Below are 72,089 nucleotides of genomic sequence, written 5' to 3'. Positions count from 1 at the left end.
TGAAACACTCTTTCTGTAGAAAATGAAAGTGGAGATTCGGAGCGCTAAGAGGGTAATAGTGGAAAAAGGAATATCTTCAAATATAAACTACACAGAATCATTCTGTGAAACTTCTTTCTGATCTGTGCATTCAGCTAACAGAGTTAAACCATACTTTTGATTTAGCAGTTCTGAACACTCTTTCTGTAGAAAATGCAACTGGACATTTGGAGCGCTTAGAGGGTAGTAGTGGAAAAAGGAATATATTCAAATATAAACTACACAGAATCATTCTGTGAAACTTCTTTCTGATCTGAGCATTCAGCTAACAGAGTTAAACCATACTTTTGATTGAGCAGTTTTGAAACACTCTGTCTGTAGAAAATGCAATTGGACATTCAGAGCGCTAAGTGGGTAATAATGGAAAGAGGAATATGTTCAAATATAAACTACAGAGTAGCATTGTATGAAACTTCTTTCTGTTCTGTGCATTCAACTAACAGAGTTGAAACTTACTTTTGATTGAGCCGTTCTGAAACTCTCTTTCTGTAGAAACTGCAATTGGACATTCTGAGCGCTAAGAGGCCTATATTGGGAAAAATAATATCTTCAAATAAAAACTACCCAGCAGCATTGTGTGAAACTTATTTCTGATATGTGCATTCAGTTAACAGAGTTAAACCATACTTTTGATTGCGCAGTTCTGAACACACTTTCTGTAGAAAATGCAAGTGGACACTCGGAGCGCTAATAGGGTAATAGTGGAAAAAGGAATATATTCAATTATAAACTACACAGAAGCATTCTGTGAAACTTCTTTCTGTTCTGTCCATTCAACTAACTGAGTTGAACCTTACTTTTGATGGAGCCGTTCTGAAACACTCTTTATGTAGAAACTGCAATTGGACATTCTGACCGCTAAGAGGCCTATATTGGGAAAAAGAATATCTACAAATAAAAACTACACAGAAGCATTCTGTGAAACTTCTTTCTGATCTGTGCATTCAACTAACAGAGTAAAACCATACTTTTGATTGAGCCGTTCTGAACACTCTTTCTGTAGAAAATGCACGTGGACATTCAGAGCGCTAAGAGGGTAATAGTGGAAAAAGGAATATATTCAAATATAAACTACACAGAAGCATTCTGTGAAACTTCTTTCTGTTCTGTGCATTCAACTAACAGAGTTGAACCTTACATTTGATTGAGCCGTTGTGAAACACTCTTTCTGTAGAAACTGCAATTGGACATTCTAAGCGCTAAGAGGCCTACATTGTTAAAAAGAATATCTTCAAATAAAAACTACACAGAAGCATTCTGTGAAGCGTATTTCTGATCAGTGCATTCAGTTAACAGAGCTAAACCATACTTTTGATTGAGTAGTTATGAAACACTCGTTCTGTAGAAAATGCAAGTGGACATTCGGAGCGCTAAGATTGTAATAGAGGAAAAATAAATATCTCCAAATAAAAACTACACAGAAGCATTCTCTGAAACTCCTTTCTGTTCTCTGCATTCAACTAACAGTGCTGAGCCTTACTTTTGAAGGAGCAGTTCTGAAACACTCTTTGTGTAGAAACTGCCAGTGGACATTCCGAGCGCTAAGGGGGTAATAGTCAAAAAAGGAATATCTTCAACTAAATACTACACAGAAGCATTCTGTGAAACTTCTTTCTGTTCTGTGCATTCAACTAAAAGAGGTGAACCTTACTTTTCATTGAGCCATTCTGAAACACTCTTTCTATATAAACTGCAATTGGACATTCTGAGCGCTAAGAGGCCTATATTGGGAAAAAGAATATCTTCATATAAACACTACACAGAAGCATTCTGTGAAACTTCTTTCTGATCTGTGCATTCAGCTAACAGAGTTAAACCATACTTTTGATTGAGCAGTTCTGAAACACTCTTTCTGTAGAAAATGCAACTGGACATTTGGAGCGCTATGTGGGTAATAGTGGAAAAAGGAATATCTTCAAATATAAACTACACAGTATCATTCTGTGAAACTTATTTCTGATCTGTGCATTCAGCTAACACAGTTAAACCATCCTTTTGATTGAGCAGTTCTGAACACTCTTTCTGTAGAAAATGCAACTGGATATTTGGAGCGCTAAGGGGGTAGTAGTGGAAAAAGGAATATATTCAAATATAAACTACACAGAAGTATTGTATGAAACTTCTTTCTGTTCTGTGCATTCAACTAACAGAGTTGAACATTATTTTTGATTGAGCCGTTCTGAAACACTCTTTCTGTAGAAAATGCAAGTGGATATTCGGAGCGCTAAGACGGTAATACTGGAAAAGGAATATATTCAAATATAAACTACATAGAAGCATTCTGTGATACTTCTTTCTGTTCTGTGCATTCAACTAACTGAGTTGAACCTTACTTTTGATGGAGTCGTTCTGAAACACTCTTTCTGTAGAAACTGCAATTGGACCTTCTGAGCGGTAAGAGGTCTATATTGGGAAAAAGAATATCTTCAAATACAAACTACACAGAAGCATTCTGTGAAACTTATTTCTGATATGGGCATTCAACTAATAGAGTAAAACCATACTTTTGATTGAGCCGTTCTGAACATTCTTTCTGTAGAAAATGCAAGTGGACATTCGGAGCGCGAAGAGGGTAATACTGGAAAAAGTAATATCTTCAAATATAAACTACACAGAATCATTCTGTGAAACTTCTTTCTGATCTGTGCATTCAGCTAACAGAGTTAAACCATACTTTTGATTGAGCCGTTCTGAACACTCTTTCTGTAGAAATTGCAACTGGACATTTGGAGCGCTAAGAGGGTAGTAGTGGAAAAAGAATATATTCAAATATAAACTACACAGAAGCATTCTGTGAAACTTCTTTCTGATCTGAGCATTCAGCTAACAGAGTTAAACCATACTTTTGATTGAGCAGTTTTGAAACACTCTGTCTGTAGAAAATGCAACTGGACATTCGGAGCGCTAAGTGGGTAATAGTTGAAAAAGGAATATGTTCAAATATAAACTACACAGAAGCATTGTATGAAACAAATTTCTGTTCTGTACATTCAACTAACGGAGTTGAACCTTACTTTTGATTGAGCCTTTCTTAAACAATCTTTCTGTAGAAACTGCAATTGGACATTCTGAGCGCTAGGAGGCCTATATTGCGAAAAATAATATATTCAAATAAAAACTACACAGAAGCATTGTGTGAAACTTATTTCTGATATGTGCATTCAGCTAACAGAGTTAAACCATCCTTTTGATTGCACAGTTCTGAACACTCTGTAGAAAATGCAAGTGGACATTTGGAGCGCTAAGAGGGTAATAGTGGAAAAAGCAATATATTCAAATATAAACTACACAGAAGCATTCTGTGAAATTCCTTTCTGTTCTCTGCATTCAACTAACTGAGTTGAACCTTGCTTTTGATTGAGCCGTTCTGAAACTCTCTTTCTGTAGAAAATGCAATTGGACATTCTGAGCGCTAAGAGGCCTATATTGGGAAAAAGAATATCTACCCATAAAAACTACACAGAAGCATTCTGTGAAACTTATTTCTGATCAGTGCATTCAGTTAACAGAGCTAAACCATACTTTTGATAGAGCAGTTATGAAACACTCGTTCTGTAGAAAATGCAAGTGGACATTCGGAGCGCTATGATTGTAATAGAGGAAAAATTAATATCTCCAAATAAAAACTACACAGAAGCATTCTCTGAAACTCCTTTCTGTTCTCTACATTCAACTAACAGAGTTTAGCCTTACTTTTGAAGGAGCAGTTCTGAAACACTCTTTGTGTAGAAACTGCAAGTGGACATTTGGAGCGCTAAGTGGGTAATAGTCAAAAAAGGAATATCTTCAACTAAATACTACAGAGAAGCATTCTGTGAATCTTCTTTCTGTTCTGTGCATTCAACTAAAAGAGGTGAACCTTATTTTGATTGAACCGTTCTGAAACACTCTTTCTATAGAAACTGCAATTGGACATTCTGAGCGCTAAGAGGCCTATATTGGTAAAAAGTATATCTTCATATAAACACTACACAGAAGCATTCTGTGAAACTTCTTTCTGATCTGTGCATTCAGCTAACAGAGTTAAACCATACTTTTGATTGAGCAGTTCTGAAACTCTCTTTCTGCAGAAAATGCAACTGGACATTTGGAGCGGTAAGTGGGTAATAGTGGAAAAAGTAATATCTTCAAATATAAAGTACACAGAATCATTCTGTGAAACTTCTTTCTGATCTGTGCATTCAGGTAACAGAATTAAACCATACTTTTGATTGAGCAGTTCTGAACACTCTTTCTGTAGAAAATGCAACTGGACATTTTGAGCGCTAAGAGGGTAGTAGTGGAAAAAGGAATATATTCAAATATAAACTACACAGAAGCATTCTGTGAAACTTCTTTCTGTAATTTGCATTCAACTAACTGAGTTGAACCTTACTTTTGATGGAGCCGTTCTGAAACACTCTTTCTGTAGAAACTGCAATTGGACATTCTGAGCGCTAAGAGGCCTATATTGGGAAAAAGAATATCTTCAAATAAAAACTACACAGAAGCATTCTGTTAAACTTATTTCTGATATGGGCATTCGGCTAGTAGAGTTAAACCACAGTTTGATTGAGCAGTTCTGAACACTCTTTCTGTAGAAAATGGAAGTGGACATTCGGAGCGCTAAGAGGGTAATAGTGGAAAAAGGAATATATTCAAATATAAACTACACAGAAGCATTCTGTGAAACTTCTTTCTGTTCTGTGCATTCAACTAAAAGAGTTGAACCTTACATTTGATTGAGCAGTTTTGAAACACTCTTTCGGTGGAAAATGCAACTGGACATTTGGAGCGCTAAGTGGGTAATAGTGGAAAAAGGAATATCTTCAAATATAAACTACACAGAAGCATTGTATGAAACTTCTTTCTGTTCTGTGCATTCAACTAACACTATTGAACCTTATTTTTGATTGAACAGTTCTGTAACACTCTTTCTGTAGATACTGCAAATGGACATTCAGAGCGCTAAGAGGCCTATATTGGGAAAAAGAATATCTTCAAATAAAAACTACACAGAAGCATTCTGTGAAACTTCTTTCTGATCTGTTCATACAGCTAACAGAGTTAAACCATTCTTTTGATTGAGCAGTTCTGAACACTCTTTCTGTAGAAAATGCAAGTGGACATTCGGAGCGCTAAGATAGTAATAGTGGAAAATGGAATATCTCCAAATAAAAACCACACAGAAGCATTCTCTGAAACTCCTTTCTGTTCTCTGCATTCAACTAACAGAGCTGAGCCTTACTTTTGAAGGAGCAGTTCTGAAACACTCTTTGTGTAGAAACTGCCAGTGGACATTCGGAGCGCTAAGACGGTAATAGTCGAAAAAGAAATATCTTCAACTAAATACTACACAGAAGCATTCTGTGAAACTTCTTTCTGTTCTGTGCATTCAACTAAAAGAGTTGAACCTTAGTTTTGATTGAACCGTTCTGAAACACTCTTTCTGTAGAAAATGCAAGTGGAGATTCGGAGCGCTAAGAGGGTAATAGTGGAAAAAGGAATATCTTCAAATATCAACTACACAGAATCATTCTGTGAAACTTCTTTCTGATCTGTGCATTCAGCTAACAGAGTTAAACCTTACTTTTGATTGAGCAGTTCTTAACACTCTTTCTGTAGAAAATGCAACTGGACATTTGGAGCGCTAAGAGGGTAGTAGTGGAGAAAGGAATATATTCAAATATAAACTACACAGAAGCATTCTGTGAAACTTCTTTCTGATCTGAGCATTCAGCTAACAGAGTTAAACCATACTTTTGATTGAGCAGTTTTGAAACACTCTGTCTGTAGAAAATGCAAGTGGACATTCGGAGCGCTAAGTGGGTAATAGTGGAAAAAGGAATATGTTCAAATATAAACTACACAGAAGCATTGTATGAAACTTCTTTCTGTTCTGTGCATTCAACTAACAGAGTTGAACCTTACTTTTGATTGAGCCTTTCTGAAACACTCTTTCTGTAGAAACTGCAATTGGACATTCTGAGCGCTAAGAGGCCTATATTGGGAAAAATAATATCTTCAAATAAAAACTACACAGAAGCATTGTGTGAAACTTATTTCTGATATGTGCATTCAGCTAACAGAGTTAAACCATACTTTTGATTGCGCAGTTCTGAACATTCTTTCTGTAGAAAATGCAAGTGGAGATTCGGAGCGCTAAGAGGGTAATAGTGAAAAAGGAATATATTCAAATATAAACTACACAGAAGCATTCTGTGAAACTTCGTTCTGTTCTTTGCATTCAACTAAAAGAGTTGAACTATGTTTTTGATTGAGCCTTTCTGAAACACTCTTCCTGTAGAAACATTCAGGCTGTAGATATCACCAGTGTACGTTGCCTTCCTGGTAATAAGGACATAATCTTTCTTCCTCCCCTGGCCACTCTCAGCCTTGGAAGTTACTGGCTAGTGGATAGTAGATACTGGATGAGCCATCACAAGGTTGCCCTGGCACAGAAAGCCTGGGTGACACGGCTCCACACAGCACAATTCAGACGGGCTGTGGGAAAGATCATGTGGGGAAGCAATGTCGTTTCAACAAAGAACTCAGCAGGATAAATACGACCAAGCTCATGTCTCACAAATGATCACTTGTGTCTGAATGTCTTCCATTTCTGTTCGTATTCATGCCTTATGGGTTAAGTCTCATCCCCAAGTATGTTTCTAGTGAATATGAAAGACCCTATTGTCACATATTTCTTTCTTTATATGCAACTACCTCCATTTCATTAACTTTTGCTTAAAGGAACAATTTTTAAAAGTAATCTGACATGTTACTTTACCATTTTTTGATCAATTTATTTTGTGTCTTCTTTACATATATTTTGAAGGGCCATATCTGAAACAGAACTTTCCTTTTTCATTAAAATCTAGCATATGTGGGCTATCTGCCTTTATATTCATTTTATTGACTATTTTACAATGAACAGTCTTATATTTTACTTTATACTAATTCCTCCAGATTAATGACAAGTATTTAACCTAACATATTGATCCATCTCACTTAATATTAGTTTAACTTCATTTAATTCCTTCCTTTTTACTCATAATCAACATTTTTCCTGATGAGAAATTAAGAAAGAAGATATGTTTGGCACCTCTGTCCATATCTTTGCCCATTTCTTACTCCTCTAAGAAGGCAAGAGATTCTAATCTGATTACACATTACCAATTAATTGGGCCACATTTACTTGTGGGCCATCTGGCTGAATATTTTTTAATCATGAGCAAACCATGGTGCTCTTCTTCTCTCTTGCCCCTGCCTTAACGCAGTAAGGCATTTTCCTTGGCTTATTTCCTTCTCATTGCAGCAGAGTTGAAATGTGAGACGGGGTGTAGCTTCTCCTAACCCCTGGCACATCATCTGATGGAACTGAAGAGTGAGAAATGACCTCCACGGACCTGGAGCCTCAGCTTCAGGTCTCCACCGAGATGCCACATTGGAGGCAAGCTCAACGCAATGCCTTTATTAGAAACGTTTTTAAAAGGGAACCCGTATTCACGTTTGTCAGGACACTGCTTATCTCTCTAGTTGAACCCGTATAACTTACTTTATAAGATGGTAAGATACAAAGACTCTTAATCTTCCATCTACCAGGACTCTTGACATAAATTGAAAGCTCACTTATAACAGCTCTAGCATCCCAAGTGCCTTTGACTACACTCCAATTTAACTTATTGTTCAGTTTTTATATAAATATCTTCCTTATATTGTGCTTAATTTTCTTATTAATTTAACATTTTCAGAAGAATACTCATTCTGAGAAGTTCACAAATCAGTTAGGCTTAAGTTTTTAAATAAATGTTTTAAAAATATTAAAGGCACACGTATGAAACAATGATACTAGACTTAATTATGGAGAGCAGCCTCCCCTACAAATTTCAGCCACAACACAAGAGCAGTAAGCAGATCAGTCCCCTCACCTTCATTCCAACATTTCAAGTGACTGGGGAAAGAATAGGGACAAAATAAAATAAATCAAAATAAAGGTTTCTTGTGGAACACTGAAAAATTATTATGTGCTAAAGTGTAAGAATGCTTTATATCCATCCCATCGTTTGTCCTGGGAGGTACTTTCTATTATTGATTTCATTTGACAAATGAGGAAACAGAGGTCTGAATAGGTAGAGAAACAATTGTCAACTTTCTACTTCTTAGTATAACTTTACTACCTCTGAGGCCTGCCTGCATTCCTGCACTGGGGTTTCATGGACATTGCTCGAGACCACTGGCCCTATGTCTGTCATCTTTTATGTTTCATTTATAAACACCCTCAGCTCTTGATCTGTGAGGGTCTTAATAAATAGAGCTGTATTAAATTTTTGCGCTTTAAAAATAATATATGATATTAAGAAATAGTATTTCTGATAACAGCTTAAGCCATAATATGAAGTGTGCTGATACAAGAGGAGTTTGTAGGTCTTAAAATAAAAAACAAAAAAAAAACTAAGCTTTAATTTAGTACAAGTTTCTGACTTTCCTGCTAAAATTTATCTAGGAGTATATATAAAGAAAAGGCCTTATTGAATAAACTGGTAAATGCATCTCTCAAGTTTTATTTTATATTCAACATAATATGAAGTAAAAATAAAAATAAAATACAACTAAGAAATATAGCATTGGCTACTTTTCGAAACATTTCTCCACAAAATAGGGGGTAAAATATGAAAAAGTTTTGACACAATGTTTTGAGTCTCTATTTATTTATAACCTAAAGGAAATAAGAATTTGATATGCCTCAAGGAAAAAAAATCCAACGAAGAGTTTTTTTGTGGGGGAAAGAAAGTCTACTATCCAGCCTCAGAGATTAGATTTAAAAGCCAAAGAAAACTTTGTTAGATTATAGTGTGACAGAGCAAACCAATCTTTAAATCTACCAAAACACTTCTAGAATGCTAGAACACAGTATGTGTGAGAAAATAACAAGTGTTTTGAGAAACATCATTTTTTAATGTCCTAAACCACTGACTTACAACATATGAAAAGATGTGGCATGACACGAATTTGAGAATATGTACTGTAGAACAGCTATTAACAAGCTTTTCTTGGTACTGAAGTGTGTTCCACAAAACAGTTTTTACTCTTACATGAAGAAGACAGTGAACCAAAGTAAATTAAACTACCAGAAACAGGTGTTAGCTTGACATTAAGAACCCACAAATCTACATTTGTTTCCATTCCTAAAAATCAGCTTTCAATTAATAATAATATAATCATTAAAAAATATATATTTTTAAAGCGTCTGTTTACTTTCCTTAACTTGTAAATCACTACTGGTGTTTCCAACTCTCTTAGTGAATTTAAATGACAATATCATTCCTTAATTTTTCTATGACCTGAAAACGTCCGATTAGGAAATGAGCAAATTGCTCACAATGCTGATAAAAATCAAAGTAAAAGCTTGTATTTAAGAACATCAGTCTCTACTAAAACGAGAAATACCTAAAAATACGAATATATCCGAAATGTCGCAAAGCACATAAACCAGGTTGAAATAAAAATTTGAATGGGCAATTATGTAACATAAAGCCAGATAACCCAACCAGTTCATACATTTTATACTCAATATAGGATATTATAAATTAGATAGTTACTGATGAGATAATAGCTTTTATAGTTAACTCTGTAGTAATTAAGCAGGATGGCAAGGCAGCAAAGAGGTCAAATTAATTTCTGAGTTCTTCCATTTATCTTTAGAAATGATAGGGAAAATTCTAACTCCAAAAGTGTTTTGTGGGAATCTAAAGAACAGTTTTGACAAAGAGGGGGTCTCAAGAAAGCATTTATGATTAAGCAACCTGACATAAACAGTAACTGCAAATTATTAGAACCAGTTGATGTTTATCTAAATGGATAAATCATTCATCTGAATAATTATCAACCCAGACAAACTATAGGCCCTGAAATTGCAATTATGAAAGAGAACCAATCAAATGTTAAGACCAAATTTAAAATTTTAGCAATGGTAGAAACTATGAATCATAAAATGCTACCTTTGACTCAAGAAATGCAACCCTTGGTTAGACAGCATATTAAAAACTAGATGGCTAATGAGGTATTTCTATGGTTTCTTTTTATACTTGTTTTTGTGACATTAAGAATCTCAAAGAATCACAAATTCAAATAAAGCAATAGGCCTCTTCTCTCTGAGTTTAGCTTAGACCTTCCCTTACCTAACACGTCTGAACGTGTTCTTTGTTCTTGAACAAGATTTCGCCATTAAAACTCACACAGAAAGAACTTGGCAAGACTTTACTAAACAAAGTTTAGGATGTTTCTAATTTTCATTAAAAAATAGTGTAGGAATTTTAATGAGATTACATAATTTCTAAGTCAGTTATTTAAGACCCACCAAATTACAATAATTTATTTCTTTCAGGAAAAAAAAAAAACTAGCCATCAGCCTGCTGTCCGGCTTCATCAGCTCTAGACGCAAACAGGAAACTAAGGCAATATTCCATTGAGAGCTGATGGTGGTTTATACCAAGTAGTGTCAGTGCAAATTACCTCAACAGGCATTCAGTTTAAAAGTAGACTTGCAGGATTTCCTGATGGATTGAATCTGGGAAAACTAGAAATAGCAGGTAAGGATAACTTCATAGAGTTTGGTTTAAATTATCGAAGAATAAAACTGTCATTTATTGAGCTGGCCAAGTTGCGGCAGAACCAGGTTTAGGGAGAAAATCAGAGGGTCAATTTTGCAAATAATAACCTTGAGTTACTTATTAGATTTCAAGAAGTGATATCAACTAGGTGGCTCAATGTACAATTCTAGAGTTCTACAGCACAATGAAGGCTGGGGATTAAACACTTGAAAATCGGCAGTATACGCATAGGAGTTAAAGCATGACACCATCTGAGATAAAAAAGAAAATGCATTTAAATAAAGTAAATAAATGCCAGAATCATCCCTTCTGTGCTGTAACTGAGAAATCAGGAAGATGGTGGTGAACGAAGGAACGCAGGAAGCAGCAGCTGTAACAAGGTGAATGGAACTGACAATACTGTGACCTGGAACCCAGGTGACAAACATGTTTCAAGGAGAAGTCAGTGATTACCTGTGTCAAATTCTGTGAAAAGGACTAAAAGTTGAAGAATATGGAGATCAATGTTGTCCTTGGCAACAACAAATTTTGGACAGTAGAAAAGGAGAAGGCAGATTGGGGTGGAATCTTTAAAAACCAAGATGAAAGGATTTGGGTATAATGGGTGCATGGAGTTTTGCTCTGAGGATCAGAGAACGGAGGCAGTATCTTGAGAGATTTGTAGAATGTGGAAAGGTATTTTAAAATAAGAATAATTGTAGCATGTTTGCATATGAAGAATATTATTAATTAGCAAGAGGAGAATTGATGATGCAGAAGAAAGGGAAAAGTTGGGGGAATGATGTTCCTGCATTAGGTGAGAGGTGACAGTGTCTGGCACACAGGTAGAAGGCTTAGCATTTCCTATGAACACACTGTGGCCTCTTAGGGCACCTTCTCCATGGCACCCACAGTGACAGTTTCTCGTATTAAACCAGACCATAAGGTATGGCTGGTTACAAACTCCTCAGTGGCTTTCCATCTCATTCAAAGTAAAAGCCTGAGGTGTTACGGAGGCCTACAAGGAACTATGTAATTTGGCTCCATTACCCCGCTGTCCCCTTCTGCTCTCACTGTCCTTTTGCTGACTACAGCCCAGTCAGACAGAACTCCTTACCCTCCCTCAAACACACCAGACACCTGCACGCCTCTGTACCTGCAAAGTCTGTGCTCTTAACAACTAGGCTATTCTGCAGGGCTTGCCTTCTCTTTTCATTTGTGCCTTTGCTCACATTTCACCTGCTTAATGAAGTCTTTCCTGACCTTGTAACCCTCCACCCTCCACGTGTACTTCTTCTCCTTAGCACTCACCAATACACGACATATTAAGAGTTTTAAATATTTTCTTTGATAATTGTCTTACCCCTTTAGATTTTAAGAGAACACAAATTTTTACCCGTCGTTCACTGCTATATATCCAGCAGCTAAATTACTATCCATCACATATTACATGTTCAGTAAGTTTGCCAGATAAATGAATAAAATGACATTTTAGGGCTTAACCTCAAATTTTTACTACTTTGCATAAAAATCCTAAAACAACAATGTTTAAACTATATGCAATCATGTACACTAGAGGGTATTGTAGTTTTCAGTGAGATTTCTCGTAAGACTAGAAGGCAAAAATAAATACTGGTAACTAGAGCACTGGTGAAAGTTTACAAAATAAATACATTTCCTACTTTGTAATTGGAAGAAACCAGGCCCTCTCGCAAAGGTTTTTGATATGACACCAAGTACAGATAAATGCTACAGGATAATAATAATATAAAAAAGATTCTTTTTCTACTTAATTGTGCGGAGCCTGATATATTTATGGATCTTTAGGTAAACAATAGTTTTTTTTAAAAAAAACATTTCCAAGGCTCTGGTATCTATTGTAAAGAAAAGCAGTGAATCGCAGGAATTCTGTAAACTATTTGACTAAATTTGGCTGCCAATCTCTACCATGTTTTCCAAACATTTGTTCAGAAAGATTCCTCTTAGTCCCTGTTACTAGTATACACAATAGCTGTTATTTGCTGATTATTATGCAGATATTGTCCTCCTTTGATCTTGATATACAATAATTAATCATACAACAGATGTGAGCTGTGTTGTATTCTTTATTATCCCCATTTTTAACAGAAGGGAACTGGGGCTTAGAAAAATCAGATAACTGGCCTGTGATCACATTTCTGATTTGTGTCTAATCTGGGATTCAAACCAAAAAAGCCGACTCCAGAATTCACAACCTGAACCACTTTGCTCAGCTATTGCCTCGGGCTTCCTGTGTCAGCCACACAACCTCAGGAACCCTACAGTCATCGAGCTGGAGACTCGTATTTGTCCATGGAAAGTGTCTGTGTTTCGAAAGAGCTAATAAAGAATTCACATTAAGGCAAAAGACAATTGAAAAGAAATTGCTGGCTTCAAACACGCAGCCAAGAAGATAACACCCGGATTCCAAAAGATTCTGATGCAATCTAAGCTAACTTGATTGATTATATCTATCAGCTTAATTATCTTTTAATATTTATATATTATTTCTTAAATTCTTAAAACTCAACATGAAATTTTAAAGAGGACAGAAAAGAACTTATTATAAAGTACCACTAAGATAAATGTCTGAAAACCTAATTTCTAATTTCATTTCTTTGTCAGTCTAACTGATTGCATTCCTTAACATAGGTGAGCCTATGTTTTTTCACATATAAAATTGGCAGACTAAATCATATTTCTCTATTCCTTTCTTCTCTGTGGATTCTAATATCCTTAAAATAAAGTTTTCTCTTAAATTTATTCTTGCTAATTTGAAAAATGTTCAACAAACATCTCAATTTTTGCAAAGTCTTATTAGACTTATGTCTATTGTATTATTCTTAAGAAAATGGTTCATTATAAAAAATATTTGGTTCCGTAATTTAGTATTTTGTACAACTAAAGAAGTTAACTTATATAAAATATTAGCAAATAATTAAATAATTTTGAGTATTCATTTGCATTATCCATTCTAAGTTATAAATTGGTGTAAGACTACAGATTTAATGCAGAGACTGGATGCTGACTAATCATTTTGATGTAAGCTTACAAAGAATAATTTCAACACTCTCCAAACTGGAATGATTTATTAGCATGTCATGCTATTTATTGTGTGATATGATAAATATAATATGATTCATCATGACATTCTATAAATATTGCAAAGGATTATTAAAGCGATAAAATCCATTGGCAGAAATATAATGAGACCATGTCACATTTGTACGAAAGCTACATGATAAGAGGCTGTTGTAACCTTAGACGGATTTAAAGTGAGAATTCTTAGAACAACAAAGCAAAAGAAAACAATCCTAAATCGTACCTAGGCTTCAATTAAGAGCAGCTGTTGAGAGCAGGGAATAATACAGAAGTACAGAAAGCTTATCATCTGCACTGCCATGGGATGGACAATTTTTCAATACAGGGACTATTCTTTAAATAGTTAATCTAAAATATTTCAGACAAAATTTGGAATAACCACTGCACTGAATCAACATGTCTAAGTAAAACTACAAATGGCAGCATATATGTGAGTGAATATATATATACACATGCTTATATTTAGTTTAAAAATTGGTATGAATGTGAAAACTCATATCAGGCTGTATTTTTAGGCATTTAAAATTTTACTTTGTCAAATAATTTTTATTTCTTCCATAACATTACAAAAATATAACCCTTTGGAGGAAAGGTTATTATAAGGGAAATTTCATTTTCTAAGTAGAGGCTTTTTAGGTTTCTGATGCTTTTACAGACAGAATTTGCCAAAGATTTTGTTTCTTATAGTTCAAAATATGGTTAACTAGTGGCCAACAATCTTTGGCATCGATTTGGAAGTAAGTATTCAACACAACACGATTGTTATGTCTTTACCAATGATTTTTGAATCATATACACAGTGTTTTAAAAGCCGCTTTGCAGTCATCTTCCTTGAGATTGTAAATTGTTCTCGCACATTATTTAAAATATCCTGAGAATAAGCACTAATTACTACTTTACAATTGAGCAAAGAAAAACATATTCTATAATTCTAGGATAAGCAACCACAATGATTGTTGAAAGCACTTTTTTGTGAGGAAATCAAGTTAACTCTGACAACAGAGAGATACGGAGCCTGTGTCTCTCACCACATTAATGAAATCTTTACGGGCTACAAATCTTTCGGTTTCTAACAATAATTTTTATGCTATTATATTTATTAACCACTTTTGCTTCATTTCTTTCTGAAAGTTGTTTCAACTTATCTATTTCCCTATATATGGAAAATCTGGAATGCAAATATATATATAATAACAATCTGGAATGCAAATTGATTAATGACTATACATATAATCTTTGTTATACTCCTGTGATAAAGATATACAAGTCAAACACAAACAAACAAAGAAAAAAAACTTACCTTTATTTTATGGCAGCATGGCACATTTGAAATAAAATTGGAAAAGATAGGTATTATTAGGTACATACACCCTTTAAAATATTTAGATCTTTCTCTTTTTTATTTTTAAAATGTTATTTCCAGGAGCATAGATTCAAGCTGCCCTGAATAGACACTTCCTCAAATATCTTAGCTCTATTGTGCTTTTACATTGTATGTATTCTTTCAGGCCCCCAACTTTTATTTTCATTAAAAGAAAATCAGTTTAAAAGACCTGATTCAGATGTACTTATATTTGCTAAAGGAATAAAAGTAATTATTAGAAAATCTTTCTTTCTTTTTAAGGATTGTTAGAGCTAATCATATATTAGCATTCAGATAAATTTCAAATCACCAATAATTTGTCTTTAAATTTGGTCATCAGAGGACCAAACCGTAATTCTCTAATGAGAGTGGAACTACCTAGGAGCTTGGCCCAGAGGACAAGGGTTGTGCTAGTTCCCTGGACTGGTTCACGGCTGAGTCCTCGAATTTGAAGGCAACCATCTATAATGGGAGAGGCCAGAGGATTTGCAGCTGAGCTTCCTCAGCAAAATACTTAACTCCTCATCAGCTGTGTAACCTTCATAATATGTCAGTTTCCTCTTGCTGCATAACAGATTACAACAAAATTAGAAGTGTAACACAACACAAGTGTATTATTTCACATTTTCCATGGGTCAGGAATCTGAGTGTGTGACTCAACTGCATCCTCTGCTCTGGGTCTCACAAGTCTGAAATCAAGGTGTCAACCGGTCTGCAATTCTCACATGAAACTCGGAGGTCTTTTTCCAGTCTCATTCTGATTGATGGCAGAACTCAGCTTCTTGCAGTTAGAGGACTGACGTCCCTGTTTCTCTGCTGGTTGTCAACGAGAGTTGCTTTCAGCTCTTGGAGGCCACCTTCAGATCCAAGCCATATGGCCCTCTCAACACATAGCAGCTTACTTCTCTAAAGCTAGAGGAAACTCTCCAGCCTGCTATAAGGGAGGCTTATGTAACAAGAAATAATCCCAAGAGGATCACTCTTGTGGTATAATTTGCTTAGTTATATTCACACACACCAATTCCACTTAAAGGTAGGGTATTAAACAAAGCACATGTACACAGGAGACAAAACAGATGTACAGAGATTTTACTCTGCCATAAGTCTGCTGAGTGACCTTTGTCAAGTTACATCTCAGTATATGAATAAGCTTAGCACCTATCTCAAAAGTTTGGTAGAAAGAAAAGTTAACACAGGCTGGGTACAGTGGCTTATGCCTGTATTGCCAGCACTTTGGGAGGTCGAAATGGGAGGATAGCTTGAGGCCAGGAGTTCAAGACAAGCCTGGATCGCAGAGTGAGGTCTCATCTCTACAAAAAAAATAATAAAATTGGTCATGTGTGGTGGCAACACCTGCAGTCTCAGCTACCTGGGGGTCTGAGGTGGGAGGATTGCTTGAGCCCAAAGGGAGTCAAGACTGCAGTCAGCCACCGTTGCACCACTGCACTCCAGCCTGGGCAGCAAAGTGAGACTCTGTCTCAAAAAAAAAAAAAAAAAAAAGGCCGGGCGCGGTGGCTCACGCTTGTAATCCCAGCACTTTGGGAGGCTGAGGCGAGCGGATCACGAGGTCAGGAGATCGAGGCCACGGTGAAACCCCGTCTCTACTAAAAATACAAAAAAATTAGCCGGGCGTGGTGGTGGCGCCTGTAGTCCCAGCTACTTGGAGGCTGAGGCAGGAGAATGGCGTGAACCCGGGAGGTGGAGTTTGCAGTGAGCCAAGATTGTGCCACTGCACTCCAACCTGGGTGACAGAGTGAGACTCCGCCTCAAAAAAAAAAAAAAGGGGGAGGAGGGCAGCATAAAAAAATTCTCAGAGCAACGTCTACGGTCTGGACTCAGTGAATGGCAGCTATTTTTAGACTTCGCCCAGTAACTCAAAAGGCCCCATGCCCTCTGCCACATTACATTACGCTCATGATTAACAATGCAAAACTTTTGCATAGCTGCCAAGTATGGTGACTCATTCCCTCTTTAAAGACTATAGTTAGTGTTACCTTGCATAAACATAGGTTAAGTATTTGAGTATCAGTTGTTTAAATGAGCTGATATGTGACAAAATGTAACCAGGCTTTTAGAATGAATGAATCTAATAAGCTTAATCAAGAACTTACAGTAATAGATTTCTTACTTATGAATAGAAAATCACTTAAATGAACTCTGATTGTTAAAAATGACATAGACAAATATTAGTATCAGTAGGCATAATTTTCTCCTATATTAACTCCAACATATATGATTTTAACAATTTTGAAATCTCCCCAAATGTTTTCTGTGATTTCTCACCATTATCTGGGGGAAAACAGAACAAAGCTATGATTTGCTAGGGTCAAGCAACGATTCCGTTCTGACAGCCCTATAGCTAACACTGTTCATGCTTTTTGATCTGCATTTCTTTGAATACTGTGCCTGTGTCTGGGAAAATTTCACCTTATAAATTCTTCTCTAAGATGAAAGCAAAAACCCAATTTCCTTTGCATCTAGAACACAGGCCTATAACCCAAGTAAGAAGAAGAATGCCAGGTAAGACTGAGTATTGACTTCACTTTTTATCAATGAAGGAGGGAGAAACTTGGATTTGAAATTTCGCGTTTTGTGACTGACAAAACCTGGTACAAAGTTTTGCTAATGTCGTAAAACTACAGTGACTCGTACACCTGTAATTGTTTGGGGATCACATTAGTGAAGTAGTCGGACAGCATATAACTCTGCTAGGATTTCTGATAAAAAAAAATATGTTTCAATTGAAATTTGTAAGTTAACTTTTAAAACAAATTATTTTAGACGTGCTGTTTTGATTATCTTATTAATATTTAAATTTTACTGTTGCACCCAAAAATCAGTTATGCCTTTCAAAGATTGTTTTAAGAGTTGGCTCCATCTTTGTGGTGGGCAGAACTAGGCCATATCCCCCAAGAATGTCCGCATTCTAATCTCTGTACACCTGTGAATATGTTAGGTTACATGGCACAGGGAAAGTTAAGATTGCTAGCCAATTGGCCTCAAAATAGGTAGATTATTTAGAGTCATCCCAGCAAGCCCAGTGACATCAGAATGGTCTTTAAAATGGGAAAGAGAAGCTGAAGAGCGAGAGTCAGAGGGAGATGTGACTATGGAAGAAAGAAACAGAGAGAGCAGTGTTGCTGGCTTTGAGGATGCTGTGGGACCAAAGGAATGCGGGTGGCCCCTGCCGGATAGAAAAAGAAAGGAAATGGACCCTGTAGAACCTCCAGAAAGGAATTCAGTCCTGCTGATACCTCGATTTCAGCCCACTGAGACCCTTGTTGAATTTCTAAGATACATAATTTAAGATAATGGATTTCTGGGGTTTTAGCCACCAAGCCATTAGAGGTAATTTGTTACAGCAGCTGCATAGAACTAACACAATTAAAAAGTGTGACTTTACTTTCTCCAGGAGGGAAATTTCTGGTGCTTCCAGCTGTATATCCAAAAAGTATTTGGTAAACAGGTTCATCTAGATAAAATATGTTTTTTTCACAAATTTCAACAGAACATGTCTCTACTATCAAACAACTCTGTTAATAACTCCTGGTCAAATATAGAAAATACAGGCAAGCAATATTTTATATCTGTGTCCACCTTTAGTTACAGAGTAAACAATGACTACAGGTTCCTTTAAAAGTAAAAAATACATCTTACCAAAAAAAGAAAAAAACAATCTGAATAATGAGACTATACTTAAACACAGAGAGCTCAAACAACTCAGCTGAAATGCGATGTGTTTCCTAATTATTAACTTGGTTGCTGACCATGAGATGCAGGATGCAGGTGTTCAAAGGAAGCATGCACTTTACCTGAATTTATTCAGTAAAACAATTCCAGCTTCTAAAATTGGTTTTAGGAATGATAACGACATTTTTTTTAAACTTTGACATTAAATTAACTTGTTGCTGAGAATTTGCACATGTGAATTCACCTTGACATTGATTTTTCGCAATCTTTATAAAGAAGAATAACATAAATAAACATGGCATTTTCCAGGTGGCTGCAAATCATACCAGGGAAAATAAAATCCTCAAATCGAGTGGAGTTTTGCAATAATCTTGTCCTTGGGGTGAAACTATAGCAAGAACATGCTTCTAGGATTTCTAATGATGAAACACTGACCGCTGTCCAAGGTGAAAGAACATTAAATCAAATTCCAAGGTGGGAACAGGGATGATCATGAGATGGCGAAGTTTGAGATTTCTTATTCTCTGTTATTTCTCTGCCCATAACAAATCATTTTTCCAAGTTAAGAGTCACAGACAAGATCTATTAATTATCTTTCACACAGCAGTAAGAAGGAGATGTCTATTCCTGACTTGAAAAAATTCAAAAGAGTTGTAACATTGGTGTGACACCTTAAGCAAAAACCTTGGACTAGTTATTTACAGTTGTAAAGGGACCCAAATTAGCCACAGCAGTCAGATTATATTTACACTTCCCATTGTTAGGGATGAAAATCCTCGGTGACAGTCACCAGCAGAAATCGCTGCCAGCCTTCGAAACGACCACCTTCTGTGGAAGCCAATGTTTTCCCAGAAGACAACAGATCCGGGGCCAAAATGTCCTGTGCTGATTAAAATAACTAACCCTAGCATAATTTTATAAACCTCAGAGAGATGCAACAGCAGATGGGTTTTATTATTTACTAAAAGGTAAGATATTTCTCAAGATTATGGTTACAGATATAGTTAATCGTTCCTTCACCACATGGGATTATTAATACAATACCCATATTAGGTTTTATTCTATTTCTGATGTACACAAAAATCAGGTCTCTGTGTGAAAATGCTTTTTAATTTATGTATGAATGAACATTCAGCATAGATGTGATTGCTAATAATTTTCCCACAGGTAGTTTTTGGATTATAAGAGCATGGAAATGATTTATAGTTATAGTCAGTGATGATAATCAAATACTCAAATCACATTTTCTTTTTTTAAAAAAAAACATTTTCTAGCCGATTCTGCTGGAAGTCACACCAAAATACCTTGATGTGATAATGTCTTAAAAATATATAAAAGAATTTCTCTGGTACCAAAACAGAGATATAGACCAATGGAACAGAACAGAGCCCTCAGAAATAACACCACACATCTACAACCATCTGATCTTTGACAAACCTGACAAAAACAAGAAATGGGGAAAGGATTCCCTATTTAATAAATGGTGCTGGGAAAACTGGCTAGCCATATGGAGAAAGCTGAAACTGGATCCCTTCCTTACACCTTATACAAAAACTAATTCAAGATGGATTAAAGACTTACATGTTAGACCTAAAACCATACAAACCCTAGAAGAAAACCTAGGTAATACCATTCAGGACATAGGCATGGGCAAGGATTTCATGTCTAAAACACCAAAAGCAATGGCAACAAAAGCCAAAATTGACAAATGGGATCTAATTAAACTCAAGAGCTTCTGCACAGCAAAAGAAACCACCATCAGAGTGAACAGGCAACCTACAGAAAGGGAGAAAATTTTCACAACCTACTCATCTGACAAAGGGCTAATATCCAGAATCTACAATGAACTCAAACAAATTTACAAGAAAAAAACAAACAACCCCATCAGAAAGTGGGTGAAGGACATGAAAAGACACTTCTCAAAAGAAGACATTTATGCAGCCAAAAAACACATGAAAAAATGCTCATCATCACTGGCCATCAGAGAAATGCAAATCAAAACCACAGTGAGATACCATCTCACACCAGTTAGAATGGCCATCATTAAAAAGTCAGGAAACAACAAGTGCTGGAGAGGATGTGGATAAATGGATAAATAGGAACACTTTTACACTGTTGGTGGGACTGTAAACTAGTTCAACCATTGTGGAAGTCAGTGTGGCGATTTCTCAGGGATCTAGAACTAGAAATACCATTTGACCCAGCCATCCCATTACTGGGCATATACCCAAAGGATTATAAATCGTTGCTACTATAAAGACACATGCACACATATGTTTACTGAGGCACTATTCACAATAGCAAAGACTTGGAACCAACCCAAATGTCCATCAGTGATAGACTGGATTAAGAAAATGTGGCACATATACACCATGGAATACTATGCAGCCATAAAAAAGGATGAGTTCATGTCCTTTGTAGGGACATGGATGAAGCTGGAAACCATCATTCTCAGTAAACTGTCACAAGGACAAAAACCAAACACCACATGTTCTCACTCATAGGTGGGAATTGAACAATGAGAACACATGGACACAGGAAGGGGAACATCACACTCCAGGGACTGTTGTGGGGTGGGGAGAGGGACAGCATTAGGAGATATACCTAATGTTAAATGACGAGTTAATGGGTGCAGCAAACCAACACGGCACATGGATACATATGTAACAAACCTGCACGTTGTGCACATGGACCCTAAAACCTAAAGTATAATAATAATTAAAAGAAAAAGGCAAAGAAACCATCTTGCAACCAAATAGCAAAAAAAAAAAAAAAAGAGTTTCTGCTGTTTCGACATGTGATAGTTCATGTGTAACGTTCATCAACAAGTGGAAATTGTCACTCTACCTATTTAATCAATTAGGTCGCAATGAGTTTTATAATTACCCACTAGGTGCTTCAGGCAAAAGGCAGTATTACATTCATAATATGAACTTATTAGAACTTCTAAATACATTCAGTAGTAATAACTATAGTATCTGTTTTCCTTTTAAAAATATTCTCTACAGAAAACCAAACACCGCGTGTTCTCACTCCTAAGTGGGAGTTGAACAATTAGAACACGTGGACACAGGGAGGGGACATCACACACTGGGGCCTGTCAGGGGTGGGAGTTATGGGAGGGAGAGCATTAGGAGAAATGCCTAATGGAGGTGATGGGTTGATGGGTGCAGCTATCCACCATGGCACGTGTAGACCTACGTAACAAACCTTCACATTCTGCACATGTGTCCCAGAAGTGAATGTATAGTTTAAAAAAGGGGAAAAAAAAAGCTCTTTATAATGATTACAATTCTGAAAGTTACAACACTATCCTCCTAAAATAACATTATTGGATTTCTTTTATCTACCTCACTGAGGTTCCATTTTTAATCATAACCCTTCACAAACACATGGTAAAAGCAGTGATTTACTGTACTGGATTTTTAACTACCTATCTACATTTATGCTTTGCTGTTAAATCTGTCATTCCTGACAAACACAGCTAAACAAAAACATTTGTTTATGGTATGAGATTAGGAACAAAAATCAAGAAAAATGATTTAGAACAGGGAATGATCTTATTTTTCAGACCAAAAAACTAATTGAATTGTTACTTCAACAAGGAAAGATAAAACAAAGGACATTTGGTGAATATTTGCAAAAAGGGAAAAAAAAGCTGGTCTCATTGGTCAGCAGCAGTGATCTACAGCTCTGTATAATACGGTTCCAGCTCTATAAATCTGTTCTACTCCACAATACTTTCCCGAGAAAGTGATATATCTCTAAAAAAGTTCCATCTACGTGTCACCCTGAAAGCTTACTATGCTGAGGATAATTCCAAATGCAGAAGTGTGCAGCACAACCCCTTTTTGTGACCCAAAACTGACTTATTTATCAACCATGAACATGTTTATAAAGGAAATATGGAAATATTCTAGCTTTTTAAGAGAATGCTTGTCTCCTTTAAAGTATTTCGAACCTTCCAAAGCTTCTAAATATTAACATCTCTAAGCATAAGAGCTTTGTTCCTCCTGAGGTACTGAGGATCATTCATACTGAATTACTGAAGTAACAAATGTGTCGTATAAACCCAAGGATGGAGAGTCTAAATGACTTTAAGAAACTCCTTCAATGTCATAGGCACTGCAGGCTGTGAGTGGCACACATTCGAATAAGCCTGCATACGCCTAGTATCAGATTGAAGCACGTATAAATAAAAGGCCCTAGAAGGTGAGAGATGATGGTAACTTAAAATATTACACACAAAGGAACGGAATCCAGATGCTCATGATAAAATATTTTAAGATCTCATTTTGTTTCTAACTGGTCTTTAGAAAATTTGGGGAACTCCAAAATTAAGTAGACAGAATATTTAGGTAAATAACATATTTTAAATACATACACATGCATACACAACATAATTATTTTTTTTTAAAAAAGACCATAATTTTTAGCTGTTTTGTTTTGTTTTAATGAAGGATTGAAACTGCATACTATTAACATATGCCCCAAAATTGCAATTTGCTACATCTGACATTACACTTTCCTCTATTATAGGGTAGACTTTAGCAAATCAATTTGCAGATTATAAAGTGCTACCAATCACCACTTCTGAATTCATAATCTACTGATGTATGTTTAAGATGTGTACCTCCTTAAATTGCCATAAACATCTGCAACCCTCCCATCATAAATGTTCCTCAGAATGTTACAAGACTCAAATTTAAGTCTATGCTAAGTATTCTGAAGGCAATTGCTTCAGTGTAGTGATACATGTAAGATCCTTTTTCTTTTCTTTTTTTTTGGTAACCTCCTCTATAAACAGGCAACAAAACCTCAGTATTTTAAAAGTGAATGGGTTATTTTTTTTCGATTTTATTTTGGAGACCCTTTTAGAACATGTAGTTAAAATTAAATACAACCAACATGATCGTGCCTTTTAAAAAGTCACCATTTTTTAAAGAAAATATCATGTAATTTAAAGGTTTTAAAAGCAGGGTTAGTATTAGAACTATATTATATGGGCCAATGGCTTCTGTTTAAGAATATTTTGTTTCAGTCTGAATACAGTCATCCCTTGGTACCTGTGGGGCGCTTGTTCCAGAACGGACCCTCCTCAGAATCTGCAGATACTCAAGTCCTTTACATAAAATGGTGTAATATGTGTATATAATCTATGCACATCCTCCCGTATACTTTAAATTATCTACAGAGTTGTTATAATACTTAATACCATATGAATGCTATGTAGTTGTTATACTGTATTGTTTTTAATTTGTGTTATTTGTATCTTTTTTTGTTTTTCATTTTTTCAAATATTTTCAATTAGCACTTGGTTGAATCCATGGATGCAAAACCAGAGGATGTATTTTTAATCTCCAAAGTGTTGAATGAGTCGTGAGTCACAAAAACTAGTAAAATTAGTCAATCAAGTTTGTTTTTAAAAGCTGGTGGTCCAGCCGGGTGTGGTGGTGGTGCCTGTAGTCCCAGCTACTTGGGAGGCTGAAGCAGGAAAATCGCTTGAACCCAGGAGGTGGAGGTTGCAGCTAGCCGAGATGGCACCACTGCATTCCAGCCTGGCAACAGAGTGAGACTCCATCTCAAAAAATGAAATTAAAAAAATAAATAGATAAAATAAAAGCTGGTAGTCAACAGTTGATTAGATTTAAAAAATGTATATATACACCATGGAATACCATACAGTCATAAAAATAATAAAATCATGCCCTTTGCAGCAATGTGGATGGAGCTAGAGGCTATTATTCTAAGTGAACAAACCCAGAAGCAGGAAATCAAATCATTTCATATTCTCACAAGTAGGAGCTAAATAATGGGGACACATGGACATAAAGATGGAGATAACAGACACTGAAAACTCCAAAAGCGGGGAGGGCGATGGGAATGAGGGTTCATAAACTGCCTATTGTGTATAATGTTCACCATTTGGGTGACAGGTGTACTAGAAGCACATTCCCTACCATCACGCATGGAATAGCCATGTAACAAATAATCTATGTATCTAAAATTAGACATAAGATAAATACAATAAAAAGATGGTGGTGACAATTAGTAAGGTCTGCCTGATATGGTTTGGCTTTGTGGCCCCACCCAAATCTCATCTTGGATTGTAGCTCCCAGAATCCCCACAGGTTGTGGGAGGGACCCCGTGCGAGATACTGAATCATGGAGGTGGTTATTTTCCATGCTGTTCTCGTGATGTTGAATAAGTCTCATGAGAGCTGATGGTTTTATAAAGCACATGCCCTCTTCCCTGCTGCCATGTAAGATGTGACTTTGCTCCTCATTCACCTTCAGCCATGATTGTGAGGCCTCTCCAGCAATGTAGAACTGTGAGTCCATTAAACCTCTTTCCTTCATAAATGACCCAGTCTCGGGTGTGTCTTTATTAGCAGCATGAGAACAGACTAGTACACTGCACTTTCAAACTGATAATCAATCAACTCAAGGATATGTCCAGAGATTCCTCACCTCCCCAAACTCCAGCTTAAGGGTTTCAGGGCTGACACGGGATGTGTCAGTTTATGCAAGCTAATGCATAAGCAAGCATACCAAGAGGACAGCTAGAAAATCTCTGCTCTTCTCTCCAACTTTCCCTGATAAACTATGCCAAAAATGCGTTTCAAACTTCCATGTTTAAAATTATTTTTGAAATAATTATTATGCACCTCCACTGATAGGCTCATAGGACTTAATGTGAATAATATAATATATAATCCAAATCCTGTTGGAATTCCCAGTGTCTGTTATCTCTGTTTATGTCCATGTGTCCTTACTCTTCAGCTCCTACTTATAAGTGACAACATGCAATAGGCATGTAAACAAGAAGGCATTAAACTTGGAGGGAATAAAACTAGAAGTATTTTTGGCCGGATAGAAAAATGAAAGTCATGATAACAGTGAACAACAGGGGTATAGTTAACTTTAGTTGACGTTTCTGAATTTCTGTCTAAACTCACTCTATGACTACTACTTTTAGAAGTTGATTCCTCAAGAGAAGTGACTTGACATGTCAGTAAGTAGATTTTCCAATTATTGGAGGTAGGGCTAGGCAGGAGAGGTTTTTCAATCTGAACTAAAGAACTAAATTCAGATAAAATATTTTATACAAATTACACAATACTGTATACAATTTATACAAACATAAACTAAGACATTTCACCTCACCAAATCAGGATTCATTCATGATAGGGGTTGCCTTATGATTGTAATTACTTATAACATTTAAATATTCGAGTAAAAATATAACTCTCAATTACAAAAAGGCAGGACTTAAAACATATTTCCATAAAGACATAAAACTTAAATTTCCCTATATGTTTGTTAATGTCTTTGGTCAATTTAGTTTCAAATAGATAAATTACATTGTTAGACAATGGTAATAGATATATAAAGTACGGATTATTGACTTAAATTTAGTATGTTTGCACGATATTTTTGGGAAATAGGCAAATGTTTATTAAACTATAAAAAGCTCTGAAAAACTATTTTATGAGTACTACTGTATCTGCTAGCCCACTTAATCTACATCAACAAGAGTTCATACAAGAAGATATATCATCAGGAAGCCAGGATTTCAATTTGCCTCTTATCACAGTAATATGAAGTCAATCTCCAAAATAAAAAAGGTGGGTGGAAGAAGTTAATGAACGCATTTATCTTAATGTATGGAAAATCTAATGCCAAAACAGCACATGATATTGTATTCACTATTTTCCTAGTGCATCCTACATTATGGAAGAGTTATTTTATAGCATCTGATAACATTTCTTTTGACTTCTATTTGTATGAAATAATAGTTTAAATATAAAGAAATGTTTTCATGTAGAATGTATTCAAATGCTAAAATATACATACATGTTATTCTCATCACAGTTGTAACAAATCTTTGCTTATTAATGAACTACCTTTAAATAATAGAACATTGTTTAGGTTTTGAAATGAAAGGAAAAGAACATCTACAGTGCAGTTTTAACCTTTTTACAACTAGAAAATAGTCTCAGACTTTAAGTGTTTTATTTAAATTTAACTCTAGAAATAACAGTGCACTTCTCAAAGCTCTGTAAGTCTCAGTAACTTTGTATTAGTTGTAAAATTTAAAGAACTAAGTCAGCAGACTTGGCCCTCAGATATTTTATTTTAAAAACAAAAACTAAATGAATCATGCACTTTAACGTAAAAAGTAAAACTGACCCTGAATAAGTTCAGTGGATTATATCAATGTCAGCATCTTTGTTACGATACTGTCCTATAGTTTGGCCTACATGACCACTGCGGGAAGCTAGGCAAGTGGCAATAAAATATCTCTGTATTATTTCTTATAACTGCCTATGAACATATAATTATCTCAGAATTAAAGCTTAATTCATAAAACTAGCTTCTTTCAAATATAAATAACCAAAGGTTATATTTCCTGAGGAAAAATCCAGACTTGAACACTTTCAATGTTTAGAATTTCCCCAGTCAATTTAACATGTGATATGACCATTAGCTATTTTGAAGGTGACAACTTTGTGTTCCCTTGTCCGAAACACAGAATGAGTTTTACAAAATATCACTTACAAAGAGATTGGTCAGTTTATCACATCAGATCTGAAGATATGAATGTTAGATTATGCAGGGAAAATTTCAATTTGGAACCACAAACAATAATTCCTGAGAAATCTGCTGTAAAAAGACATCAACATAGTGAAGGATTACAAAGATTTCTGGTTCTTATATTTTGCTTTATAAAGCAGAAAGAGTATTTGCCAAAGTCCTTACAGAAACACTGAGAAATTTTACTTTAATCAGAAAATAAGGAGATACCCTAAGTTTTAAAAATACTTCACGCAAAATGTGTATCATGCAGTTTAACAAAAAGAATCTCAAGGACAGCATCTGAAATAATTGGGGTAGGAAATTCCATAAGCAAACATTACTAATTTAGATTAACCAAGCATTTCTTTGCTAGAAATTAAACCCATTATTTTATTTCACCAATTAACTTTATTATGGAACACAAACCATCTATGCGTGCATGTGTCAGTCCCAGCATACACATTTGATGCTAGATGATAAATGTTGCAATTTGCAGGGTAAAGTTAGTATTTGCATTACTCCGTTGTCTCTTAATTTTAAACAGAATTGGCACCTCTTCCTGGAAGACATCCTGTCCTTTCCTGTGCCATTTCAAGGGTTGTTAACTTTTTCTGACTGCTGTAGTTCTTAACACATCCTATGACACTGTTGTTTACATATGGGTTTTTAAAATAGATTGAGAACTTTTTAATTTATGAAGTGTGTGTAAAAGAATGTATGATCATTCATATTCCCATTTCATGAAAAAATAAATCATATTTTGGACGTAAAAATTGTTAAAGGAAAGCTTTTCTATAAATATTTTCTTTTAATAGTACTTTTAATCATTGAAATTTAGATCATTCAATTATGGAGATTTCTTCATTGAAGAGAAAATATCTCTTCAAAACTCTAAATAAGCTGAGCTTTATCAACTAAATTTATAGGAATACAGGCTTCAGAGGCATTAATTTATCTTACAATATTTTCCCTTCTAAAATTTGTCATGTTTTGTCACAGGTTTAAAGTGCAAGGCAACTATTGACATGAAAGATAATGTGGTATATGTAGTATAAGTGAACCTGATCTTTTCTCAAATATTTATTATTTTTATTTTCTTTGCTGTCAAGAAGAGTGGTAACAAATACGTATTATTTGTAAAGCCCCACAAAATTTGCATGAAAATAATTGTTGCATGAACTAGACATGCTTTCTGTGATATTAATCTGCAATATTCTGCAAGCCCCCAAAAAAATTCACATTCATTACAAGAAGCTTATTTCAGCATTTTACCTGTCAGAAACAGTGATTAATGTAGTTCAAATTATTTCATCAGCTAAATTCCCTTGAGATGTGTAAGATAAGGTGGTTCTTCAGAGGAACTTTGGACGGGAACTTATGACTGTAGTGACATGAATACATATGAAAGTACTTCATTTTTAAAATATAGAAAACAGACATGAAGAAAATGTACTTTAGAGTTTCATATCACTGAAATCATTTTTTTCAAATGAGGCACTAAGTAAGTGCATACGTCAATTTTTTTCCCAGCCTAGGCAATATGGCAATATATATAAGAACAAGTAAATATAACAAACAGTACAAGATTCATCTGGAGAAAAATAATTATACACGTGATAAAATACGAAAGAACAGAAGAAAACTCAATTGTTGATGTGGGATAAACTCATCACAGGATATCAATATATCACCAAGGTTTGCACATTTAAAACATGGGCAGGCCACAAGGAGGAGCTCTTGTGCAGGGATAGTGGCCTTTAATCTTCTATCTTCACTGTTTAATGAAAACGATAGGAATGTTAGTAATTTCAAAAAGCATCACAGCAGTATTCATTAGAGAAGAATTGTGTGAACTGCCTTTCACCTGCTGAGCCCTGTTGGAAGGAATCAGCTGTAGGAGGGAAGAAGGCATTTATAAAGGCAAAAGATCTGGAAACAGCTCTGGCCATCAGGTACTGAGAGAGAAGAGGGAGAGCACAGCAAGCACACAGCCGTTGCGAACTCGATGGAGAAATAAACACTGTAAGAGGCAGTGGCCACAAGAACCAGCCTGTGGGTGGTATTTACAACTTAACTGTACCTCCTAGCTGGGTGTATTAGTCAGGGTTCTCTAGGGCGACAGGACTAATAGGATAGATGTATGCATGAAAGGGAGTTTATTAGGAGAATTGACTCACATGATCTTAAGGTGAAGCCCCCAATACGCCATCTGCAAGCTGAGGACCCAGGAAGCCAGTCTGAGTCCCAAACTGCAAAAGCAGGGAAGCCAGCAGTGTCCCCTTCAGTGTGTGGCCGAAGACGCGAGAGCCCCTGGCAAATCACTGGTGTAATCCAAGAGTCTGAAAGCTGAAGAACTCAGAGTCCGATGTTCGAGGGCAGAAAGCACCCAGCACGGGAGAAAGATGGAGACCTGAGGACTTAGCCAGTCTGGTCCTTCTGCGTTCTCCTGCCTGCTTTTATCTTAGCCACAATGGCAGCTGCTTAGACAGCGCCCACTCAGATTGACGGTGGGTCTGTGTCTCTTAGTCCACTGACTCAAATGCTAATGTCCTTTGGCAATACCCTCAAAGACACACCCAGGAACAGTTATTTGCATCTTTCAACCCAATCAAGTTGACACTCGTTATTAACCATCACACTGGGGAATAGCAAGCATCAGCTACCAACTATTCTCTACTCATTTAATCAAAGCTTTGCTATGCTTGGGTTGTATTACAACACGAAGAAGAAGAGGCCTATCTTTTTATCATTTTTAATACACTGGGGCAGGAGGCAGAAATACAGAGGACTCTACCAATTGACCTGATTTCCAGAGAGGGACTATGCACTACCAGGAGTGAAAAATTTGCAACATGCCACCCAGGGTACGAGGACACACACATATCTTCCTCGTTTGATGAAAAAGTGGCACAAATTAGAGGACACTGGACAATAACTTTTATGAATTAAATTCAGAGAAGAATATGTGTAAATAATAAAGTAAGAGGAGGTGCTTCTCTAAAGAGCGTGATATAAATAACTTTACTTAGAAAATATTTAAGGTCTAAATATTTTCTCATTGTTTGTCCTTGTTGGAATATTGAATACATAGACACTAAAGGAACGCTTGTGGCCAGGCTCTGTGGCTCTCGCCTGTAATCCCAGCACTTTGGGAGACTGAGGGAGATGGATCACTTGAGTCCAGGAGTTTGAGATCAGCCTGGGCAATATGGAAAACTCTGTCTCTACACACACAAAATATATATATATACACGTAAATTAGCCAGGGGTGGTGGCATGCGCCTGTGGTCTCAGCTACTCCAGAGGCTGAGGTGACAGGACTGCTTGAGCCCAAGAGGTCGTGGCTGAAGCAGTGAGCTGTGGTCACATCATTGCACTCCAGCCTGGGCAGCACAGCAAAACCCTGTCTCAAAAAAACAAAAGCAAAAACAAAAAATGCTTGTGATAAACGTGAGACACTGAGATTAAATGTAAAAGGGTGTTCCTTACACCCACCGCCTAGCTACCCAGCTCAAAATAAGAAGTTGCTGAGGCTGGGCACGGTGGCTCACGCTTGTAATCCCAGCACTTTGGGAGGCCGAGGCGGGCGGATCACGAGGTCAGGAGATCGAGACCACGGTGAAACCCCGTCTCTACTAAAAATACAAAAAATTAGCCGGGCGTGGTGGCGGCGCCTGTAGTCCCAGCTACTCGGAGAGGCTGAGGCAGGAGAATGGCGGGAACCCGGGAGGCGGAGCTTGAAGTGAGCCGAGATCGCGCCACTACACTCCAGCCTGGGTGACAGAGCGGGACTCCGTCTCAAAAAAAAATAAAAAAAACAGAAGTTGCCGAAACCCTTAGGGTCCCTGAGGGTCCCTCAACCTGACAACTCTCTCCCCCAAAGAGATTACCATTATCCTGTATCTTGTGTGGTTTTTAATTCCTCTTTATTTTTATTAATAGTTGTACCATCATATGTGCCTCTATTATGTTGTTTAGTGTTGCATGCTTTGAACTTTATTCAGGTATACTCAAGAAGTATGTATCTTTCTGTGGTGTGCTATTTTCATTCAACATTGTGTTCCTGAGATTAATCTTGTTAACATTTACAGTTCCGGTCCCTCATTCACACTGCTGTGTAGTATTCCATTTGTAAACATGCTATGATTTGTTAACTTGCTCTCCTGCTAATCTTCAGTGCCCCGTTACCGTAGACAGAGCTGCCATGGATGCTCTTGTGTGTCCTTATGCACATGTGTCTGAGCTTCCTTGCAAGCTTTTTAGGGGTTGTGAGCATCTTAAAACATATTGTATAATTTCATATTGTTTTTTCAACCAGTGTGACAATCCATAATCTCATCTGCAGTGCATAAGGGCTGCAATATTCCCATGTTCAAATTGTCATTCATATGATCAAAAACATTGACTAATTATTTACTGCTTACTATATTAAGTAAAAATATTTGCAGTTTACGTACAAACTCATTTTTCTGGCTTATCACTGTCTGTTTGCTACTCTAAAACATAAACCTGAGTGCCAATCATGATGTGTGCCTCCCTGTCATTGCAGGAAAAATTCACAATTTTCAAGTTATACAAATACAAGATTAATTTTTAATTTTATCTAAAATGGTATGATTTCAATCAGAATTGCCCTATCACTAGCAGAAGATAGAGCTTTGCCAAACCCCACCGTGCAAAGGAAGTGTGCATATAGGTTAAGAGATGTGAATGCAACTATTTTCTTTTTTTTTTAGCATAAAATACCTGCCCACCTAAGGGAATGCAAACAATTTACTCCACTTATCATTCTCAAAATGTTGACACTGCATTCCATAAAATGTTTTACGATGACTAAATGAGATAATATATGAAAAGCCGCTAATACAACGCTCAGTATCAAGCAGACATTCAATAAAGCTATTGTTATTCAGCAACAACGCATTGATAAATCACCAACTTTGAGGGCTACTCTAATAACGAACAGGTATAATATAACCATATTCATTAAAAATATAATTTCTCCAAAGTTGTAACTTCAATAATATTTAATATTCCAGGTAAGATAACCTTACTATATTTTAAAAGCCCAGGTGTTCTTTATCGTAATAAAAATGTAGTAATCTGCAGATGAGATTATTAGATCAGAGACTAACACACTTCTTCGTAGAAATTAACTGGGGTCAAAGAATGTACATGCTTTCCAGACATACACCATGCACACAGGCATATTGTCTCTGGTCTCAAGACTGAATTCAAGGCTAGCCTTTTGAACATCTACATCTTATTAAATTATGTTTACACTAAGTTAAAAGCATTTTAATGTAATTATCGCTGAGGCTTGTCGTCACTTACAAATCCCAGAAGGATTGTGTTGCATGACAAAGCAGACCAGAGATCCAGATCCTAAGTGGTAAACAAGACTCCTTCTCACCTCCACACAGTGCTGTCAATCTGCACTGAGGGCAATCTCTGTATCACTAACATCTATTAATGTCACACACATGTTGAGGGCAGGCTAGGTCTTTTCATAGAACCAGACGGACAGAGAGAAATGGAGAATGAATATTAGCTTTAATGAATGGATGCAGAGGATCAAATATTATCCTTAAAAGAATATTTTTGGTTCTTTTCATCTCTTTCTCCCTATTTAGCTATATTTTTCATGAGGAATATTAATGCATTATTAGTCCACAAGTTCAACCTCTGTGCACTGAGAAATAGGATTAGCATGGCTTATAAAATTTATCTGGGGGGAGGTTTCAGCTATCGAGGAATTATAGGGTGTATTAATTCTTACTTATTTAGGTTACAGACGGTTAAGCCAGGAATTATGTACTTATAATTAGGTACAGAATCGATAGCGATCCCATGGTTGCTACTTATCTATCACTTCTGTTCCCAATGCATTTAAGTTGCTTGCAAATGCATACAATATAGCAATATAAAATACTTAAACTCTTTAGAAAGAACCTTTAGAAAATACAAAAAATAGGGAAGCAAGATGGTGTCAGAAACGTGGTCAGTGAACAAATGGACACTTTGACGAATCATGCACTGAGTCAGGGCAGAGCACAAATTTGACTTTGAGTTTTCTAATTAACATGCAGAAAGGAGAAAATATAACCAGTAACAAGACCGTGCATGATATATTCTAGTTATTTGGGAGAACACCAATATGAAATAAGAGAAAATATTTCCTACGGCCCCTCAAGAAGAGAAGGTTTTATGATGGCTAAAGCAGTTCAGTAAGAAGCGACTGTGTTGGGCCCAGTATGATGTGGTCCAGTTAGGCTTCTTTTTCTTTTTTCTTTTTTTTTTTTTTTTGAGACAGAGTCTCACTCTGTCGCCCAGGCTGGAGTGCAGTGGTGCAATCTCGGCTCACTGCAAGCTCCGCCTCCCAGGTTCACACCATTCTCCCACCTCAGCCTCCCAAGTAGCTGGGACTACAGGCGCCGCCACCACGCCTGGCTAATTTTTTGTGTTTTTAGTAGAGACGGGGTTTCACCGTGTTAGCCAGGATGGTCTCGATCTCCTCATCTCATGATCCGCCCGCCTCAGCCTCCCAAAGTGCTGGGATTACAGGGGTGAGCCACCGCACCCGGCCAGTTAGGCATTTTTGATGGTCTCACTTCATCTTGAAACAGATTTTAGATAACAATGCAGAATAGATGGCTTCGTTTCCTCCAGGCCATCTTTCATAAATATTATTTATCTTATCCACGTGTCTGAAAAGTATCCAGCTGCAGTGAATTCGTGATTATAGTCCCTGACAAGTACCGGGAAAGCTGTAATTCTATGTTTTCATTTGCAAACAAAGCATTACACTCCAAAAGTCAACAAAATTGCATGTAGCACAAACATCCTCATGTGAAAAGCAGGAGCTGGATAAAGATGGGCCTGAACAGACCGCTCAATTTCTGACTTGAAAGGTACACAAGCAGCGCTGGCAGTCGAAGTGAAGAGTTCCTCAGAAAACAATTTTGGGACTACTTTAATGCAAAGAAAAGCAGGAAATAAAGTTCAACAGCTGCATTCCATAAAGCATACTGGCAGTCATTTGTCAAAAAAAATAAATAAAAATAAAATTAAAAATAAAACTCTTCTAGTGAAAAATGGCTCAAGCCTTAGGAAGGAAGAAGGAAGAGAGAGGAAGGGAGAGGAGGAAAGAAACCAGCTCCAGCTACAGTGCTTGGTTTTGAGCAACAAAGATTCCTGAAATACTTTCCAAAATAAACCTGTGGCAAAATGCTGAACTTGGAAACAGAAATAGACAACTTGATGCACAAAATAATCAGTTCTAAAATAGTCAAAATGTACAAAAGGATACAAAGCATTTGTGGTGTTGACTGAGAAATTAACCATGTACATTTGCTAAACGTAGAAATCTGGGGACAGAGACTGAAAAATACAATGATCCCCAAGGCTATTTATTTTGGCATTACTTATTTATAAAGTAAATACATAAAATTGAAAGTCTTTCCTATAACCTGCTTCTCCAAATCTCTCGGAGTCTTTGTTTCAGGTCTAGTCTGGCCTCCCTCATTTTTGTTCTCAGTCTGCCTGGATCCTGAGGTCACTGGATTCTGTGCTCCCAGCGCGTGTCCATTCCACAGTGGAATGTGAGAAAGTAGTAAAACACAAAAATACAAATAAATAAGATTCTATGTTTGAGTCTGAGTGAGAGCAGCTAGAGGTGACTTAGATTAACTGAAAAAGGTGTAAAAGAATTTTGCTAAAATCATGCCTCAAAGAGTCTACAGTATTAATCGTGTAATACAGCACTACGCCACACGAGGGCACTATATGGTCAGCTTACTCAGATGAAAGCAAAATGTAAACGGAGTTTATAAGAACAAGATTTGATGAAAATAAAATTACATTCTCTCCCAGGTAATAAAAAAAATCAAAATTCTGGAACATTTAAAGACCCTATGTGTGGTTTGTAATAAAATGGTAATAGCTTGACTTGCTCTCATCCATTTCACCTGTAACTTGGCCGCTATCAGTTTTTCAAACAGCTTAGGAATTTTTCAACGTAAAGTCATTTACACATTCTATTTATCTCTGCCTAGGACACTCTCCGACCTCATTGTAATCTTTTAGGTCTCAGCTGAAATGCAATTTCCTCAGAGACAGCTAACCTAGACACCTTACCTAACGCAAGTCTCTCTTACGCAACATGCAACTGTATGTCAGCCCTCGGTGTATTTTAGTCATGGCACTTACCGAAAGTATTTTATTTATGCACATCGCACATTCCTATGTGAGTTTTGTCTGTTCCCTTCAATATGCTTTAAGCTCCATGAGGCTAAATACCTGTCAGTTTTGGTCACTGTCTAATCCCCAGAGCCTAGGACACTGGGGCATAATAGAAACAAAGCTATGTGTTGAATGAATGAATGAATCTCTGTGACTGTGGCTTATTTCTCCCTACAAAGTTTGACTGAGCCCCACACTCTCACAGAAATCTTTAAAATAATAACAAAAAAGTAGTGAATGTCACCATGTGTTTTCTGACCAATAAACCTGAGAGCTTGTCTGGAGGTTATATGAATTATGGAGCGTCATGATATACTCTTTATTCAACATTGCTTCTCTTCTATTTAAAAACCTGCCCTTCTTTGGAAAGGGTGAAGTGGGACAGGCTGAAGAACACAGATGTTTGAGGGAAGAATGCTTACATTCACCTACTTTGTGATAACTTTACCCTTGTTAAAACGGAAATACAGAAAAGAGGTTACAGAGGAGTTTAATGCTGCCCTTTCTTAGAACGAGAACAACACAATTCTCTTTTCTTTGTCTCCAACTTTACAGGTACTTACTGTGGCGTATAAAATGGTCACTTACAAATTAGACCAACAAAAGGGTATTAAAAGTATTTGTTTATGGGACATCGGGGTGTAAAACACACCACTCAACATCGTGATGTAACTTTACACGACAATAGGGAAGGAGATAGAAAAGACAAAATGCACGGGGTGGGGGGACAACAGCAGGGCAAAGTGATCCGAAGACAATCTCCACAGAGTTCCAAGATCATGTGGATTCCAAAAGGCCAGAGGCCATTTGCTCCTTGATATTAACTCCAGGCTTAGCGTGATACTACAATGTAATTGTGGATGAAGTAGATAAGTGCGTCTTGAAGGCTTAAACCAAAACTATGGTTGGTCATAAAGAGGTGGCCGTGTTTTTTTGTTTTGTTTTGTTTGGTTTTTGGTTGTTTTTTTTTTTTTGGCCGAGGAAGAATTGGTTAGGGTATAAGGTCTGCATTTCAGGCTTCCATCATCAAAGACTGACAAATTCAGGCGAGCTGGAGTGAAGGTTAGGTCTTCCCCAGCCGTGGTCTTCACAGAGTGGGGGATCAGACCAGCAGGATTAAGGGGAATTCGGTGACCTTGTTACTCATAGGTCAGTAGCTTGGGGTTGCGCTTTCTCCTTTTTTCAACCTGTAGTCGACACAGCAAAAAGGCCCAGAACTGGCGAAGGAACAAAGCAGCAAAAAGTGAGGCCCAATAAAAGCTTCAGGCTCAAGAAGACCCCTGAGAAACGAAAGGGAGAGACTATTCCAGGGGACAGTAGGTGAAAAGGAGATAACTCAAAGCGCAGTGGCAAAATGTTCTTACACGTAAGGGATGTTCGTTAATGGACAAATATTCATGGCACTATGATCTGTTAGGACAAATGTAGAATCATCTGTGTGCTTTAAATACCGTGTGTGTAAGATTTTAACTGTTTATTAGAAGTCCGAGAACCCCGTTTAAGGTATCTGGATATTCCCTCCCCTTCCTTTCCAAGATTCAGACACTACTAAGTGTGTAGCAGGATGAGCCGCAGACAAAACCCCTCAGACGCCGAGTTGTAGAAGGAAGGGCTTTATTCAGTGGGGAGCATCAGCAAGCTACTGCCTCAAAACCCGAGCTCCCCAAGTGCACAATTTCTGTCCCTTTTAAGGGCTCACAACACTAAGGATTTCACAAGAAAGGGTCGTGATTGATTTGAGCAAGCAAGGGGTACGTGGCAGGGGCTGCATGCACCGGTGGTCAGAGTGAAACGGAACAGGGCAGGGAGTTTCACAATGTTCTTCCATACAATGCCTGAAATCTATGGGTAACATCGGGTTCTAAGTCATGAGTTGATTTTTAGCTACTAGGTTTAGGCCAGGCAGGCCCAGGCCTGGTTTTGGGTCTGGCGCTGGGCTGCCTGTCTTTGATTTCACTTCCTTGTTTTTTTCTTAAAACAGGTACTGAGTGTAAAACAGTATAAAACAATATGAGAGGGTCTCTCTCTTCCCTCAAGGGTAAAAATAAGATTGCGACAAATCTAAACTTTATGGAAGTCAAATAAAAAACACTTAAACATATGTAAATAATTGCATACATAAATTATTGCATTAAAATGCCTCCTAAGTGTCACGTAGTCTTTAAACAAATACATTTTCAATGATGGCACAGCTTTTTGGTTCCATTTCTATTTTAATCTCTGATATTCGCACATACCTGTGCACACGTGGAAACATCTATTACTGTTTCAAAAAGACAACTATTAGCAAAGTTCTTACATACACCTGCATATCATGCATTAGAATCAAGTACTTTATTCAGTTCATGTCTTCAAAATTACGTTAATGTACTAATCAGGTATTCCATCCTTTCTACAGTATGGTCTTCCTAGAATAAGCTACCCAACTTTCTCAAAGGTGCAAAATGACCATATTTAAAGTTTGGATGAAATTTAATTCATCTTTAATTTGTTTCTGTCACTTTACTATGTTCTGGGGTGTTTTTTAATCTCTCTCTCTCTCGCTCTCTCTCTCCCTCTCTCACTGTCACACACACACAAACACACATGCCTGGTGCTGTCAGCTCTGAGATTTCTGATGATCAAGAGAAACAGGACATCTTTTAAACTTGAAGTACATTCATATGTCAATGAATGACAATGTGTTTGCACCATTACAGACAAAATCACAGCAGTCTTTATTTCCAAAAGCCAAAAATGTAGGGCTCAATCAACATAAAATGTCATAAGCAATAATTAAATAAATGCCAATAGAATGACCTTATAATTTTCAAACCCATGTCAGATAAAGCTATAAGAGATATCCAAATGCCAATACATATGATATTAATACCTGTGTTTTGTGGTATTAAGAACACGAAAAAATAGAAAATTCTATGAAGTTCAAAGTTCTTTAAAGTTAGATGGAAAAGGCATTCATTGGTATTCCCACGAAGTTTTACGGTTTAGTTGGAAAATACACATATGTTTCTTAAGAGCTAAAATAATGCATTCGACATACAGACAAATGACCAATGTAGGTGGGAGGGCAGAGTTCTGTGATTAGACAGGAGAATTAGAAAATCTGTTCCAAGTAACTCCAGGGAATGGGTGGTATAACTTCCTCCTTGAGGTCCGAGGGTCACCAACATAAAAGCTCTACATAAGTTTTTATTAGTAGCTCAGAAAAAAAAATAGAATCTAAAAAGATCAAAATCCTGGCAAAGGTTTCCGGTCATAATAAATCATAGTCGCGCAGGATGACATGATCTCCCACAGCATAAGATTTAGAATTAAGTGTTTGGTACTGTGAGTATCTTCAGTTACCAGATAGTCGTTGCTTTCATGATGTGTACACGTCTCCTTAGCCTCGGCAGGGTTTCCAATTAAGCATAGAAATACTTTAAAAATTTGAAATCCTAGTAAAGATAGTTTGGCATTGGAAAGGATCCAATCTGTGTTGGAAATCTACATACGTGTAATGTTTAAGAGAACTTCGCTTATGAGAGAAAGCTTCGTTTTGTTTTTTGAGAGAGAGTCTCACTCTGTCGCCCAGGCTGGAGGGCAGTGGTGGGATCTCAGCTCACTGCAACCTCCCCTCCCAGTTCAAGCAATTCTCCTGCCTCAGCCTCCTGAGTAACTGGCACTACAGATGCACCCCACCACGCCCGGCTAATTTTTGTATTTTTAGTAGAGACAAGGTTTCTCCAGGTTGGCCAGGCTGGTCTTGAACTCCTGACCTCAGGTGATCTGCCCTCCTTTGCCTTCCAAAGTGCTGGGATTACAGGCATGAGCCCCCATGCCCAGCAGAGAGTGAGTTTTAAAGGTACAATATCTAATATGCAGTTGAGTACTTGAAACAGATATTTGATTTTAAATTTCTTACTAATATAAACAATATTGGAACATTTGGCAAAGCGTTTGGATTCACCATATTGATTGTTCTTACAAAAATAAAATTATCGGGGAAATTTTGTTTGTAGATGCAGACACTAAAGAACTTAAGTGAAATAAAATATATTACATTTGGAATTCCTAGTGAATTGGAATGATGGTTTCATAATTTCAAACTTAAAATATGTAATTATTTGCTTGATTTTGACATGGTATTTTAAATTGATATTTTAGTATTTATATATTATTTTGGAACAACTAGATGCATTTTAGGGTCACTATTTTTATTAATTAGATTTATAAAAGTTATTTAGATATGCAGAAATAATTTACTGTCCTAAATTTGAAGCACTCAAAAAATAAGTTATAAAGGTTTATAAATAAATTTAAAAATATTTGAAAATGTCTTACATTTGTAAACAAGATTAAAAAAATTCATAAGCCCTTAAAATAATTGCTGCAATTTCCCATTTTAAAAATAAAATAATCTCAGTAATGAAAGAGACCTAGAGAAGAACTAGGCTTATAAATCTATAAATTGAATAGCAAATGTTAAAAATGAGCTTTAGAAGTTTTCTCTGCACAAAAAAGAAGACAAAAGAAGTCATTAAACCCTACATTCATTTTTAATTACAAGTCGGATATTATTTAAGAGAGCAATAATATGTCCCCTTTCATGTAATGTCCAGAATTCAAAGGAACCACAGGATGTCATGTCGTTTATTCTCCGAAGTGGAATGCCATCACTTCCGCAGATAATACTGATTAATTTGAGCCAGCCTTCCACCTACATCCCCTATGCAAATAAACTTTACAAAGCCTTTCATTACATTATATACAAATATTTCTTCTCTTCATCAGTCATATTCTAATTATAGAGGCTCAACCAGGTAAGTTTAGCCTGACAAATATCTATGCTTATTATTATAGATTCACAAAGAGCTCCTTCTTCCTTATTAGTCAGATAATGTTCTTTCCTTTTACCCTATAGACAAAGGATGCGATTCATTAGGAAGTATTCCCCAACAGAGAAAATGTTTATATAAGCTTATTGATGTGTTCTTTTCAAATGCAGGGTAATTTAAATTTTCTTTAAATGGTATTTTTCTTAAGAGAGTAAAAAAAAAGGGAAACAGATGTTTTCATCACAAACACCATTTACCAACCAACCCAAAATGCATGGCCATTTATATTAAACAAGAAAACAAGTAGAACATGTGATTGCCTACATTTGTGCCGTATAAATTCATTGTCATTACTCTCAACTGAACCCCTGATGCTGCCTAAAAAAAAAGAGACCACGTTTATTTTCTCAATTCAACCCATCACCCTTCAGAATGACTATTTTAATCTTTCACCACAAACACAACCTGTATTTCCCTCTGCTGTCCTTAATCTTTGTCTCTTTCTTCCCTGAAACAAACAAAAGCCAAGACAGGAAACTGTGCTGCATCCTCCTCTAGTCAACCTAACGCCAGTCTTTCCTATGGCCCCTCCGCCACCTGTGGAGGAACATTCCAAAGTCAATGTCATTTCTTCCACCTGAAACAAATTTTACATGTGTTACCACTGTCCTGATTTTGTGTTTCCTCCTAAGCTCTTCAGGAAGATTGTCAACATTACCCATCCTCAGTCTCCCTCTCTTATTCCTCTACACGGTCCAATTCCATTGCTGCTGGCATGACTTGACCAATTTAGCTGCATTCACTACTGAAACAAAAGGGCGAATCACTACTTTGTTCCTATTGCAGACATTATTTATTGACTGTGCAAGATTACTAGACACAATCTAGCACACTCTTTTAACACACACATACACACACACACATAAACACACATACACACACATACACACACACATACATACACACACATACACACACATACACACACACACATACACACACATACACACACATACATAAACACACATACACACACATACATACACATACACACACACATACATACACACACATACACACACAGATACACACACACACACACATACACACACACACACATGCAGTTTTCCATGTGCTACCAGTTGTGTTCCCAGGGAAGGAGAATGTCAGATGGATACTAACAAGAAGGATGTCTTTTATGGAATTCTCTTGGGATCAATACCTAGGAAAGTAGAGAGAAGCATGGTAGGACAAGGAGAGAAAGTGGGCTGGACGCAGCTTCAGCCTATGGGGACACTGGTAAAATAACACTTCAGAGTTGTATAAAGGCCAAGTTCTAGTTGGAACGGGTAGACTGTGCCTTCATATCCGTCTATTGATCAGTCATTGGTTGCAGGCAGTTGAGACCACCCTTAAAGAGGGCTGTGATCACAGCACCCATCATACAATGTAACCTCATTCTGAGGATGTTCCTCACAGCTCTATCATTCTTGCATCTTGATTGTTCCTTACCAGGTCCTACTTTTCTACTTAATTTTAAAGTGTTGAAGTTTCTCATAATTTCTTTTCCCCACTCTTCATGCAATATACACTCAATGCAATCTCACCTACTCCCATTCTTTCCTTTAATAATGATAGACTGAAGGGACCCAAATTTATATCTGTACCAGATATTTCTTCTAGCTCTACACATATATTTGCAAAACCTACTTGTAGAATTCTACTCACCATCTTCCCCCACTTCCTGTTCTTTCCCAAACAATCTTTCTTTTTTCTTGCTCCACAAACAGAAACTAGAATGATTTCTTTAAAAATACAAATGAGGTCAAGTTACCCTTCTGCTGAAACTTTTCGGTATCTTCCCAGTACCCTTCAGAAAAGGTAAGAACATTCTTAAAATGACTCTTTCAAAGCTCTGCACATTCTGATCTACGTTTCTTCCTTAAGTTCCTCTCTAGGTTAATTTTACTTATTCATACGTCCTCCTTGATCCCTGTCATTCGGTGAATCTTTCTTTATTTTTAAAGTATCTGTTTAAATGGCATTTCTTTAAAAACTCTTACTCATTGTCCAAAAGTAGTTAAGGATTTTGTTCTATAATATCACTCTATCTTTGTGTTTATTCAAATGACAAAATTATTTACTTTATTCTTTTGTTTCATATATTTTTCTTCTGTTTGACCGTGAGTTTCAAGGGGGCAGGGGAACAGATTATCCTATTTTGTTTGTTTTTAGTCTATCCCCAGTGCCTAGAATAAGGCTTGATGCACAGAAAACATTTTATGTATGTATACGCTGAGAAAAGCAGTATGATTGAAGAATGCGTAAATAGTGACTGGAAAATGAACATGTGAATCCCAGCACTTTGGGAGTCCGAGGAGGGCAGATCACGAGGTCAGGAGTTTGAGACCAGCCCAGCCCACAGGTGAAACCCCGTCTCTAGTAAAAATACAAAAATTAGCCAGGCATGGTGGTGGACACCTGTAATCCCAGCTACTTGGGAGGCTGAGGCAGCAGAATCGCTTGAAGCCAGGAGGCAGAGGTTGCAGTGAGCCAAGATCGTGCCAGTGCACTCCAGCCTGGGCAACAGAGTGATACTCTGTCTAAAAAAAAAAAGAAAAAAGAAAATGTACATGCATAATTTAGCATGTGTTTCTACCACTGAACACAGTGTGGGAAACATAGGAATATAAATCAGGATGATGCAGATGAGTAAATAATTCTGAATTATTTAATAGTCAGGATTTATAGCTAGGATTATTTTCAAAGGCCTATTGATATGCAATGGAGATGGATGAGCATGTACTACTTGAGGGCAGAAGAAAATCTCAATGAAAAATAGGGAGTAGAAATCTGAAGACAACAAAGAGGATGGCAAGATAATTGCTTTTCCAAAGTAATACCAATGAACACACTTAAAAACAGGCATGGGTAAGTTCACTATGGCAAAATGTCCAAATATATACTGGGAAGCAAATGGAAAGTTTTATCTTGACTTTCGAGGTGAACAGAGATCTACAGGGATAAATATTTTATAGCTGAGAAAACATGTGAAAAAGGGGAGAAATGGCTGGGCACGGTGGCTCATGCCTGTAATCCCAGCACTTTGGGAGGCCGAGGCTGGCGGATCACCTGAGGGCGGGAGTCTGAGACCAGCCTCACCAACATGGAGAAACCCCGTCTCTACTAAAAACATGAAATTAGCTGGGCATGGTGGCGCATGCCTGTAATCCCAGCTACTAGGGAAGCTGAGGCAGGAGAGTCGCTTGACCCTGGGAGGCAGAGGTTGTGGTGAGCTGAGATTGCGCCATTGAACTCCAGCCTGGGCAACAAGAATGAAACTCTATTTCAAAAAAAAAAAGAAAAACAGGAGAAACTTGCCCCAAATCATTTGGTTAAAAAGTTGCATATTTAAAATGTGAACCAGCCAGGCGCGTTGGCTCACACCTGTAATCCCAGCACTTTGGGAGGCCGAGGCTGGCGGATCACCTGAGGGCGGGAGTCTGAGACCAGCCTCACCAACATGGAGAAACCCCGTCTCTACTAAAATCATGAAATTAGCTGGGCATGGTGGCGCATGCCTGTAATCCCAGCTACTAGGGAAGCTGAGGCAGGAGAGTCGCTTGACCCTGGGAGGCAGAGGTTGTGGTGAGCTGAGATTGCGCCATTGAACTCCAGCCTGGGCAACAAGAATGAAACTCTATTTCAAAAAAAAAAAAGAAAAACAGGAGAAACTTGCCCCAAATCATTTGGTTAAAAAGTTGCATATTTAAAATGTGAACCAGCCAGGCGCGTTGGCTCACACCTGTAATACCAGCACTTTGGGAGGCCGAGGCAGGCAGATCACCTGAGGTCAGGAGTTTGAGACCAGCCTGGCCAACATGGTGAAACCCCATTTCTACTAAAAATACAAAAATTAACTGGGCGTGGTGGCGGGTGCCTGTAATCCCAGCTACTTGGGAGCCTGAGGCAGGAGAATCACTTGAACCCGGGAGGCGGTGGTTGCAGTGAGCCGGGATCGCACCACTGCACTCCACCCTGGGCAAGAGTGAGATCCTGCCTCAAAAAAAAAAGAAGTGAAACAGTTTCTTTCTAACCTCCAAATGCACAATATTCCACGACACCAACCCTACACCAAAGAAATGTGTAGAAGTTTATAAAAATGGTTATTAACTGATTTTTTTCAGCACCAGAATCAACTATCCTGACTCTAGCTTTAGAAACGTAAGTTAAAAAAAGAGGAAAATAACTTCGAAGGAAGTAATTCTTTGAAAGCCGTTAGGACAACACAATGATTTGAGGGTCTTGTGCTTTTCCATGAAAAGGTGGGGCTAAGTCTGTTTTAGAGGGTGAAGGAGACACAGGAGTTAAAAATGTGCCAACACCGTGGCCCTTGGAAATAACTTGTAAGATCAAATGAAAATCGCAATCGAGACTGTCACTTTTCGATCAGATTGTTTTCAATCGATAATGAGTGCAGGCCCGCAAATGTGTATGGGTGTTATGTGGCATATCAAGGTACATTTCTGCAGAACATACTCAGTGCAATATGGCTTGTGGGTACAACATTCCTTTATATAATTGCACTCAACTAATGTATGCCTTGGAAAGCAAGCACATCAAACATTATGTCTTAACAGACTTCTGAAAGAAAAACTGGAGTTCCTGGTGGCTCTTAAACAGTCTGCTGGTTATTTTATGGCATAGAGGAGAAAATTTACCCTGCAGAAATCTAGCCGAGCACATCCTCAGACTGATCACATTCACCTTCTCATCATGGTTCCAGTCTCAATTAAAAAAAAAAAAAAACAACAAAGAATCATATTTGAGTAATCTGTTCTGAATCATACAGGGAAAGTCCATGCTGAGATAATACTTATGCATCTGTCTTAGAACATGTCTAGAATATTTACTAGGAAGACTCACTATCAAAAGGGATTTTGGCATATGTGCATTAATTCAGCAAGCCTCATTTCTTCAATACCAAACATGCGCCAGACATTGTCCTAGGAAGAGAGGATTTAGAAAAAAAAAAAATAAAGATATATTTACCGCAGTCCAGCCATAGAAAAAGATAAGTAAGTAATTAAATGCAGGAGTATACTATAGCTTCAAAGATAAAACTTATGAAGGTCTGGAAATTAGCACACATGGGATAAAACAGTCACTTCTACATAAGAGGAGGCGATTATAAAGAAGATTCACTTAAGATTCAGTATTGGCTAAGGTTAAAGAGAGAAGCATTGTTCTTGGACCAAGTTTTCTGGGAGGTGGGAGAGTAAAAGAAGTCCGGGACCAAAGGAAGCTACAACAGAGAGCACTGAACGAGCAGCCTTGCAGGTCTGACCCAGACTGCCATCTGAGAAAATTACAGGCAGTTTGATTGGCTGGGGCACAGGCCGTGAGGTGGGGCATGATGAGTGACAGCTGGAACCAGGCAAGGCTCATAAATGTCACACTAAGGAATTTTCACTGTTTTCTACCAGCCACTGGAAGAAACTGAAGAGCTTAAAGCAAGATAATGGCACATCACAAAACACATGGATTCGAGGTGGTAAGACAAAAAGAAGTTACTGTAGCAGAAGCATCAGGAAGTAGACTTGTATTAATTTAACTGCAAAATAATTACTTCTCCTACCCCCACAACAACATTCCAACACACAGAACTAATGTGGGTTATTAATTATTTCCCACTGTTCCCTACTGAAACAACATACTTTCAACTTTATTCTTTCAGTTCTGAGCGTGCTTATCTGCAAAGATATATAACCTAGTCTCCACGTCTTATCATAGAAAATTAGTACAGGTGACTTGTCTATTTTCAAACAGGGAGAAAAATAGAAATAGATGCATTTAGTCCTTCTGAATTAACCAGCTAAGCTACTTGAGGAGGAAGAGATTATATCAAAATTGTAAACTTTTAAAACTAATTTAACATTATAACCACAAATGGATATATAAATTTTTTTCCTTCAGGGAATACTTGGGAGAAAAATTAGAATCCATGCTCCTGCCTTATTCAAAGCAAAATGATATTGGGTACAGCTGTTCATTTCAAAGGCCACTGCACATCTCCCATAAAAGCAGTGTGCTACAGTGATGAAAACTGCCCACCAATGGTCATGCCTATGCGCGTTTTCTAAGGTGTTTGCCACCCTCCTGTCAAGAGGTGAAGTCTGTTTCTTTAACTCCTGAATCTGGGTTGCCCACGTGGCTTGCTTTGATCAATGAAATGTCACAGAAGTTATGTTCTAGGACTTTTGAGCTCAGGTCTTCAGTTTCTACTTTCCCTTTCGGAACTCAGCTCCGAATAAAGAATTCCGGAATCTCCTATTAAGGAGGGTAACCACACAGAGAGACGGGAGAGTGACAGGCCACAGGCAGAAACACAATCTACATGGAAGAGACCCATGGCATTCCAGCCAACAGCAAGTACCAGGCCCCACGTGCAAATGAGGCCAATGGGTTCCACTATGTCCAGCTGAGCTGTCCCAGCCAAAACCATGTCAATCATGGACGAGTTCTCTCTTCTTCATCCTGCCCATATTGCTGTCTCATGGCATCATACCCAATAAAATGGCTGTGATTTGAAGTCATTAAGCTTTGCGGTGCTTTATTACATAGCAACATATAAATAATAATGAGTAGTAAAATGCTTATTGCTAACTTTTCAGTGTAAAATTCCAGTGGCAGACCATGATGCCATGTAGAAAATATCTGGCTCAATTCGTACAAAAATGGCACAGCGTGTGGGACTCAGAGGAAACACCACGGTAGCAGGCCCTATATGCACAGCAGGACACACAGGAAGCCAGTGTCCAAGGAGCTGAAGGTGACCCTGTGGCCTTTCAATATTCACACGAAGAAGCAAAAGCAATAGCACAGCATATCCTGGTCGGTGATGTGTGTGTATGTGTATGTGTCACAGCTGCATTAGACCAGACCACGTGGTAACATTGTCTAAAGAAAGAAATAGAAAATACATAGAAAGCTCTAAACTTGTTTTTCTTTAGAAGTTATGTCCCAACCATGATAAAAGTGTTATTTTTCCTCCTTGAGGAAACAAAGAGAAATCAACGATAACATTTCTACCCATTTTTTTTTTTTTTTTTTGCTGTTATATCCATTTTATGATGCTTTGCAAGTACTATTTATTCTTACTTTTACAGCCAGTCAGAATGTGTTTGGGTTTCTCTTATTTCTGTCTTTTTAAAGCTTCAACATTAAAGTTCTTTAGTACATCACACATTGCAATATTAAAAGAAAACACTATCTTGCCTAAATAAGCAGTATCGTATAATATCCAGTCGAAACTAACTTCAATGTACGTGATATGAATATTGCTTTCTGAAAACTTTACGGTCTGTTTGGACCACTCAATATGTAATTTTTAAACTAGGATGCCATAGTGTTTAAACAGTTTTCACATCAGAAATGTAAGAAGTGCTTCTCCTCAGCAAATGTAAAAGAACACACATCACAACAAACTATCTCTCAGACCACAGTGCAATCAAATTAGAACTCAGGATTAAGAAACTCACTCAAAACTGCACAACTACATGGAAACTGAACAACCTGCTCCTGAATGACTACTGGGTACATAACGAAATGAAGGCAGAAATAAAGATGTTCTTTGAAACCAATGAGAAAAAAGACACAACATACCAGAATCTCTGGGACACATTCAAAGCAGTATGTAGAGGGAAATTTATAGCACTAAATGCCCACAAGAGAAAGCAGGAAAGATCTAAAATCAACACCCTAACATGACTATTAAAAGAACAAGAGAAGCAAGAGCAAACACATCCCAAAGCTAGCAGAAGTCAGGAAATAACTAAGATCAGAGCAGAACTGAAGGAAATAGAGACACAAAACACCCTTCAAAAAAACCAATGAATCCAGGAGCTGGTTTTTTTTAAAAGATCAACAAAATTGATAGACCGCTAGCAAGACAAATAAAGAAGAAAAGAGAGAAGAATAAAATAGACGCAATAAAAAATGATAAAGGGGATATCACCACCGATCCCACAGAAATACAAACTACCATCAGAGAATACTATAAATGCCTCTATGCAAATAAATTAGAAAATCTAGAAGAAATGGATAAATTCCTGGACACATACACCCTCCCAAGACTAAACCAGAAAGATGCTGAATCCCTGAATAGACCAACAACAGACTCTGAAATTGAGGCAATAATTAATAGCCTACCAACCAAAAAAAGTCCAGGATTCACAGCTGAATTCTACTAGAGGTACAAAGAGGAATTGGTACCATTCCTTCTGAAACTATTCCAAACAATAGGAAAAGAGGGAATCCTCCCTAACTCATTTTATGAGGCCAGCTTCATCCTGATACCAAAGCCTGTCAGAGACACAACAAAAAAAGAGAATTTGAGACCAATATCCCTGATGAACATCGCTGCGAAAATCCTCAGTAAAATACTGGCAAACCGAATCCAGCAGCACATCAAAAAGCTTATCCACCAAGATCAATTTGGCTTCATCCCTGGGATGCAATGCTGGTTTAACATACGCAAATCAATAGATATAATCCATCACATAAACAGAACCAAAGACAAAAACCACATGATTATCTCAATAGATTTAGAAAAGGCCCTTGACAAAATTCAACAGCGCTTCGTGCTAAACACTCTCAATAAATTTGGTATTGATGGGACGTATCTCAAAATAATAAGAGCTATTTATGACAAACGCACAGCCAATATCTTACTGAATGTGCAACAACTGGAATCATGCCCTTTGAAAACCGGCACAAGACAGGGATGGCCTCTCTCACCACTCCTATTCAACATAGTGCTGGAAGTTCTGGCCAGGGCAATCAGGCAAGTGAAAGAAATAAAGAAATAAAGAGAAATAAATATTCAATTAGGAAAAGAGAAAGTCAAATTGTCCCTGTTTGCAGACGACATGATTTATATTTAGAAAACCCCATCATCTCAGCCCAAAATCTCCTTAAGCTGATAAGTAACTTCAGCAAAGTCTCAGGATACAAAATCAATGTGCAAAAATCACAAGCATTCCTATACACCAGTAACAGACAGAGAGCTAAATCATGAGTGAACTCCCATTCACAATTGCTACAAAGAGAATAAAATACATAAGAATCCAATTCACAAGGGATGTGAAAGACCTCTTCAAGGAGAACTACAAACCACTGCTCAATGAAATAAAAGAGGATACAAACAAATGGAAGAACATTCCATGCTCATGGATAGGAAGAATCACTATTGTGAAAATGGCCATACTCCCCAAGGTAATTTATAGATTCAATGCCATCCCCATCAAGCTACCAATGACTTTCTTCACAGAATTGGAAAAAAACTACTTTAAAGTTCACATGGAACCAAAAAAGAGCCCGTATTGCCAAGCCAATCCTAAGCAAAAACAACAAAGCTGGAGGCATCATGCTACCTGACTTCCAACTATACTACAAGGCTACAGTAACCAAAACAGCATGGTACTGGTACCAAAACAGATACATAGATGAATGGAACAGAACAGAGGCCTCAGAAATACCACCACACATCTAAAACCATCTTATCTTTCACAAACCTGACTAAAACAAGAAATGGGGAAATGATTTCCTATTTAATAAATGGTGCTGGGAAAACTGGCTAGCCATATGTAGAAAGCTGAAACTGGATCCCTTCCTGACACCTTATACAAAAATTAATTCAAGATGGATTAAAGACTTAAATGTTATATGTAAAACCGTAAAAACCCAGAAGAAAACCTAGGCAATACCATTCAGGACATAGGCATGGGCAAGGACTTCATGACTAAAACACCAAAAGCAGTGGCAACAAAAGCCAAGATAGACAAATGGGATCTAATTAAACTAAAGAGCTTCTGCACAGCAAAAGAAACTACCATCAGAGTGAACAGGCAACCTACAGAATGGGAGGAAATTTTTGCAATCTACCCATCTGACAAAGGGCTAATATCCAGAATCAACGAAGACTTTAACAAATTTACAAGAAAAAATCGAACAGCCCCATCAAAACGTGGGCAAAGGATATGAACAGACACTTTTCAAAGGAAGACCTTTATTCAGCCAACACACACATGAAAAAAGGCTCATCATCACTGGTCATCAGAGAAATGCAAATCAAAACCACAATGAGAAACCATCTCACACCAGTTAGAATGGCCATCATTTAAAAAGTCAGGAAACAACAGGTGCTGGAGATGATGTGGAGTAATAGGAAGGATTTTACACTGTTGGTGGGACTGTAAAGTAGTTCAACCATTGTGGAAGACAGTGTGGTGATTCCTCAAGGATCTCAAACTAGAAATACCATTTGACCCAGCAATTCTATTACTGGGTATATACCCAAAGGATTATGAATCATGCTACTATAAAGACATGAACACATATGTTTATTGTGGCACTATTCACAATAGCAAAGACTTGCAACCAACCCAAGTGTCCATCAATGATAGATTAGATTAAGAAAATGTGGCACATATACACCATGGAATACTATGCAACTGTAAAAAAGGATGAGTTCATGTCCTTTGTAGGGACATGGATGAAGCTGGAAACCATCATTCTGAGCAAACTACCGCAAGGACAGAAGACCAAACACTGCATGTTCTCACTCACAGGTGGGAATTGAACAATGAGAACATTTGAACACTGGGTTGGGAATATCACACACCAGAGCCTGTCATGGGGTGGGGGGTTGGGGGAGGGATAGCATTAGGAGAAATACCTAACGTAAATGAGGAGTTAATGGGTGCAGCACACCAACATGGCACATGTATACAAACCTGCACATTGTGCACATGTACCCTAGAACTTAAAGTATAATAATAATAATAAAGAAATGTAAGAAGTGCTAAATTACAGATTTTCAAATATTTAGGAGACATTAATATAATGCCATGTTTTTTCTGAACACTTATTAAGCACAGTTAACAAAAACAAATAGAAATGATAAAGTTTTGTTAATATTTCATGTTAACTCCCATTTTTATTTTAATTAATTTCTGGCTTGAAACCATTGGAAATTTGTTTTTAACGAACAGAATTAAATACATTAGGTCCTTGATAGAATTCTTTTCCTCCAAAGAATATCACCATCCCCCACTTTTAGCTAACTGTCATAATATGTTCTTTTTTTCCAGATGCTTCTTGTTCCAGAACTGTATACACAAGTTGGACGACTAAACTGATATTTGCATAACAAGAAAAGTGGTCTTTAGACAATTTGGCAAATATGCTCATAGCAGCACTGCCAGGAACTAACCCCCAAAATAGGATCACAGCAGAGTTGGAACGCCAGTGATAGGGCTTTATTTCCAAGCACACAACCAGAGTTAGAGAACACATTCAAATAACCCAGGCCTTTTTCTATGTAAAAATTTTTAATAATCATGGCATTTCCAATGCAAATTTAAAATCTAGTCAGTAGCTTATTTTATTAAGAGACTTCATGGTTTTGACAGGTAATGATCTTTGCTAGAAAGGTCCCCCTCCTCCTCCTCCTCCTCTTCTTTCTCAGGTCTATTCTTGATTCTGAAATTCACACCACTGGAATTTTATACCACACCACAGTTAAACATTTTTTTCTGAATTTTACTATATTGCATTTTCCTGAGGATTTCTTTAATGCATGCCCTAGTTCTTTGGAGACTTTCAATGCCTGTTTAACAGCTTTCCTTATTCATTAGCAACTTCCTTTAGAATCTAACAAGTCTCTTATGATCCTGGAGTTCTGTCAATTGTAGTAATTTTTTATTGTTTTTATCACACGGTTGGGAATATTTCTGCTACTTTTTACCCTCACTTAGAAGCTTAATATAACTACAAAAATGTTATATAACTCTTATTAATGTCTTCATCTTTTGTCATTATGAGTGGCCTAGCCCCTCCATAGACAATTTGAGCCTATGATTTTTCATGGAAGAGGGCATAGTTTAGCTTCATGTATTATTATCCTCTCTCATATTTGCTCTATCAGTATATATTGGAATATGGTTGAATTCTATAGCATGTATTTTATTGCTTTCACACGTTTTATTGCGCTTATGTTTGGATTTCTTCTCATCTGAGAAAGGATTGATTTTCTCATCTCAGTATATTTTTAATAAAATCATAGCTAAGAAAGAACATTTCATCCATCTAAAAGCTAACTTCCTTTCTTTTATTTTGTCCTGAAAAATACTACACCCACACATTTTTGCCAATAGCCTAAGACATTTAGCCATACTAATCTATCCTATTGGCTCCTTGGCTTTGATTGATGGACTAACAAAAATAGCTTGCTTGATGTTTCCAGAGAAAGTATCTTACCCTCATCTGTCTAAAGTATTCCTAACATAGGATTGTCAGATTTAGCAAATAAAAATATAGGATTTCTACTTATATTTCAATTTCATGTAAAAAACAAATAACTTTTTAGTATAAGAACATCTTAAATACTTAGAGGCTTATCTGAAGTTCACATTTAAATAGGTGCCCTGTAAGTTACCAGGCAATCCTGTCCTAAAGGAATAATATTCAAATCTCTCTTTAGCTTTTCCTCCAAATGTTGCTTAAAAATTTTCTGGGAAAATCATTAGTTTTATCTCCAGAAGCAAGACACTGTTGTCAGAAAAGGATGGGTTTCATTTTCTATTATTTTCATGTACTTGATTATTTATGATATTAGAACTGGGATCTCAGGAGTGGCCTTGTGTAGCAATCAATGGTGGCTGACCATTGGTTGCTCTTTAGGAAAAAGGGTCATAAGCCCCCTTTTGCTCACTTCCCTGCCCCTTGAAATTAACTTATTGATTTAAATTAAAAGCATTGCATGCCTACTCTACGATGAATATTCTGATGTCAAGAATCCCAAACAAGCAGCAAGATTCTGTCCACCAGAAATGTTAAGCATATGTAAACCGGAGGCGGGCGACTGGGAGGTACCAGAATATGCTCTTTGTATTGATTTTAGTACCTGAACTTATGTGCTTTAATTGAGTTATACTTACCTATAAATTGATGCTCCCATCATTGAAAACAGCTTATGCTGTTACAGAATACATTGCGTAAGTGTATGGATTCCTTTACAGTCAACCAAAGGGTAAAGGTGACATGAAGAAGAAAAAATACGCTAACTAAATGAAAATTGGGAGTCATAAAAACATTTTTATAGAACTATAGAAATGATCTAAATCTCTTTTGGTGGGCTTTCTTTGCATCAGTACTACAAATGTTGGATTGTCCCAGCTCTGTCCTCAGACATCTCTGTAATCAGTATCTTGTCAGAGATCCCTGAAGAGGGGTTCTGGAGAGCCCTGGAAGGTTCTTGAGACCTCTCGAGGCAATCCAAAATGTCTTCCCGAAATGCCTTGGCCCAGCATTTCACTCAGATATCTATATAAAGTCTCCCCTTAGACAGATCTTCTCTGACAACCCATTAGAAAATAGCAGCCTCTGTTACTTCATCACCTTCCCTACTTCACATTTTGTATAGTTCTGTTGCAACCTGAAATAAAATAATTTAAACCGAAATATAAATAGCACATTTGTTTATATTGGGTTTCCCACACAAGCTCAAAGAATGTAAGGACATGTACTTTTGTTTATTACTTTATCCCCAACACATTCAATAGTACATACCATATTGCATGTCTACAGAAATCGTTTGTAATTTTTTTGTACAATGAATGTATTTTATCTGATAGTTTTTCTTGGCAGTGAAAATATGCTTTTCCCTTACAGCTGCTCTTATTGAAAGACATTACTCTTAAGTGAATTTCCTCACTCCAGTAATTCAAGAAGAAAAAGTGTATATAGAGAAAAAGCATTAATAGTGTTTTATAACTTATTCCTAAAAATGGGTTGATTAAATGTTTATCATTAGTGCAGCAATGAAGTTTCTTTTAAACTCTGAAAATGAGGGCACATTCAGTGACTTATATTTTCAATGCCTTGTGTAGACCAAAAATAGATAAAAACAAGAATCACTAGGAAAGTAATATTGTATAAGCCAATCTCTAACAGAGTCACAATAAAACAAATTAATGTTTGAAATTATCACCATTAGGTCAAATCTGTGTCTTGAGCTTCAAAATACTTCATTCATTCAATGGTTAATCGGTCACTGACTACTGTAGGCTGGGTACTGGGGAGCCAAAAGAGAAATTAATCACGGTCATCAATTTAAAAACCAAAAACTCTGTCAGCCAAGTGTATGCAACAGTTTTGCAGAATAAACACAGTGAGTTTGGTTTAAGACAGAGAAATTTAAGTTTCCAGAATATTGGGGAGAAAGTGTCTAATAGAATGGTGGAGTTCATGTAGAGATTCTGGACTGGAAAAATGATTTGGCCACCATTAGCATAGGACTAGATGCCACTAAAGTGGCAGAGATCACTTAGAATAAATGGCAAACAAAAAAGAGGCCTTACTTCCTTGAGATTCTTCTGACTAGGAGCCAGACACTACAGAGCATGGAAAATATTTTGTAAGGTAGAGTTACCGAAGACGGCCTTTTTCTCCGAGATATGCTGACATGCTTAATGTGGGCTTTCTTTACAACAATGTGATCATTCCAACAACTACTAGTTCCACGATGTTTTTAGAGTTTACAAATGTATTACTACAGTGAGTTTTATTGTATCTGAGCCTCGTGAGAGATTTACGATTATCCCTATTTTATGCAAAACTTCAGAAAGTTTAAATGAAAAGTCACAAATAGATGATTGATACCTAATCCACAGCTCTTGGATGACCTATAGCGTCAATGTTTTCAATGAAGAGAAGGTGATTTTCACCCCATCCTTCACTTCTAGTTTTTCCTAATTGTTCTATATGACTTTATTGAAAGCTTCACTTCAAAATCAATCTCTCCCCTTCTCAAACTATCTTTCTTAATAAGGATAATTGTTAGGAAGTTCCCACAGCTACCTAACACCCTCTAATTCCCAAGACCTTGTGAATGCTTCTGACTATGAATTTTGAAGGCATTCCAGAAATACAGTTTCAGTTTGATTATAAAGCAAATAACATCTTGGATATTATTATATTTAAATATTTAGAATTATTTAAAATTAATTTTTTGCAAAAAATTCTTGGAGGGAAATGAGAACAAGAGTTTATTTAAGAAGTAGAATTTTATTTCTTTTTCTACAGATCGACTTACTAACACTGTGGTTCTCCATAGAAATAAATAAAATTCACATACATAAAAAACGGTAGAGAATACTAAATGTGCCAAATAACGAATTCCTTTAAGCATAGATATATATATACACATATATACACATATATATATACATATATACATACGCACACATATATATACATATATATACACACACACACATACATATACATGTATATATACACACATACATACTTATATACACTTTTATACCTGCCAAGAAAGGTAAGTTTGTCACTGCTTAGAGATTGCTGAAAGCAAAATGAAAGAGTTCCATCAAGTGGTCATATCAAGACACAGCAGTTTGTATTTCACCAATAGAAAGAGGAAAACAATTTCTCTGAAATCTAGTTCAGACATAGATTTCTAACCGAGCTATTAAAATTTTATGCCATGCAACATTAAAAAACACAATTAAATGCATTTTAAACATTATTACTAATTCATTTTCCAATTCATTTTTAAACTGCAAAGAAAATAGAAACTATGTGATTTTTATTTTTTATCTTTTTCATAACGAATACTCTCTCCATATAGTTTGCAGTTGAAAATGCGTGGTTATAATCTTAATTCGCATGTTAGTCATTTTTTTAAATTAGCAGGTAAACCACAGGTAATACTAAACTAAGTATTTGGATTGCACCGAAAATTCAGAAACTAACTACTTGCAAATGACCTATACATCTTAAAATAGTACAAAATAAATACAAAGAAAACTCTACTCAAGGTTGTTTTAAAAAATAAAATAAGTTATAAAACATAAACATGAGTTAACTTGCTTCTTTTAACAATCTATAGTTTTTGCCTTGCCAAATTTCATCTCCTTCATAAAGACAGACAAAACAGGCATCTTTCTTTTTAAAGTATAATTGATTTAAGGGGCCATTTTCTCATTATTTTGGAAAAACCATCATGGCTTATTTTAATGTTATAAATGCTACTTCTAAATATATATTACAGATTAAGATTTGTTTCTTGCTTAATAAAGCAGTAATTCATTTAAGCAACCATTGTTTAATTAAACTTTCTGAATATTATATATATATTACTAATGAGATGAGGTTAAACAATAGATTTTTATATAAAACCTATGAAATATATATTATCTAGACATAAAATTGGAAGCAATGTATTTAATGATTAAGATCATGGATTTTGGCATCAGAGAGATTTGATTTGAATCTAATCTCTTCCACTTTTTTTCTCTGTAACCTGGAGCAATGACAAGCGTACTTTGTTTCATTGCACTTTTCTTGTAGATGTTGTGTTTTTTACAAATTGAAGGTTTGTGGCCAGCCTGCCTTGAGCAATTCTACCCACACTATTTTTTCCAACAGTATGTGCTCACTTTTGGTTTCTGGGTCACAGTTCAATACTTCTCACAATATTTCAGATTTTATCATTGTCATTATATTACTTATGGTTATCTGTGATCAATGATCTTTTATGTCACTATTGTAATTGTGGGACACCATACACTCTGCACATATAAGATAGCAAACTTAATTAATATCATGTGTGTTCCCACTTCTTCAGCAGCTAGCTGTTCTTCCATCTCTCTTCTTCTCCTCAAGCCTCACTATTCCCTGAGACACAACAATATTAAAATTAGACCAAGTAATAACCCTGCAATGGCCTGTAAGTGTTCAAGTGAGAAGAAAAGCATCATACATCTCCCACTTTAAGTCAAAAGCTGGAAATGATTAAACTTAATGAAGAAGGCATGTTGAAAGCTGAGAGAGGCTAAAAGCTAGGTCTCTTATAACAAACAGCCAACTTATGAACACAAAGGAAAAGTTCTTGAAGGTAATTGACAGTGCTACTACAGTGAACAAATGAACGATGAAGAATGTAAAACAGGCTTGTTGCTGATATGGAGAACGTTTTATCAGTCTGGATAGAAAATCAAACCAACTACAACAAGGCCCAAATTATCTTCAATTCTCTTCAGGCTGAGAGAAATGAAGAAGAAAAGTTGGAAACTAGAAGAAGTTGGTTGATAATTTTTAAGGAAAGAAGCCATCCCAAAATAAAAGAAAAAGTGCAAGGTGAAGTAGTAGCATGTGCTGATGTAGAAGCTTTAGCACATAATCTGGAAAATCTAGCTAAGATAATAGATGAAGTTTGTTACACTAAACAAGAGATTTTCAGTGTAGATGAAACAGACTTATATTGAAAGAAGATGCTGTCTAGGACGTTCATGGCTAGAAAATAAGTCAATGCCTGGCTTTAAAGCTTCAGTGCACAGGGTGACACTCTTGGTAGGGGCTAATGCAGCTGGTAAATTGAAGTTGAAGCCAATACTGATTAACGATTCTGAAAATAGCAAGAATTATGCTAAATCTACTGTGCCTGTACTCTATAAATGGAGCAAAGTCTGAATGACAGCATATCTGTTAACAGTATGGTATACTGGATATTTTTATCCCGCTCTTGAGACCTACTGCTCAGAAAAAAAAGAGTCCTTTCAAAATATTGCTGTTCATTGACAATGTACCTGACCACCCAAGAGTTCCGATGGAGGTGAACAAGGATATTAGTGTTTCTAAGCTCGTTAACACAACATCCATTCTGTAGCCTCTGAATCAAAGAGTAATTTCAACTTTCAAGTTTTATTACATAAGAACTAAACATGGTAAGGTTATTGCTGCCATAATGACTACTCTGATTAATCTGGGTAAAATAAATTGAAAATCTTCAGGAAAGGATTCACCACTCTGGATGACACTAAGGACATTTGTGATTCCTGGGAGGAGTCCAAAATATCAACAATAACAGGAGTTTAGAAGAAGTTGAGTCCAACTCTCACAGATGACCTTGAGGGGTTTAACTCTTCAGTGGAAGTAAATGCGGATGTGGTGGAATCAGCAAGACAACTAGAATTAGAACTGGAGCCTGAAAATGTGACTGAGTTGCTGCAGTTTCAAGATACAATTTTAATGCATTAGGATTTGTTTCTTAGAGATGAGCAAAGAAAGTCGTTCCTTGAGATAGAATCTACTCCTGGTAATGATGCTGTGAACATTCTTCAAATAACAACAAAGAATTTAGAATATTACAGAAACTTAGTTGATAAAGCAGTGGTAGAATTTGGGTTTGAAAGAAGTTGTACTGTGGGGAAAAAGCTATCAAACAGCATCACGTTACAAAAAAAAAAAAAAATCTTTCATGAAAGGAAAAGTCAACCAATGTGGCAAACTTCATTGCTGCCTTGTTAGAAGAAATTGCCACAGCCACATTAACTTTAAGAAACCACCACCCTGATTGGTCAGCTGCCACCAACACTTGGACCAAACCCTTTACCTGTGAAAAATCACAACTTGATGAAGGAACAGATAATCATTAGCATTTTAGCAATAAAGTATTTTAAAATTAAAGTATGTGCATTGTTTTTTAGACATACTTCTATTGCACACTCAGCTGCTTATATTGTAATGTAAACATGACTTTTTTATGCATTGGAAAACCAACAAACTTGTATGACTCACTTTATTGCAATGTTTGCTTTACTGCAGTGGTCTGGAACTGAATCTGTAATATCTCCAAGGTATGCCTGTATATCTTCATGTATAATAGGGAAGTAATTCTACTGATACAGGTATGGTAGAGCTTAGATAATGTCTCTTATATCAAGCATCTAGATTAGTAGCTGACTATCATCAAAATGAAAACACATGTTTGTGAATTAATATTTCCACTGTTCTATCTTGTTATTGGTAGGTGAGAGTGGTGGTGAACTTTCACCTCAAATTGTTTGATTTAAATAGTTGAAAAAATATAAACAAGTAAGGAGACAAAAGACAAATGTATTGCTTCTATGATGACAATACGATCATATTTCTTCTGAGTGCTCTATGACCTTCCTCCAATCTAAGCAATATTTCCATTTCTACTAGAAGCCAGAGAGATTCACACTGTTACCCTTCTTTCTGTCTTTTGGAAATTTGCAGTGATAATAAGTTGATTTAAAATCCTTACTTAATATCAAGAACAACTCTTCCTGTCAACATGGTAATAAAATGAACACTGAGGATGAAGAGAGAGAGAATGATAAAGTGCATTCAGTAAAACATAAACAAGTAAAGGATGTGGGCGCAAGGTATATAGGAAGTATTAATAGTTGTACTCCTCTCACATATTTTGTCATGTGTGAAATAATTCAAAAGTAAGATGTAAGTAAACCTAAAAGAAAAACTAAAACTCCCTTTAGGAAACCTAAAAGTGAATAGATTCACACTTCAACAAACTTTTGACGATATGTCAGCAAGATGGAAAATAACTACAAAAGGAAAGCTGCAGATACAAGAAGAAATATTGAGTGAAGAACATGGAAAGCATGTAGATAAACCACAGGGTCTGTGTGAAATAACAAAAAAATTAAATTTGGGAATACAGAAAGGATATAATTAAAATATGGGACAATAAGTAAGACTAGCAGGTGATTTGATTTTTATAATTCTAAGGTCCCTATGTTATATAAAGAAGGAATAGAGAAAATGATTAATGTAGACTTTAAGTAAATAAATCTGTTAAAATTTCATGGTAACTATTAAAAGAATAAAGAGGGAAATAGAATTTAAATAAAAACTTCATGTAAAAGATGCAGAAAAAGTGATAAAAAGTAAAAGCGATGAAGCAAAAGAGGAACATACAAAACAAGAAATAGGATGGTAATGAATCCAAACATATCAGCAATCCTAATAAATGTAAATAAATTAACTTTCTAGTTAAAGGTTAAATTCAATAAAAGATAAGATCCAGGATTATACTATCGAAGAATCACACATGAAAATAAAAACATGGAAAAACTGATACACAAAGGATAAGAAATTAGGCAGCTTAAATATTAGTCAAAGGAAAGCTGGTGTATCTATATTAATATTATAGAGTGAAGTCTTTAAGGCACAAAGCATCATATAGAATGGAAAACATCATAAAACAATGATAATTATACACTCATTTCAACTTTGATGCCTCTAATAACTTGCCTCAAAACATATAAAGAAGTCAACAAACCCATCATACCAAGGAATACACAGTGTTCTCAGGTACGCACGGAACTTCAGAGAAAGCCGAACCACATGGGGAAGACATAATGCACATATCAGCCAATTCCAAGGAATTATCAGACAGATATACTTCTCTTAGCACAACGAAGTTCAAAGTCAGAAAAAAACATTTTTTTTTGAAAAATTTGTAGATTTGGAAATAGGAAAGCATATTTAAAACATACAAGAAAGCAATAAAGTCTGAAAACCGATAAATTCAACAGTTAACTTAAGATATTAGGGAAAATATAAGAAACCCAAGCAGAAGAAATGCAATTATAAAAACCAACAATAATAATGAATGAAATAGTAAATAGAGATACAGCAGATTAAAACAAAAAGATTAACAAATCGAAAGGCTAATTCTTATATATTTAATATATGTGTGTGTCTAATCTACTCTCAATATTAAACTATTAATCCTTTCTTTCCTAAATATATATCAACAATGATTGTTATATTTTTTCTATTTTTATATTTACACAGGGAAATGTGATATTCACCATGTTTCACTTAGTGTTTTTTAACTCAGTATCATTTTTGAGGCCAATTTTGAGACCCATGTGTATAGAGAGATACTTTATCCCTTTTAACTCTTGCCCAGTAATATATAGATTAAATTTTTATCCATCTATCCCCCATTTGCTATCTACTAATAGTATTTCAAAGCACATCCCTGAATTTTCCTATGCATCTCTGTTACACGTTACCCTAAAGAGAAATGACAAGCTTTTTAGAGAAGTGGCATACTCAATTTCCCTAAATGTTGGCAAATTGATTATTTAAATGGCATTTAGCAGAAAATCTAACAAAACATTTTTCTTCACATTAAAAAAGAAATCCTTAAATTGCTTCTTAGTTTCTATAAAAATGGAAGAGTGGAGAAGTATTCAGGGCTTTATGTTTTATTCAATTGGATCAATATCCTCCATAATCCTGTGAATCACCTTTTTAAAAAATTTGTAAAACTTAAGACAATATTTTATAGTTTTGCTCCACATTGTTTGAAATTTAGAAACTTTTATTTCTAATTAGATTGCTATGACATTAAGTGTGTGTGTGTGTGTGTGATTGGTAGGTATATAAATTATCTACTACATGCAAGATATAAAAATATGATAAAGTGTTTGGACCTTACCCTTAGAAAACAATATCTCAATAACTGTGGTGTGGCTGAGATGATGTTCAGGTATCATCTCATATTTGCCTACATTTCTAAGTTTATTTCTACATTGCCAAGTTTGTCACTATAACATGGCCATTTCCTGTATAGGAGACAGATGCTCTTTAGGTGTGTCCATCATAAAACTAGTTTAATAAATCAGGACACATTGAAAATAAAATAAGCCTCAAGCATAAAGCAGGACCAATCCTTGAACAAAGTGTATATTCAATATATACTCCATTGGCTTCAATAGTGAAAATATACTGTGAGCTGTCACAAAGTTGGTAGGCTCTGATCCCCAGCGGGTACTGTGCCTGTCCTTTGCATAACTAGAGGGATTGTTAGTCCTCTTTGCATACATCACGATTGTTAATAAAGTGACATTTGTCAAAATGAGTAAGCACCTGTTGCCATGGAAGGTGCCATAAGCAAGATTATAAAACAAATTGTTGTAGTTGGCTAGGAACCAGGAGGAAGATGAACACCAGAAGAAAAGGCATTCTTTCCTTAATTCCTCATACCCATTTTACAATGCATTGCATACAGTTGTTTATGCAGAACACAGGCTGTTTTCTTTTTTTCTGAAACCTCATGTAACCGATGGTATTTTAAATGAGCTCTAATACAAAATGCCTCACACACTGCTATCCTATGCCTCATTTAACCCATTATATGGGTTCCCTCTTGAAACATTTAGTCTTCATTTGTCTATTTTTCCTGTAACTTATTTTTAGGAATAGAAAAATCATGTCCTGGGAAGCATGTCTTCTGGCACATATTTAAAATACCTAAGGGGGCTCAGGTAACATCAAGACCCTAGTAGGTGCAGACGGGTCCCCACCAATATCTTGGCATTTTATTTCAATTATTTACTATCTTTCAATATGGCCCACAGCATGAAGATTTTGCATATACCAGTTTATTTTTTAATTGAAAATTGAAATAATACCAATACTCATAAAAAAATCCATTCAATTCTATTCAGTAAACAGTCTTCCTCTTCATGCCAGTAGATATCTGTAACTCTTTCCCCAGGTTCCTTATTTAAAGTATCTTTACCAAAAAAAGCAGACAGGCTTCAAATAACCGTCTGACATTGGAGAATGACAATATTTTTTCTTGTGAATTAGCATCCTAGCTAGGCACTGATATGAGATATACTGACATAGCTTTCCTGCCAAATCTCATTCTTGTATTGTTCATGAATAGATTCATTATTTTGGTACAAAGACTTTAAATATCAAGTTTAATTGATCTTTTATATCACACTTCTCCAGAATTTTTTACTGAAGGATAAATTTGTTCCTCTAAAAAGCACAGCCTGTCTCGAGCAGATGCATGCCATTAAAAAAAAAAAAATCACATAAATGTCTTCTTTTGGTTCTATCACAGCCTAACATATGAATCCATGTTTATTGTGGTAATGATTCAAACTAGTAAAATGGGGTATAATTTTTGTTTGTATTATAATTGCAGTGCTCCTCATTTCTAGGTACCCCATACTGGCTATTCTCATGTTTTATGTGAATCTCAGGGTGTATTGACTAGCTCTGTGATCTTGGAAAAAATGACTGGCTGCAAAAAGTTCTCTCATTTCTTCTGCCAATCCCATTCTCTGAAGAGGAAAATGTAAGACTATGTGTGCAAAAATTCTAAGACACTGAGAGTCCAAAGAAAATAGAGAATAGATATTTAAGCTTGAGACCAGAAAGCATTTGTGATTATTAAGACTGAATTCTTGTGACTTTGAGTCAGAATGGCTTGTTTTTAGTTGGAAGTTATCTTCTAGATCCTTATTCTCTGATTATATGCAATTTGGAAATGTCCTACATAAAAACTGCTGCCTAACTTGTCACCTGGTTTTCTTCCAATGCACAGAAAGAACTAGAAGCCCTGCAACAAATGGATTATGTGCACCATCTGGCCATTTTGTGTCGCATACTAAATTTTAAACTAAAAATGCCTTTCTTCTTCCCATACTAGAACATAAGAAATTTGCTATCTTTTCTGGCTTGATGTATAACTTAATTTATTTGTTAATATAAGTTGTTGATGGCTAAAATTGTGTAAAATGTAGTTATACATAATTTTTAGCTTCAAAGTCACAAATTTTGTCACTTTATTATGGAGGAATTGCAAATATCTCTAGGGTATAAACTCAGCCTGATTTCTGGATATCTGTTTTTTTCTATTTGCAACTTCAAATATGTGTGTAACGCCATTGCGAACTCTCAATTTTGTTAGGTGTCTTTCAAGTATATATGAGAAGTTAACATATGCATATTTTATATAATTTTTACATGTAAGTGCATATGAGTTCCTCTGAACTTTGAGAAACTAAACTGTCCAGAAAGGTATGTTTTTACATGTAGCCATTTGTAATTTGGTAACCACAGGAAATGTAAATCTGAAAATAACTATAAAACAGTTAAGGATAAGTATATAGTGTGATTCTTTTCCTTATCTAATATAAATTTTTAAAGCCACAGGAAAAGGAGCCGAAGACTGGACTATAACAGGTTTGGAGGCTATGAATACATAGAATGATACCAATTTATGGAAATACAGATTGATATTAGCTCATGTTATTGAGGGCCTACTCTTTGCCTTTTTTGTGTATGTATGTATGTATGTCTTTATTTATTTATTTCTGTATTTATTTATTTTTAGAGACAGGGTCTCACTCTGTGGTTCAGATTGGAGGGCAGTAGCGCGATCACAGCTCACTGCAACCTCAACCTCCCAGGCCTAAGCAATCCTTCTGCTACAGCCTCCCAAGTAGCTGGGACTACAGGCACGTGCCACTGCACCCAGCTAAATTTAAAAATATTTTGTAGAAACTGGGTCTTTCCCTGTTGCCCAGGCTGATCTTGAACTCCCGGGCTAAAGCGATCGTCCCACCTGGGCCTCCCAAATTGCGGGGATTACACGCACAAGCCACCGTGCCCAGCCACCATTGCCTTTATACATATTACCTCATTTAAATATGCATTTTTCCAATGGAAGGAACTGGAGCTTAGATAAATTCTATACCTCTCAAAATAACACCACGTGGATTTTTAAAAAAATCTTTAAGCATTTACCTACTTATTTATTTGGCTAATGGGAAAAAAAAGCTCCCAGTCACAAACATCCCCCGTCACAAACATCACGATCCATGATGATAGAGCAAAATCAGATATGCTAAATTTAGCCAAATGTATTGCATACAGTAGGTCATCAATACATGCTTATTGAATTAATTAAAATCCAACTTGAAAAGGAAATTGACCCTGTCAAATATTTGTATATTTTATCTCATCAAATTTAGTTGTGTGTGAGCCAAAGAAAACATATGAAAAGTGTTTTATTTTGCAGGGACAGATGTATAAAATATTATCTAATTTTAATATACTAAAGGCATAGTTATAGTTTTCCTTTAAACATCATTTTGACCTTAATGATGTGACTTACTATTTTACCCTCCAAAAACAGTACACTTTATAATTATAATTGCTGGAACACGCCACTTTCTAGAATTACGAAAAATAATTCATTACACATAAAGGCTTTATTTTGGAATGAATAAATGAATGTTGGCTGTCATCGTAATTTGTGCCTCCCGAAAGATTGGTTTCCTACCTCTAGATAGAGAGAAAATAAAATTTAATCTTTAAGAATTCACATGTCTTGTTTGGCAAGAGTTTGTATTGCTACTAATTAGCTGAAATAGAAATTAAAGAATCTCGGCTACATTGAACAACTGGGCTTTGAATGTCTAAAACTGTTTCCTCAGAAGAGAACAGGTGATGTCATTGCATCAAGTCACTGGGATGAATTGCTGAAAGGGAGATGCATGGAAACAATATCGTACCCTCAAAATTTCCATTGAGGAGCACAATGTCTCCATATACACTATTACCAGTTTCCCTTCAGAATTTTCTCTATGTCTGCTTTTAATTATCACAAATTCATTTATCCCCCCTATTTAAGTTCCCCCTCCCTCTTCCCCTATATTTCCCCTTGAACCTATCTTTTCTGTATCCATTGCAGAGAGATCACTTCGTTGTAACTGAATACAGATCTGAATGCTTACCACTTGCAGAGTCCAATTCACAAGAGTGAGGTCTGGTGGAAAGAAAGGGATTTTACTAACCAAAACTAGTAAAGGGGATGTGGCCGGATTCCCATCCAAAGCAACCACTTCAATTTTGGGGGTGAGGGTAGGAGTTTAAGTGTGGAAAAATTGATAAGGAAGGCGCGCAAAATTGTGCTGAGTACAATGTCTGTGTGTCTTGCTCTGGTGGCTATTTTGTGTCTCAGTCCTCCTGAATCACGAGCTGGCAGCATCTCAACAATGGCGGGGTTGTTGACTAGCCAGCCACCTTGAAATAATCTTGGGAATTTTGCAGCTGAGTCTCCAAGCTTCCTTTGTCAGACTCAAGATTAGCCCCTGCAACTTCTAAGAAGGCATATAGACGACAGCATACAATTAGATAAATGTGAAGGGAGTATACATGGTAGGAAAGGGAGGGATATGGAGTCTATTTTATGGCTAAGAGAAAAGGCTTCTACAGTTTTCTTCAAGGTTTTATCTTGAAACCCAAGACTAAAAAAAATAAAATGCATTTTGAAGTTAAGCTATCTGGTTTTTTAATGATTTATAGCTCTGGGGGTCTTCTCTTTTCTAAATATCCCCAAGCCCTAGGATGTATTTTGGGCAATAATTTGTACTAAATATGTGAGTTCAAAATGAGATATTTATTTACCTTGTACTTTATGTTGCAAATTTCCTAAAACTGTAATTTTAACAATCTACACGTTTATATTTATGTGATGGTTTTGTTAATTTCATTTCAACACTTTTCTCCAACAAGTGGATTTATACAAAACTGACAATGTGAATCTTCTTCAGCATCCCCCTTCAACATCTTAATAGGATAAAATGAATCATAATTTTAAACTACATTTCTTAATTTAAAGAAAAAAATTATGTGGACATATTCACATTCAAGGTGAGTATCCAGCAAACAGTAAATCAGGCAGGTGGTTATGTTGGGAAATGGTAGCAAAACATTTACAATTGATGCCATATGGCTTTCAGCCTAGTAGGGCCAACTAGCTGTGTTCAATGACTCTGGGGAAATTAAGCTGTTTGAAGGTCATTAATGCTAATTCTAAACCTCTGGGGCAGTGACAGGAAGTTGGCAGCAATATGCAGGGAAACCATACCTCCAACTGAGTGGATAAGCCTCCTTCATAAGTGGACCGAGGATTGTTCTTGTTGGGCCTGTGCTCTGATTTGGAGACAAAGAACCAGGTATAACCACTATTGCTGCATATACACAGCAGGCAGTAACGTATATTCTGATCCTGCCATTGTCTTTCTTAAACTGACCAGGAGTCCTTATCATAAAGTTCAAATCCCCTTCCATTATCTTCCTGTTTCAGCTGATACCACTGTCCTCTGGACTAAGCCCCAGGCACATTAAGTTTCTAAGTTGACATTTTTAATTAAGTTTTAAAGACATATTTGGAGAATTTTTTAATGCACAAGTATATGTCCAGCTCAAATAATTCCACTTTCAATGTGCTTTCCTGGGTTTCTTGAATGCCATTGAGAAATTACAGTACATATAAAGAAACTAGAAAAGAAATAGTAATCACTGAATCAATGATTAGCGAAAAAAAAAAAGCAAAAGCTAAAGCTTTTCAGCAATTAAGTTCACCAATTTTCAGTAAATAACTCAAGTGAAAAAAATTAATTTATCTACTTGAAAATGGCTAATGCAGAGTCAAAGATTAAAATGTTGGAAATAAATTTTCTTCTTCCACGCCAAACTTTAAGGAAAATATTATTGAACTCTTCTGGAACACAAAATCTTTGCAACCAGCATTATTATGTATATTATCCACTTACATTAAATTAAAACTCTATATGCATGAGGGAATGTTTCTTCAAATATTAACCATAAATAGAAATTAGAAAAATGTATAAAATTAGGTTGTATATTTCATTCCTAAGATTTTCTAGACTGGGTTTTCTGAAAGATGCAACACCATTCTCTTGATATTCTACAAATAGAAACACGCTACCCCAGAGCATTGGGTTCAGAACGTGCTACCCCAGAAGATGGCACCTTCACATTTGAGAAAATCACAAAGGAGAAAGGTCTCTGACCTTCTCCAATCCTTCTTCTCTGAAGCAAGCTGTAAAAGAATCTGATCTTCAGCTGGGTGCGGTGGCTCACGCCTGTAATCCCAGCACTTTGGGACGCCGAGGTGGGTGGATCACGAGGTCAGGAGATTGAGACCATCCTGGCTAACACGGTGAAACCTCGTCTCTACTAAAAATACAAAAAATCATCCGGGTGTGGTGGTGGGACCTGTAGTCCCAGCTACTCGGGAGGCTGAGGTAGGAAAACGGTGTGAACCTGGGAGGTGGAGCTTGCAGTGAGCGGAGATCACGCCACTGCCCTCCAGCCTGGGCGACAGAGCGAGACTCTGTCTCAAAAAAAAAATAAAAAAAGAATCTGATCTTCCTCTGAAGTATGTGATAAGAGCCTCATGTGCCTCATATCTGGAGACAAGGAATGTCACACTGGGACACAGAAAGTAATATGAACAAACAGGCCTTGCTAAGTTCCCCCAGCTTATTACCATTAGATCATACTCCTTCTGTTCAATCATGCTTCCTCATGACTGTCTACTCCCCATCCAACCTAAGCATAAATATACATAGATTTCGCCATTTCTTTGGGTCTTCATTTCTGAAGGTCCACATGTCACATAAAATTTACATTAAATAAATATGTATGCTTTTCTGTTGTTAAACTGCCTTTTGTTATAGGTGCTTCAGCCATGAACCTAGTGATGGATGAGAAAAAAAAATCCCTTCTACCCTACACTAACAAGGAAGGACGAGAGAGAGAATTCTAATTTCTTACCATAGGTATTCAATGTGATGAGAGGGTGGTCATTTGATGTATAAAATTAGGAATTCATTCTAAAACATGTTTGAAACTTTTGTTTAGTTTATTGCAGAGGAAGGGGCAAGTTTGGTGCTCCAAATTCCTGTTTTATTTGCCATCATAGAAAGGATTTGAATTTGCAAGACACTTCAGAAAAGTCTGATTTTTTTTTTCACTTTAAATGTGGTATTGTGGTTACTGTAATGAGGTGGCATCGACACTGCTAATACTTACCCTTTGGAGTTTACCCCAAGGCTTTACCATAAGACATCATCCAGATCACTGTGCTTTCTTTTAAAAAACAAGTCTTTATTAAAAAGAAAAGCACAAACTAGACCATCACAAATAGAAATTAGTAATAGCCAGAAACGTATTTAGCAGCGATATTTTTTTCTTTTTTTTTTTTAACAGTCTTGCTCTGTCTCTCAGGCTGGAGTGCAGTGGCGTGATCTCGGCTCACTGTAACCTCCACCTCCCAGGTTCAAGCAATTCTCCTGCCTCAGCCTCCCAGAGTAGTTGTAACTAGAGGTATCCACCACCACACCCAGGTAATTTGCATATTTTTAGTAGAGTTGGGGTATCACCATGTTGGCCAAGCTGGTCTTGAACTCCTGACCTCAGGTGACCCGCCTACGAAAGTGCTGGGATTACAGGAGTGAGGCACTGCACCCAGACTTATTTAACATCAGTTCTAAACATTGTTGACACATTGCAGTATCTAATTTTCTCTAGTATCCTTAATTAATTATATAATGTGACTTTTGAAGAATTCTTATATACATTAAGATAAAGTTCAAGAAGGCCATTAGCAAAGGATTTTAAAAAGAGTAGTTTTTTTACAAAGATTTTCCATTTTAAACAGATTTTTCTTATAAAATAAATTTCTCCATGTCTTTTAAAAATACGAAACTTGGCTCCCATTAAATATGCTCATTTTTAGTTACCCATGGGATACCCTTACTTATCTATGATAACAGATACTTGTCATAATTTCCTGTATACTCCTAATGTCAGAGGTATGTTTACAAGTGGTATCATTTACTTCTGGATTTCATTTCCAGCTATTTAACCTCCAGATTCATGATAAAGCATTTTTAAGATTATCTCTGAAAACAATACCTGCTTTTTATTTACTCAAAATATATCTACACTTAACATAAGTACACTTTGGATAAGCAGTTATTTTTAGGCAAACTTTTACTAAGATAAGTATATGACAACATAAATAATGGAGGATATCCATGTGTAGCTAAAAGTGAAAATATTTACTTTACCTGGAAGATGTGTTTTTTTTAAAAAAAACCCTGAAACAATTGATTTCATGCAAAAAAAGTGCTAAAAGAAAAATGCGTAATCTCTGTATGATAAAAACATTTTCTCGAGCTGTGCAAATGACCTTGTTGATTTTATTTTATCTAAGAGTGATTTTAATATGCAATAATACAACTTACAGCAACATATAACAATGCATTTAATAGTAATGCACAAAAGTAACAAAGCAATGCAGATAAAAATGTTATACTGAACTCATCATTTGACATACTTCCTGTATTAGAATAATTTGCTGAATAATGTCAATTATCAAAACATGTAGCTGCTATGTAGTCCCTTAAAAACTGATATTTCCAGCATGTATATAATACACATATAAGTATATTCGTGTTGAACATAGCTTTAGTACTTTTTATATTTTTTTAAAAAGAAATTGTATGCCTTTTGTTCAAAACCACTATAACTTACTTGACCTGTGTGTGATTTTTATTTTCCGTTAAAATATTTAATTTCCAATATAGTTTGGATATAGGACAGTCTGCATTTTAGGAAGCAAAAAAATAAATTTTAGAAAGGTAAAATATCAAAGCCAGTTTTGTAGTAATAGTGATGTCTAAAAGTTGAAATAGTAGCTGTCATTAAATGAGCACCTACTATATTTCAGGCACTAAACTGGATTCTTATAGACTCTTTAATAATAATATCATACATTATAAATGTGAAATTTTAGACTGCAAAGTACATAATTTGCTAAAAGTCACAGATGTAATAAACTGTCAATCCAGAATTTGAACTTAAATCTTTTGGCTGCAGAGAGGAAAACAAAAGAACGGTAGGTAAATAGCTAGATGAATCCGTTGACTGACAGTCGTATCAGCTTCCCTTTACTGAATGCTGATCTCATCACACCAGTATAACTTTGTAAAATGTGTTTATTATTTCCATGTTCAAAGTGAGTGACTTAAGGCTAAAAATGATAAGAAATGTGTCCTTGATGGCAGCTATCACTGGAAGATCCAGAATTTTAACCAATATTTCACTATCCAGTATTACTCATTTCAAAGCACTCAGCCTTTCTGCTATCACATACAATTTCCACTTCAAGTAACAAATTCAAATATAATCGGTACAAAGTTTATCCTACCCTGAAAATGAAATGTATAATATTCAAGAACAACTTGATGATTCACATCTGAGAAAACATAGTACTCTCAAAGTGACAAATACTGAATAAATAAATATTACCTCTGTATTGGATGTCTAAAAATGAGTAAGGACAAGATACTTCAAGCTGGAAAAATTAGAATGCAAACAAAAGACAACGGAGAAACCAAACATAGCTGGTCACATATGTATTTTTGTAACGATTTTTAAGTCTGGGAGTCTTGTTTCCTAAGCAAACATTTATTTTTTTGTTAGCCAGAAGTTTATATCTCCCTAGATTATGTAAAATACTGAAAAAAGAAATATGAAAACTTTATTTTTAGTTGTGTCATCAAACAGTGCCTTACATATTTGAATGACTACACTTTCAAAAGCTGCCAAACTTTAATTTCTTCTGTTAGTATCTATATCTACACATATTCAACATTCAAAGTAAGGAATCTTGTAGTGTGTGTTATATTGTTCAAGTATTGATGATTTTGTTGCAACTCTGGGAACACTTTTTAGCCCCTGAAGCCTGAATTAGGGGTATCTATATAGAGAGGAAATTATTGGCTTATCAAAAGTGTGCATAGATTCTGTAGGTCAAGTCTATCCATCATAGACTTCCTAAAAGGTGGATTAGATTTGAAGCTCTCCCAATTTATTTTGTTATGGTTTATTGGCACATTCATTTTGCACAACTGTTTATACAAAATAAATGGCTGCTGATATCTTAAGCCCCTCCATTAGTGGAGTCCAATTCACCATCTAAGATAACAAAAACATAGGAATCTTCAGTTCCTACTGCTACCATTACAGAAGGCTCAAGCTGTAGAATATTTGATGCTTTCTGCTCTCAAAGTTCTGATCCAGTCCTTTCTCTTACATAACATCTGTCCATGGCCTTGCTCA

Source organism: Symphalangus syndactylus, chromosome 15 (assembly GCF_028878055.3).
Source record: "Symphalangus syndactylus isolate Jambi chromosome 15, NHGRI_mSymSyn1-v2.1_pri, whole genome shotgun sequence".
Classification (NCBI taxonomy): domain Eukaryota; kingdom Metazoa; phylum Chordata; class Mammalia; order Primates; family Hylobatidae; genus Symphalangus; species Symphalangus syndactylus.
Note: the sequence above shows the minus strand (reverse complement) of the source record.